Genomic DNA, 58,316 nt, shown 5'->3' with positions numbered 1-58,316 from the left:
TATAAAACCCTACCCTTGAGTATTTATAACTCGGACTGATGATTTCCTGCACTTTATATCATCTGCATACCCTGTGCATACCCTTTATGCACGCCACTTGGGGTAATATAGTGGTTGGTGGGTCGTACGAGGCGACTTAAAGAATATAACGGAGAAAAGGCAGCACTGTGTACCTCTTGGCTACTACTACTCACCAACCGTCTGCTCAGATTACAGGAGGCCTTTAGCTATCCACTCTTATAGACTATTCATGATACAAAATATTTATTCTTTAATGGCGGGGGTAAAGCATCACAAACAAATACCATCGCTTTGATAGATTAAAGAACTATATTTATGAACATTAGACATTTACTAAAGTTTTTCTAGAACGCAATTTAATGAATTCAGTTTAACTGTAGGTAGTACTTAAACGTTTATGCCTTGTTGTGCCTTGTTAAAGTTAAATTATGTATGCGTAAGCAATTAATGTAAATGGTTATTGACCTGCTGACAAGGGCAGTGGTGCACTTCATACGAGCACAAAAGCACTGCCTATCCTAAATTTTCTGTATGTCTCATGAAGCAGAAGATTTTCTGCATTTAATGCCATCTTCCTTCTATTTCATCAGCGACTCTCGGGCAATCGACTCTTTCACCAATTACTATAAGATTGATGTGAAAGGCATATACTAATTTTCGGCAGCGACTGTAGGAGAGCCGTAGCTTAATTGGTGAAAGCGCTCAACCCGCGATTGCCCGAGAGTCGCTGGTTCAAATCAAAAAATAGAAATATTTACATGCATTTTAAATTTATAAAATTGATAATTCCTCCAAGTGTAGGTAAAAACACTACTAAAAAATTATAAAAATATCTTCCTTCTATTTGACCCGACGCCACTGGACGCGGGTATGTAAAACCCCCTTAGTGTGCATTTATTGTAGACTATTTTTTTTTTAAATAGTAATTGTGGACGGACAAATTTAACGGCCCGACAGACGGTTTGTGGAAAACAATCGCCTATATAAAGAGCAGCAATTCGCAGGGCATGCAAGGAACACATCCTAAAAAGTTTCGCTCTGTGTTATCAATATAGGTGGTTGTTATTACCCTGGAAGCCACGTAATCATATCGAAAAAAATAAATGATGCTTGCCAGCAGAAATCAGCATTTACAGATTCTCCATTGTCACTTGCTTTAAGAAGTGGCAACAATCGATAGTCATACACACGATTATGTATATTATAACATAAAAATCTTATTCATGTAGTTTTAGTATGACTGTGCAATTTCTTAACTTTTTATTGTTAAGGCTAAGATACATGAGACGCCCGTATTAAAAATGTAAATGGGGCAAAATCATATATGATAATTTCAGATGGAATATAAATATGCATAAGATTATGATAGCCCACTTTAAATGACGTCAAATAATTGATAATTTAAAATTTAAATACACATGGCGTCTAGTTAATGTACTTATTTACTATGTTTACAATGAATGGGTTCGGAATGAATGAATGTTTGGAGTATATAAAATTGCATGCTGCTTTTATTAATATTGCTTGTAAGAAAAATATAAGCATTATTATATTATTGACGTATTGGTCCGAACCCAAAACCTTTGAATGCTTATAACTTGTTTGAACTCTTACAATTAAAAAAGTTTGCGAGGAGACACGTACACGTACATTATTAATTTGACGTTTCCAGTGTTATCAGATTTTAATGGCAAGAAAATAGAGTTGCGAGTAAGTCATATGTCTACTTACAAGAGTGTGTCATTCATACGATGCGTGGATCTAAACTAATTTTTTTAATGTCTGTCTTAGTAGTATATTGTGATAAGTTATTAATAAATATCTATTGGCATCTTTCTATAACTAATATTTAGAATTATTATTATGAATATTAGGTATCCTATTAGCTTTATGCAATTGAGTTGAATCACTACTGCGCTGTAACATCACTTTTAAAATAAATGTGACAACATTGTTTTATAAAATGACAGTTGCAACTGTCAGTTTACTCCAAAGAATTCCGACTTAAGGGGCACGGGAAAATTAATCTGTAACGTACAAATTAATTTTCCCGCGTAATAATACTAATAATACTAAGTTATCTATAATAATTATTTTAAATATTACTGTAGCACACTGTATGTCACCTTTATTCGGACAGCTAATTAGGAAAAATGTTTTATTTACTTCGCCGACTGGTAGCATGTTAAATAATTAGGATTTTATTTTGTATTAATATTTAAAAATTAAAACTGATAGTGTTTCGCGTGTTATGTGATATGAGAACAATCGTTATTATTTAATAATTATGTAATGTGTAGAAATTAAGTCAATGATACGAAATTTAGCATTTTTTATTGCCATGGTTGAATTGTGATGACCGTAATTTGGTTGGTTTACATTTATTATTTTACGCACTGTGCTTTTAATGTGGTCAGCAAATGGATGAACTTCGTAAATGTTGCGTTCGGGACGTAGATGATGCGGCATCGTATTTACTTTTAATCCAGGTTCGGAAAATTGCGCGAATAACTTTTTAGGTATTCGATTAATTTATTTTATTTTAAAAATAAAACAATAGGTATGATGACTAATTTAACTTTGAAACTGCCCTAAGATGTTTGGAAGTATCTACTGTATTCAAAAAAATACTTCCTACGCTCGCTGGTTGTCACCAAATTAGAGCTTTGGCTTATGTATATGTTTACAAAGATTTGACGTCATAATTTGGAAATCAGCGTTTCACCTGTCATGGCGGGACGCTATATTTAGTAGTTTTATTTAATGATATAAAATACCATCATATGTGAGTAAAAATAAATTTGTCATAATACACGAATCCAATATTTTAGCGATATTGTCCCTGAAAAGGTTGATCAGCACTGGGCGGTTTAGGTAAAGCCTAAATAGGCATCATGATTTCATAAATAGAATAAAATTTCTTGACGCTTGGTCGCGGAGTTCCATCCAGTGCGTTTCAAACTTGGGGCGTTTTTGTACGAGCCACCGCAAAGCACGATTCGCCACCACACACTCCTCACGATGTGGAGACGATGCGTTAAGGCCGAACCGCACTTCGTAACACGACAACGCCGTATTCACAAGTTTCGAGCTGTGCGATATCTTCGAACGAGTGGAAGTATGGCATTTGGACGCTCGCAATCGTTTAGTTGTCGAGTACTGAAAATCTGCTACGTGAAGGTAAAATGGTCTCAATCTACCTTGTTTTAAAGTCGTGGATTGTGTATTTTCGGTTTTTTACTTTTAAATTTGGACCGTTATGAGGGCTGGTTATGTATAGATTGTCGTACGGGGTGGCTCGTATAAAATCACTGGGAGTAATTTAGTTAGTTAATTATAGTTCCGATATGGTTGAATAGTTTTAAGACGAACGGTTCAGTATAAACAAACCATTGCTTAAACTAGTTATTTTAAGAGTTTGATAGTACAAATATATAGCGAGACTTAATTGTTTTATTTGAATATTTTATTAATATGATGTACATTTTTGTGCGCATGGGTTTCGTTTGCTTTTCAAGGGTCGTAGGTTTGAATCTCGTACATCATTTAAAAAAAAAAAATTGTTAATGCCACACAAAATACTACAAAACCCTTGTAAATGCATTTTAATGATAAAATAATTATTTTAATGCAATTTGTGCAGTAATAATTTTATTGAACTGCCTTCTGTAATAGTCTTATTTTAATTTCTGACTACGGTTAAGGAACAAGTATTTGAAAAAGACATTTCTGCATCTTCTAACCAATTCGAAACGGGTTAATATAATTGATTTAAATTGTTTGTTATCTTTTAAGTTTTAGACCTATTTAAGTTTTATTCTTTTTAGTAGTAATTAATGTAATTAATTTTATATTATAAAATAAATATTAGACAAAATGCATTGGATTTAATTTCATAAAACTGTTCTGTTATGCTATCATCATCTTCATATCAACCCATTACCGGCTCACTACAGGGCACGGGTCTCCCTCCCACAATGAGTAGGGGTTAAGGCCGTAGTGCACCACGCTGGCCCAGTACGGATTGGTGGACTCCACACCTACCAGGGTATGCATAAGGCAGGAAAATTGCATAGAATGGCAAAAATCCTCCTGCTATGCGAGTTATATATCGATTTTAGGGTAAGCAGTGCTTTTAAGCATGTATGAAGTGAACGCCACTGATATGTAGAACTCTCAGGCATGCAGGTTTCATCACCATGTATTCCTTTACCGTTAAAGCAAGTGATATTTTAATTACTAAAAACACATAACTTAGAAAAGATGGAGGAGCGTGCTGGGATTCGAACTCTGCTCCCCGACAGTGAAGTCAAGCTCCTATCCACTGGGCGAACGCCGCTTCAATAAATAAGTTAGCCATAATAACGCGCAACGAAAACGCGTTACTGGCTACGGTTACGCGGCTTAATCAAAAAGTGTGGCCGTTATCTAAAATGGACCAAATTGTCCTCTGTTTAAATGTTTCTATATTATTTTACAAACTTCGTATGGAAACATTTCGTCCACATTTCCACATATCGTTACCGTGCTATTCTAATCTTATCAAGATAAGGGAAAGAACTCGCCGGGGTCGGTAGTTTCAAGCATATTTATTTATTATTTATGTACCATAAATTTTGATTTTGAACATATACATGAAGATTACAAAGGAAAGCTTATCTCTATAAAATTCAAATTTTCAAATTCAAAATTTCTTTATTCTTGTAGGCCTATCACAGGCACTTATGAAGCGTTCATACATATTTGTTTACATAATTGTAAGGGGATGTTGATCACTTCGTTCGCTAACTTTAACCTTAAGCTACGAGGGTTCCAAACGCGCCCTGGTCTAAGAAGACCCCACAACAAACTTAGCCGGGTAAATTTTTTATTTTTGGTATTATCATCTCACAGTAAATTTATATTAAGCTGTCAAGTAAGAGCAATACACACTCAAGCCAGTGGCGTGCACTTCATACATGCACAAAAGCACTGCATACCCTAAAATTGATATTATAACTCGTATAGGAGGAGATTTTTACAGTTTTATACAATTTTCCTGCTGTATGCATACCCTGGTAAGAAACCCAGTGCACGCCACTGACTCAAGCTTTTTTATCGTTTAAGTAATCCCTAACGTTATAACAGGATTTTTCTGTAAGCTTACGTTTTATACAAACTTTGAACTTATTGAGATCTATAAGAGATCTCTTCCAGCTACCCCAGGATATAAGTAAGATGATTTTATTGCGATTTTATCTTCATCAATATCATTAAAAACCATTACCGGGTCTCCTATACCACTAGTGCCGTCTCCGCTGCGCCATCTTATTTCTATACTCATTGTTCTATTGTCTTGCTTTAGAAACTCGTGTTTCTAACTCATTCTTCTTTACCCGTGTTTTTTTACTGTACTCTTCTTTCTGTATTCTACTTGTGTTTTTTAGTGTACCTTTATTACTATACTATACCTGTTTTTCTATACTATACTCGTGTATATGACGGCCGGCTGGCGCAGTGGGCAGCGACTCTGCTCCGAGTCCTAGGCCGTGGGTCGATTCCCACAACTGGAAAATGTTTGTGTGATGAACATGATTGTTCTTCAGTGTCTGGGTGTTTATCTTTATATTATAAGTATCTGTATATTAATATTATAAGTATATTATATTTATTATATTCATAAAAATATTCAACAGTTATCTTAGTACCCATAACACAAGCTACGCTTACTTTGGGGCTAGATGGCGATGTGTGTATTGTCCGTAGTGTATTTATATATTTATATATAAATAAATATACAACAACAATACACACTGTCGTTGTATATTTGAATAATAATTCTTACTCGTATTTTTATACTCATATTTCTATACAATACTTGTTGATACTTGTGTTCCCATATTACTTTTTTTTTATTTCACTATAAGTGAGCCCTTGGCTGCAAACTCACCAGTTGGTAGGAGATAATGCTATCTAAGATGTTAACGGGCTAACCTATTAGGGATATAGCAGTAATATTTAACCCATAGCCCGAATCGGTTTCTACGCGACTAGAACGCTAAATAGCTTAGCGGCATCTCGTTGTAACTAGCCGCGGCCGAAGCCATACACATACACCAGACCAGACCAGAGAAAATTCTGAAATTATAAATTTCCCAAATTGCCCTTGCTGGGGTTCGAACCTGGGACCTCTCATTCAACTGCTACGGCCCACCGCTCCGTCAGGAAGGTTGTACGTACTTATACGTTTCTATGATAATCTATATAAAAATGTGTTTTGTAGTGGAAGAGCGAGATCTTCTGGCACAGGTTTTAAACTTAACAGAAGTTCTCCGCCTTATCTGCTATTGTTTTATGTGAACAAATAAATTTTAAAATTTTCATTTCATTTTCATTTCATTGCAGTACAGATTTGTTTGGTTGTCTAGTACAAGTAAAGCTAAATATTATATAAGGTATAAGAGGGAACAAAACTAAAACATGATATATTTTAGATTATGATTTATTCAAACGGGAATCCATCCCGAACAACTCTGAGCACAATATCACCGACGCGTGATTCGCACACGTCATACACTGCAGTAAACATAATTATTTATTGAAAACATTTCCTAATAAATATTCTTTATTGCTATAAACATCACAGACTTATTATTAAAATATTCTATTAGTATCGGATTTGTGGGTTACATTATAATGGTATAAATAGAAGACCTATGCCCTTCTATCCTACGTAGCTTTTGTAGATTATTAAAACCAAAAAATATTACAAGTATACATTTCTCAATAACATGTGAAAACTATATAATACTGCCTACATACCTATATAATGTATTCAGGCTCTTACTTATTTACGATTAGGTAGTTATATATGCCATAGCTAATGTAAACAAATTAATGAAATATGTTTTTAAAACAATTAAAAAAAATTATGAAAACATCAATACATAAAAAAAAACTTTTAATTAAATTTATTTTTATTTTCTAATTTCAAAACATTATGTACGTTTTTAAATAAACTAAAAAGTATGTAATGAAAAGGTGTTTTACTTTGAAAAGCATTGGCGGAATGAGAGACGTAGCTTCAAACGTAGCGTAGGTTTAATCCTGTCAGTTCCGAAATATTTATATAAATTTTAATATTAAAAAAATTATATCTCCTCTAATTGTAGGTAAAAACACAATAAAACAAATTATTAAATTTATAAGACAGATTAGAAATAATAGAGTATAGTATATATATATCGCCAAGCAAGTTGTACTAGGTAACACGCCTCAGGTGTAACAGGCCTTGGAGGCGAAATGTAACGCCTGCTTCAATCTTGTATTTAAAATGCTGCAGAATGCTCTAGTATGTAGTACTTATGCTATGTTACAACGCGGAATATATTAATTAGGTTATATGCCTGGTACTATTCGTCAAGGTGTGAAATTTCACTTATATCTAGAGTCGACCATAGAATTAATAACATACAGAACCCTCGTACAACCATTATTGCATGCAGAGCACGGTGTCCAAAAACAGTGAAAAAGCCCCGCGGAATGTTGCTAGCTCACAAAATTTTCCCATTTAATGGTAAACGTTTAGAACTTTAGAGGTAAAATAATTACTGTCAACTGTTAAATGGAATGAAGTGACTAACCGCCTGTTCGAGAAACACTACTAAAGTGGAGTGGTTTTTGATTCTACAATATTAGTCGTTTACACGATTTCCGTATGTTCTTAATAGAGGAGTCGACTTACCTCAAAATATTATGCTACGATTTAATTGTGACGTATAACATCTAACCATATAAATCTTAATAACAAGACACTAGAAATGATTCCCTTTCGTTCGGTGTCAAGTATTTTCTATATTTAAAGTTTTAATTATAGAAAACTCTTGTTGCCGAACCGCGCTTCTAAGAAGCCTTATCCCTATGTGTTTGGAGTTTAATCTATATATCTTTTATAAATAAAAAATTACAATAAAGTAAAAACGCGGTAAAATATTATTATCTGGCTCAATAAGAGGATTTGTTTTTAAATATACATACTTATGAATGAATGAATGAGTGAATATACTTTTATTGCACACCACAAAAAGTTAATAAAAAAAAAAAGTATAACAAAATAAATTAACAATTTGGCGGCCGTATCGCTTCATACCGATTGCATATATTTACTTACTTGACTTATATATATTTTTTTTCTTTTCTGGTATTTATAGCTCGATATAATATATATTACTTCTTTATTTTTATATTTGTTTCATATATTTGTCTTGTTTGTGCAATTTTATGTTTATGCATTCGTATGTAGTTATTTAAGTGTAGGTTTATTATAATGTTTCACCACCTATTTGTTCTCTTCCGAAATTGCCTGGCAGAGATCTAAACTAAGCGATAAGGCAACCTTTTGTATTCTACTCCAACATTTGTGTTTTTCTCTCGTTTCAGTTACTTAATAAAAATAATAAATAAAGCAGTAAGTAATAATTCTGCAATGATTTTCTAGTGTCAAATAACAATTTGTGTGCTCTGAATCTCGTTGGCGTAGACAACTTGACGCGTACCTATATAAACATTTCTAGTATCTTGCTATTATGATTTATATGCTTTTAACCACTAGAAACTAAGTTTCAATGAATATTTATTATCTAACCTAACTTAACCTAGCTTTACATTTTGACAAATATAGTACTTTTGCAGCAGGATTTGGTAATCATTTACTAGATAAATTATTGGTTATACACTTATTAAAACTTAGAACTAACTGATCATTTACTACATTTGATCTTCGAATATATGAATATAAAGTAAGAACTGAAACAATTTTTTGCACCTCAACGAACAGGGCCAAGTAATCTGCCCTAGGTAAACCTACACTAATACCTACTGAATACACCATCGTAGGTATTTTAATCTGTATTCTTATCTTAACATCCCCTACCATTGTCATACATGCGAAAGTGTGTATTTCTGTTTAAATGATGGTTTTGTAGGTTATGCATAAAAATAGAATACCGCCTGGAAGTGGGAAAATCAATATTTTTTTAATATCAGGCCAATGTTCATTTTTGTGCATCTTTATCCCTGTGGAATTGGATAAGGATAAAGACGCACAAATAGGTCGATTTCTACCACCCAATACAAGGTAATGTCAGTGTAAAATAGAATTTATGAATGTTGTTTTAAAGCAGAAATTCGTCTACCTTTACAGCAGGCGCGATTGGCAAAATGCAAAAGATAACAGAATTTTCGACATTAAAACAATTTACATTAGCTTCATTTCGCATTGACGTTACTACGTTTCGATACTCGAAAGCGGCTCCACAATTGCGAGCATGCAAGTCTTATACGTTTAGAGTGTCTAGCCAAGTATTGGAGAGAGTACAGAGGTATAAATATATGCACTTAGCTGACTGAAAAATGGGACAGTGAAAAAGAAATTAAAACCCGGATAGCATTAGTGCTTTTCAAAGCATGAAAAAAGTGCTCACTAGCCGCATCGCATTACGGAAACGCCTTCTACATTGTTACGTATGGCCAATACTTCTTTACGGATGCGAATTCTGGACCATCGAAGAGGATCTCAGGAAACGTCTAGAAGCATTCGAGCTGGACTCGAAAGGTTGGGCGTCACATCACAGGTCGAGTTTGTTGTCATCGCGAACTTTGGAAGACCGTCAAAACCAAAGTTGCTTATCTAGGGCATGAGCTTCGGCATGATAGATACTGCAATTGATGGGCAAAGTTGCTGGAAAGAGGCGCATCGGTCACAAGAGGAAGTCTTGGTTGCGCAACATAAGAGAGGTGTCTGGGATAGCGAGTGCCGCCCAGCTGTTTAGCCTCGCAAGGGAAAATGAGAAGTATCAAAAACTGACGGCCAACCTTTGCTAGTTAGAGAGGCACCTAAAGAAGAAGAAGTCGGAGAGTTGATAAAGCTGTGGGGAGAAAAATGTCTACTGCCCATGCTAGCCATGGAACAGCCTCCAATACAGATATTACGAATATGTTACTAGGCTTTTGAACAACGGAAAATCGTAGCATTCGCATTTATAACATTGGTGGGGAATGTGGGGTACAGTACTTGCAAATAGTGCACGCAGGCAGAGCTGCGGTCACTTATAGTTAACATTAATTTTAAAATACAATTACTAATTATTTATAGTTAGGATAAAATTATGTATAATCTGTGATTTGGCGAACTATCTATTACTTATATTATTGATGTAAACACGGTAACCTTTTCCGTATAGCGTTGGCTGTTCATCGGCATATACTGCAAGCTCACATTCACAAACAAAAATCAATATTAATTTATTTCAAGTTGACCTAGTTTACGAGCATTATTGGCAAGTAAGGCTGTGTACTGACTCTACCGCCGGTTCGAAAAGCAGTTTCTACCGAGAAGAGCCGGCAAGAAACTCGGCAGATTGCTGTTTGGCAACATAATTTTACATTCGGTGTAGGATGTATATTAATGCTCCGAATTGATAACTTTATTTCAGTATAAAGGAGTAATTTAATATAATATATAATAAATATAACTGGGTTACAGTTGTAGGATGAAAAAAGTTACCGTGATTATTATGTTGTATAATTATAATAAAGTAATTAATTCTAAAACTGTCGTGACTATTTAAAAGGCGACTTTTTTTCTTGAAAAGTCTGGAACTCAGTTTCAGCAACATGACAAAAAGTCCCCATTTTTATAAGCACGACAGGACATACTTAACTATATGTTATTGTTCAATGGATTTGTGTAAATAACATATATTTTAGGTAACCAATTTGGCGAGGTGTTGTTAAACGTTGAACAAGTAGTGCGGTGAAGCAGTGATGCGTGTTAATAGAAGACAACATGGGGCGTACCACCATCGCTTAAGCGGCTGAGTAAGAAATGATCTTGAAATAACTTTAAACTATTAATTATCTATGACGTAGTTCTTTTTCTTTTTAATTTTCTCAATAGAAGAAAATTACAAAGTTACCTCTAGCGAAAATTGATAAATTATAAAGACATTACAGATTATTTCAAGTGTACGAAACATTTTAATAATGAATTTGTAGTCTTTTAGAAATCATCAAAAGTGCAAATAGCAACGTCGCATACCTACTGAAGTGGAAGCTAGGCGTGTCATGGTTTTAAAAAAAATATTATTCTTATATTTTCGCTTGTTCTAGTTGAAAAATTATAATCCTTATTCTTAAGGCAATAAAGTTTATCATATAAAATTTATTTTAAATATAATACTGTTTACGATGGTAGCAAGCCCCCTAGTACTTTTAGTTTAAGATTTGTACGCTCGTAACTGAACCTTCAACGTGAAATGTAACTAATTTTACTGCATCCGTCCCCTTTTTTTCAGCCAGTGCGTTTAGCGTGAGATGTACAAACTCATTATAAGTGGAACAGAATTGTATACTCTAAATCAAGTATTATAAGGTCAATTTTTCTTTGACGATTCGTAGTTGTGATACTCTAAAAGGACTACAATTACGCATGTTCAAGTCTTATGCTAAAAGTATAGTACATATAACAATTCACTAAACTTTCCAAGAACAATACTAAAACACCTTATCCTATTAAAATGCCCTACCCATAGGGACTCATTTTCAAGGGAGAAAAAAAAAACGCCACGGATTAAATCCGCCTAGCGTATTAAGCAAAACCCGGCTCTTTATGCTATGCTTTTATAATTATGCATTACAAAATATATTTTCGCACTTTACGTTCAGTATTTCTACTATTGCTAATTTTGCTACTTTCATAATTCGATATTAGGTAGGTACTTATATAAGATTAGGAAGACAACAAAAAAAACCACATAACATATTTTTGGAACATGCTTTGAAAACCGTTCGGAAACCGCGAAGTCAGTTTTATGGTAATATTGTTTAAATTTTTGTTTTCAGAATTTTATTATTAGGAGCTTTGATTTAATATGTTACTATCGTACCTATATTAATATTATTGCCATTGGACAGGCTGCTGCCACTTGTTTGTTTTTGTCTCCGATGGTTTAACGACATTTTCACTCTGTAAGTGTGTCTTAGAAGTTATACACAGTGTATTTATTCCAAGGATTTCGTGATACTAGTGTTTAAGGTCTTTTCATTTTATTATTAGTTCCAGAGACTCTTCTGTCACATATGAAAGCTGCTAACACATTATCATTTTCTGAGGCCATTTTCAGCCATAAAACAGTTTTATAGCTATGCATTTCTTCTCCCCCGTTCCCTGGGTCCCTATTTTTCGAGCTCTAACATGACATAAATTCTCACTGACAGTTTAATTCCATAACGTCTTAAGGCTATATTATTTTATAACCAACCGTTCTTATTAATAAACAAAATATATATAGTTCACTACTTTTAGATTTGCTTGCTGCGAGGTAAAGCATTACATTACGCCCGCACTCCTCTGCGAGCAATGTGCCACAAAGTGAGATGATATCTGAAAATAGTGCTATCCTTTTTCAGTAGCGAAGTTATAGACTAATATTTTTTAATTCAATTACTCCTGTAGATGACACTTTGGATGCGTTGCTACATTACATAAATAAATATAAAAGATGGCACTACTTTTAATCCTGTATTCAGATATACATATAGATGGATAGATAGATATTAACTATATTTATTTATTAAGTTTAGGGATTTGTGCAGAATCAGAACAACTAGAGTTTTGGTGACGTGAACCTAAAGATTCTTCGCGGCACATCGCTAGCAGAAGACGCCAGGGTCGTGTTACAATTCTAAAATCACAGTGCGAAATACTTTTAGTTAATCTACAGTGGCGTACTAGGGTGGTACTGATATCGATGATATCACCACAACAATGAACGCGTTAAAATTAATAAATATCATTTTAAATACAAATGGAGTTATAATGAAACACCAAGTTGGAATACCTACATGTAATCGATAGTTTTTTTTGCGATCAGTTGTTTAACTTCATAAATGTGCTAGTACGCAAACGGAACAAGATCGTGAAGACAACCCACCTCCTCTCATATAACTTAGCGGTTATATGGGTTGAATCGCATGAACCCTCACCCGATTCTTGCTCTTGGCAGTTGGCGTGTTCCAAGGCCGCCTTCTTGACTCCCTACAACTACTGCGGGAAAGGTCGTGAAGAGTGTTAACTTCAAAATACCCATGTCCAGCATTGGCCGACCAACAGATACTACCGGTGCGGGCCCTCCTAGCTACGCCACTACCTATACATTACAATATTATACAAAAAAACAAATCTGATGTTTATAATAAATAAAATTATACAATATAAATTAATTGTGTGCGGTGTTCTTTTACTAACCTAATAGTATTTCCGGATTAATAACCTATTATGAAAGATTTGAGTACGAAACGACTACCATATTTTAATAAAATATGTTATATATATGCGATAAACAAACGTAGAGATATTTTGTTAAAGATACCGAACCATCGTGTTACTGGAATAATTATCTTTTGATGTGTTTGAGATACTGGAAATTTCATATCGATATGTCGAAATAAATTATTATATAACCTCGAAAAATACATCGATATTATTTCAATTAGCCTATTGACGTGTCTCGCGTCAATGTACAAAGTCTACGTTTTGTGCATCGCAATTCTACCGCAATTTATATAATTCCAGCAGACGTTCTTTATGGTTTAAATAAAATAATATGGTATCAGAGTTAAAAAATTAATATAAATTCTTAACCTCTCAACTGTTTAGTTCATAAATGATTTATATGATATAAAACCTAATTTTATTAAATTAACTAAACACGTAAAAATGGGCTAATAAAGGCTGTTTTATTTATTAATAAATAACACATTCGCGCGAGCAAACTGAGCTGCTTTGATTATTCTCATATTCATATAAACTTTTATAAACGTGCTAATAAGTTCGTCTTTAATCACAATTTGCCAATTCTGCTGCTGTAATATTTAAACTAATCTACACTACACTACTACTACAATCAGCACTACTTTAAAATTGGTAATTTCAAAGTAGTGCTGTTTTTTCACACTGTATCCCCCCGAAAGAGACAGCATAATTTTTTAGATGTAATTTTAGTTTAGTTTGTGTAGGTACAACAGAATAGAGTAGCACCACTGTCTTGAATGAACATCTATAGTTAAAAGAGGCTTGTGACGGTTTTATTAACTTGCTGGTGGATTATTGCGTTCTTTAATGAAATCAAAAGTATAGCTAAGGATGATCTACGGCATAAGACGTTGCATGCATGAATGTGTTTGTTATAGTTAATTAGATTTAAAAATAATAATAATTCGTCTCTACTCACGCGTGGTTTCATCGTTAAATATATATATAATACGTAATAATATCGTTAAATATATATACCATCTCACCACATCCTGAGTTCCGCCGCCCGCTCAGAACCCCTAGTGTAACTTATAAGTTAACGAACTTAGCATTAGAGTAACGTTAATCTGTCCAATTAACATCTATTCTAGTTCTATCCTTATTAATAGCCTATAACAGTCCACCGCTGCACTAAACGCTACTCCCATGGGAAGGGGTTCCCCGTAATTACTACGGTGGGCATACCGGCACCTGATGGTAGCAGTAATAAAGAGGACGCAGCTGCCCATTCTCCGTTATATTCCTTTAGTCGCCTCGTACGACACCCGCGGGAAGGAAAGGGGTGGTGACATCTGTATTCTGATCTGCCGTCACCACACGGCTGACTCTTGTAAAATTTTGACGTTTGGTCGTATTTTTTGGAGCCCTATTTAAACCCAATACGTTTGAAGAGCGCTTAGGAAAGAAACGTTGCGTGCGTCTATTGATCTGAAGAAAACTGTGATCCATCGCTGCAAACATGTCGTTCCTACACGAAATTTCCTAGTTTCAATTACTAGTTTCCATAAAATGACAGTTTCACGCTAGCAAGGATGTGACCTTTACATGAAAACTATAAGGCTACTGCACTAAAGACTCCGGATGGATTCTAAACAAGGGGCATACACCAAATGGCACGCGTGAGCTTTGTCGAATTATTTCTTAAAACTTATGAATACCACCCAAGGTTATATAGGTTATACAATTACAATATCATATTATTAACACAGATTAAACAAAAAATTATTTTGAAATGTAAACGGATCTCTTAAACTAACTAAACAATACTTAAATAGGTACCTACTGATATCTGATAGATTATAATAACTTATTAATTAACAAACCGATCGCTTTATCTATTGTATATATGCCACGGACGGTTTTCTATGATATTAGAAATGGCACTGACATATTGTCAGGGCCGTCTTTGCAATAAAGGCACGCGGCAAAAGGACCCTTTGGGCACCGGCCTGGTAGTGACCAAAAACTTACCAAAGTAATTTTACCCAGTTTTAGTAATGGAAGATTTTAAACTTGATTTCTCCACAATATTTGTGAATTTTATAAAAGTTTCTTAATCTTTTCTTTTTTCAATTATTGAACGAATATTGGCGGTCGATTAAAAATAGATCTACTTTTTTTTTTTAAACTAACGTGCAGTTAACTAAAGCTTCGTTAACTACGAATATCTATCTACGACACTGTGCCTACAATAAATACTTCAGTCGAATACCAAATAATACATGGAAGTATGGCGTCAGTTTAAATCAATATATCGGAGACAAGAAATAACTCCGATTCTTAGTTGCTTTTTTAAAAGGGCTGGGTCCTTTATTTGCCTCAAGCGTAAGACGGCCCTGAACTTTATAAAAATCTTTATTCTATTCTCAAGGCATGATACTGGTGTCATTTCCGAAGCTTATATCCATATCCTTAGAGTTAAGGACTGGAGCGTGTGCTGAGAATTTAATGATAATGCCTTGAAGTGATGTCCAGGTTCCTACAACTAGACCTAAGATGCCGAAGATGACTACAATAGCGTTCTTGATGATCATACGGATACGTTCGGAGTCCGACACGTAGTACCAATAGGTGCAGCTTTGGATGAAGGCGGGGAAAGCCAGTCCGAGGGCAGATAAGCAGAGCGCACCGAATAGAGAGATGAACAAATCTAGCTCCGGGACTGCCGCTGCGATTCCAACTGCAACAAATAAGGTGTGGTTGGAAATATTGGTCAATTCTAGATAAATTTTGATGACTTGATTCTGGTCTGTAAGAATAATGTAATGCCCCCATAATATTTCCAGGCTAACACCCTAACCCGTAAGTGTCGAAATCAAATCAAAGTCTTTACCGTGTTTGATCCTTCAAAAACTATTGGCATTTGCGAGATATTCACATCGTCGTTCACGGCCGATTGGCGCAGTGGGAAGCGATCCTGTGTTCAATTCCCACAACTGGAAAATGTTTGTGTGACATGACTGTTTTTCAGTATCTGGGTGTTTATATGTGTATATGTACCTATATGATAAGTATTTAAGTATATTATTCATTAAAAATATTCAGCAGTCATCTTAGTACCCATTACACAAGCTACGCTTACTTAAGGGGTTGGTGGAGATGTGTGTAGTGACCTGCTCATACCTAATTTTGGTCTGAAACTATCTGAACGAAGTACCAAACTATTATGTAAGGGGATTTTGCCAGAACCTAGTGATCCGTTGTTTAGTATGCTAATCACTAGACTAACGAGGCTAGTAGGTACGTATGAGGTAGTATTTTTCTGTTGATCCGACTGCAACTATCGCACTGAGTACAAGTGATCCACTGTTCTCCTGTGAGGAGTTCGGTCTTACTTCTCTATTTTTTGATATCCTTCATTACTCTATATCACCAAATATTAATGTCCCCATTTTAATTTGGCGAGGAAAGTATGAAAGCGTATAAGGTCATGACGTCGGCTCATTTAAAATTTCCCAAACTAAGCTATTCTCTAATTCTCCAAACCTCTTTTACTCTATCTTCTTACCAAGTAAAATCTGTATAAACAAATAAATTAATACTACGTCGTAGTGTGTATTGTCGTAGTATATTATTACTATTATTAAATTCTTTATTGCACACACAAAAACAAATACAAAGAAACACATTTACAAATAAAAAATAAAAAAAAAAACTAGTTTGTGTGTGTGTTAGGCGGCGGTCTTATCGCTAAAGCGATCTCTCCCAGTCAACCTTTGGCGATAGTAGTTTATATTTATTTATTATCTAGTCCCAAAGTAAGCGTAGCTTGACTAAGATAACTGATGAATAATTTTATGAATAATAATCCTACATAAATACTTATAACAAATAGATAAACACCCAGACACTGAATAACATTCATGTTCATCTCACAAACATTGTCCAGTTGTGGGAATCGAACCCACGGCCTTGAACTCAGAAAGCAGGGTCAATGCCCAATGCACCAAATAATAACAAAGCGTCAAAGAGAACCATGGAAGTCAGATGAAATAGGTTTTTATGTCTATTTAAAAAAGTTAATAATATGAACTTACATGTGACGAGTACGATGACGGTCCTCAACAAGTACTCCCAGATGAACCTGTGGTTGTTATTCAACAGGCGGACACCCACGTACTCGTTCCACAGGATGTCGATGGCCACGTAGCACGCCAACCCGTGCGTGATGAAGATGGCGAAAGCTAACAGACATTGGACGACGCTTGCAAGTCTGGAAACAAATTTTATCTCATTACCTGGCCGACTATTTCTCAGAAAAAGCATTTTCATAGTTATTCATGAATCAAGATGAGTCGAGTTGGTTTAAAATACAATTTAGCTAAACTACCACTAAAATAAGCTTTTCAATGATAGGTAAAATGGTGAGAGAGTACCTAACCTATGTTTAACTTTGTACTTCTAAGAGCCGCTGGATACAAGTGGCCCAGGACCGTGGATTTTGGAACTCCCTATAAAAGACCTATGTTCAGCAGTGGACTGATGGAGCTTCTGGGAGCTAGGCAGAGAGAAGGTGGTTTTGCCACCTCTGATGATGATAATGTAAAGTTAGAAGAACTATGGAACTGTTGGGAGCAATACATCAAAAGAATTGAAAGAAGTGTGGCTATCCAGTCCATCCTATGTTAACTATGTATTGGATCACATATAAAGATAAAATTACTTACGTTTCCGTCTTAGAAGGCAAGTTGAGCGTGATACTGCCCGCTGCGGCGTTTCCGTATTGTAAGTATCCGAAGAGGCCCATACCCACGTACAGAATGATGATGCTGATCATCGCTCGGTTCAGCACTCCGAACTTCCCTACAAAGTCCTTGGGAGTCTTCATTTCATTTTCCAAAGGGAGAATCTGTAATGGGAAAAAGATTTGGATTAGCAAGTTTCGACAGTAGGCTGCTTTCTGAGTCCAAGACTCGATTTCCACAACACGGAAATGGACATTAATGTTTTTCAGTGTCTGGGTGTTTATCCGTTTATTATAAGTATTTATGTGTATTATATATATAAAAATATTCATCAGCTATCTTAGTACCGATAACACAAGCTACGCTTTTACTTTGGGGCTAGATAGCGATGTGTGTATGCCGTAGTATATTTATTTATTTTTTATTTAAGTTTGTAACCCGCAAGGCATCAATTCTCTTTAGGACCTTTAGTGGGTCCAAGCTCTAAATCATTATATCCTATAATGATCATAATACCAATCGATGCTTTCAACTCAATCTAGATGGCGTTGTTTGGCTCCCGTATTTTCAAATATCAGGCTTTAAAATAATGTGACTAAAGAGTTTCTCACTGAACTAAATGAAATGGAAGAGAATAAACTATGTAGTGATAAGACTGCGAAATTGTAACCTCTGTTTAACTTGCTCTATGTATTCTTATTTTGTAGTGTACAAAAAAGTGTACGTTATTGATTCATTCATAAATGCCTTACTAATGTAGCTTTAAATCATTCATCAGTAGGTACATACTTACCTGTCTACATAAACCTTCTTTTGACTGCCTTCGTGCTTTATAACTATTTCAGCTAGATATCTACTTAAAATGTTGTATACTTACCACACCAATAGCTTCCAATGCGAACAGAACAGTCCCGAAGAATAGAGGGAAATCGCCAATCTTTCCTGCTGGCGTTTTTCCTTCCAACGTAGGAGCCTGCCTGAAGATGTAGTACAGAATAATGCCGAAGCTGACGATGGTCACTGCATTTGCGATCGCAGAGAAAGGCGCCAAATACTTCAGGTCTCGCACCCAATTTATCAATACCAGTGGAATTAGAATGTACGTCATAACTTCTGTGACAGAGACATCTAAGCCGAAGTGTTTTGTTAAAACGTATTGTATGTTCTCTGATACGAAAACCACGTAGACGCAGCAAGTACCAATTTGATAGATGAGTAGAAATACGTTCACGATGTGTCTGTAACAATGAAAGGAGATTGTTTTTTTAAAGATGAATTGAAGTGGGAATATTAAATCTTGCATGGAGCCTAGAGGCCCTTGGGTCTTTACTCTCAATAATTTCCTCTAATCCATGACACTAGAGGCCTTTTCTGTGATTTTACCAAAAAATATATTTATTGGGACAGTCTGTAACCTTCCATTTTTATCCTTGCAACCATCTATAAAAATAAATGAATTTGTAAAAACAAATGCATGAAATGAATTGAATTGAAAATTTTCTTTCCAGAATAAAACAATAACGCTACAGAGTTCACTTTTTTTTCTAGTCTAATCCATGGAACTATTAGTCGGATTATTTAATCTTTAAGAGTAGAGCAACAATTCTGATTTAGAACGCCTAGCGAAAATAATTAGCAAAGGTGCGCCGGCGTATATTAGCAGATGAAAGTTTGTAAGAGAATAATAGAGTTATCCGAATTTGTACGTCGGCTAAGTCGCCGGGTATAAACTTACGCAGCATACGGCGCGCAAGCCTTGCACCAATCAGGTCCTTCGGAAAGTGCAGCTTCTGCCACCGCGGTGTACGTCATGGAGGGCACCTTCCGCCGCTTGCACAGCACATAGCAGGAGTCGATCAGCACGTGGATGCAATATGTGCACAGCACTCCTATCACCAGGGTTCCTATCGCGCCGACTACGTAACCAGACTTAGCGAACGCGTGTGGCATCGCCAGGATGCCGGTTCCTAGACTCCCTTTCATTAAGTGCAGGAGCGTTTCTGTGTTCCTGAAAGAAGAATACGAATTTATTATTTAAGGATAGTAAAGTTATAACGAGAAAAAAACGGTCGCTAATCAAATGGTAACATTGGTAGGTACTGGTTCAAAATTTCTTCATTCAAATCTTGACGTCAATGTCAACTCTGTAAAAGGACGGTTACTTTTTATATCATACATTGCGGATAGGACGAAGGAAACTGTTGGGGACTAAGGAGATGCAACGGACTTTAAGGAATAGGTTCCTACATCATCATTAAAACTTCGAAGTAGAGTCGTAAAATTGTGCTGCAGTTTAAACGGAGTAGGTATACTTTAAAAACTTTGAACTTAGTTATTTCATTATTATCGTTACTAACGAGGACTTAAGATTGTAATTAAATTCAGGTAGGTATGTTTTAGAGAGTCCAGCAGAAATATGTGTTCTACTAGCGGTTTTAAATAAACATTTTAGTCGGGCCTTTTAGTATCCTTTCGAAAAATGCATATCAATATTTAGGATATTTAGGAATGATATGAATCCATCTCTTTGCCTCAGCATAGACTACGTAGACGAATGAGATGCGGATTTAAATCTCGTTGGTTTTTTAATGTTTAAATGCATTATAACATTTTATAAGTAGGTATTAGTATTTCGGGAGGGGAGTTTGCACTACTACGTACGTAGGGATAATTATTATTTATTTATTTTTATTTCATTATTTATATTCTTATTCTAACACTATCATTACAGAATTCTTAAACCTAATGCGATAGTGTAGCTTTTTTTTACAAAAATAATCTTAACAACATAATATTTAATTATCTAGTCCTGTAACAAATAACCCACATTGCGATCCTTGTGGATTCACTCAGAGCGCAACAATACAAATCTCATTGCTCTGATATGACATTGAGGATGAAAACGTAGTATTGCAGAAGAAATTAGAGCACATTTGATTTAATTGCATTTGGTTTGTGAATGTAGCATTGGTTTTGCTTGAATAACAAGTAATAAGTATGTAGGTTCATAGATACTGCCTAGTGCAATAAACTTAACCATTGCGCCAATACCCACACTATCAGATATTGCTTCACAGTGAAGTACCTAAGTATCTATTCCTTTATTCACCAAGACAAAGTTTCAAAACCTGAATATACCACACTAGTGCTGGCGATAATCTTCTTTAACGTAGGTACTTTGCTCTATTGTGTTTCTTTTTTATTCTCCATCCTGTTAGCGCTTGAAGACAATCTCACCTGGTGCTAAGTGACGATGTAGTCTAACATGGTAGCGGGCCAACCTGTTCGGTTCGGTAGAGATTTTTGCGAGAAATCTTTTAAATCATTTAAATAGAAGCTAAAAAGCACTGCTTACATTTTTATAAACGCGCCATTTTATTTTAATACTAAAAGCTGTTATTAGTTTAAGCTGCTAGTTTTGTAATTGGATAATAAAATTACCACTTCTTTATGTTCATTTTAATTCTTTACTAAGTGAAACTGTTTCTTTTGAGAATAAATGTCTTTTAACCTAATAATAAAGGATCGTATACAGGAGACAGTAATTCTTGAAACGGCAGGTATTGTGAGGAGCTCACTCTGGAGCCCTGACCGCCCCGGTTGCTTGGGTACTCAAAAGCCCCGCAAGCAGAGGAGTATTTTTTTTTCTTTTATAATTAGCACTGATAAAAATTAAAAAAAAATATAGAAAAATAATATATAACTTTAGCTTGCTTAATTATTATGTTAAATATAGGAACAAAAAACAAAAATACAGTATTGCCGTTAGGGCAACGTAACAATATGGCAACAGGCCGCAAACTTAGCATAACGCTTTACATTGGCAAATATGCTCAGCGCAGATTTTCATTTTTCTCCAGCATCAAACTGAAAACTGCGTTTTTCAGTGTATTACTTATTTTATAAATGGAAACGAAAAACCAAAAAAATTGCAGTACTTTTACTTGCAGTTTTTTACTATAACTTACTGTAGAAATTATGTGAGTCGCGAGTCACTGGTATACATAAGTATATGTATACCAGTATCTCGCGGCTTTTGCCACTAATAAGTTCAGTTCCCGTAATTAGTTTAAATAAATCCCGAAGTTAGAATGCACACAAAGGTAACTTACGTAGTGGGATGATCGACAACTCGGTTGTCATATGGCTCATATTCCTCGACCTCCTGCAGATCCTTCTCTTTCATGTTTACTAAGAAGATGCTCTTGTCACCGGGCTTCTTCTTCACATCTTTCACGGGCGACAGGCTGAAACAATTAGCGAAAATTAGTTTTTATACTATTTAATTAAAAGAAAGAAAAGACGGAAAGAAAAATCAAAATGAGAGTGTCTATATTGTACATAAAAGAAAAGTTAATATAAAGGTACTAAAAATTTAACTAGGGTGATTGAGATTTTTTTTTGCAATAATTTTAAGTATTTTTTTAACTTTCTTTGTACTATAAAGGTAGGCATATTTTTAACACAGGGTATGCATATGATATAAAATTAAGAGGATGTCCAGTACGAGTAATAAATACTTAACGGTAGGCTTTTTATAACTCTTAAAATGACTATCCTTAGGTATTTTAAAACTCGTACTGGAGATTATGCTTAATTTTATTTCATCTGCATACCTCTATGCACGCCACTGCATGAATGACTTCAAAATTACCTTAAAAATATCTTAAATTACCTTAGAAATTATGTTATAATTATGTTTATAATGTAATTGATTTTGTGACGAAAAATTAGCGTGCAGTAACCGTCTTCTCTTACGTCACCAGAGTATGTATGTATGATTTGAATTTAGGTCTTGAGCCCATAGTAGACCTCTATTATGGGCTCAAGATACTGTTCCCAATGCGTTCACAAACTGAGTACCAGATTATAGCTGGGAGCGAGCATTGAAAGAGACATATCTCTAAAGAAAGGGGTAGCACTAACAGTAAATAATATTTGATTTTGTTATTTTTTCGTATACGAGGATAAATGCCGTACATACGCATTTGTACGCGCGTGCATAATACCCTCATTAAATCAATGTAGGTATAGTACGAGAGTGTTGAAATGATATAATTGGATGTAGTTATGCAAAAGAAAAACTAGCCCACAAAACTTTAAAAAAAACAAGCATATGTATATCATCATCATCATCATATCGACCCATTACCGGCCCAATACAGGGCACGGGTCTCCCCCCACAATGAGAAGGGGTTAAGGCCGTAGTCCACCACGCTAGCCCAGTGCGAACTGGTAGACTCCAAACACCTTTGAGAACATTATGTAAAACTCTCAGGCATGCAGGTTTCCTCGAGATGATTTCCTTCGCCTTTAAAGCCTGTGTTATTTTTAATTACTTAACACGCACATAACCTAGAGGTGTGTGCTGGGATTCGAACTCGGCCCCCCGAAAGTGAAGTCGAGCTCCTACATTTGCTTCACCATATATGTATAAAAGAATATAATAATCTAGAATCTTGTTTGCATTACTGGGTTCAATTAGACCAAGGTTGATTATTGTTAATGAGATAATCAATACAGCGGCCTTAATTCTTATTCAAAAATGAGATGTCACTTGCTTTATCGGCTTTTTCACCACTATTCGCTGGCCTATAAATTGTAATAGGTATTCTACATTATGTTGTTACCATATTGCAGAACTAAAATGTGTTCAAAACATTATAAAATATTAACTAATCATTTAAAATTAACAGTTTATTCGCATTATGTTACATTTTGTTATTAGCTGTAATGTAATCAGATTTATTGCACGCTAGCTTTATTTCATGCTTATAGCGCGGTGCATTTTGCCAGTGTATACTGAACGGTTTATTCAAAAGTAAGATCACGAGGCCCCTTTACACTTTGATTCCTGATTAGGCGAGTTCATGCATTTTCTGCGGGATTTCCATTATTGGGGCTTGAAGCTGCCCTGCCCTAAAAAAATTTTAGGTTTCAAAATTATAAGTTCTCCACTGCCCTGCACGTAACGTTATTTTTTTTTTATTATCTCCTAAACGACATATACATACATTGTCTTCATAATTAACTGAGACTTTTATTGTAAGGATCAATACTTTCCTAAAAATGACATTCGGCATACAATGCATTATGTTGTGCATTATTTATATGAATTATGCTTAATGGTATCGCAGACTTTTTTATTTTCTAGAAACCACTATTCTTGTAGAACATAGGATATCTTTAAGACTGGCTATTTAGACAGCGCACGCGAAGCAAATAGATCGCAGAGGTTTTTTTTTTCAGGCTGAAATCTTAATTTTACGGAAATTAAATATAGTGGACCCCCGGTAGTCCGACAAACATTTTGCAGGGCAGTGTCGAACTATCGAATTCGTCGGATTATAGAGTACTGCCTAAGACCCCCTATAGTCCGGATTTTTTTACAAAAGAGTACCTTGTAATCCGACCACAATAGTGATGGTGCGTACAAGTTGTAACTTGTTCAATCATGCTTAGCGATTACGTATTCAATAATAAATAATAGACCATGTCGGATTACAGGGGGCGCCGGATTAGACAGGGGCCGGACTACCGGGGGTCCACTGTATAGCGTTTGTAACTTTAAGAAATTTTGGATTAAATATTATTAAAACTTTTATTTAGTATAATTTTGTTTAGATATTTCAACAAGCAATAATAGTTATATAAAATCATGTACATGTATTTCATGTAGGTATCTCAAAACAGCACTGACTAGCTGTATGAAGTCTTGTATTTCACCTAAATACAAGATTATATATACCATTTATGGTTGGGATTTGATTAGGGTGGGTATGGGATTAGGTTTAACTCTTGAAACAACCCGATGTACATGACACGTAAATAAAACAAAAGAAAAAACGCCCAGAGTCCAAGTAATATAAATGCAAGAAATTTTTACACAACTTGAAATGGCAAAATGTGTAAGAATTTCTAACAAAATGCAAATTAGAAAGATATGTTCAAGTACATTTTATAACCGCAGCGTGCCAGCACCAATAAAATCAAGCTTGCAACACATAAGAATAATGATCTAATAATCAGATTTCCGCATTAAGTACATTATTGGGGATATATTATTAAGCAGTTATAAATTGAATGATACAGAAACAGTGTCGTTGAAATATTCACCAAACACCAAATTACATTGTATTGTGGTAACCTTATGGGGTGCATACACAGGGCGAGCCCGCGCTAGCAATATCGCAAGCGACGTGTTCCGTTACCATCGGGTAAGATTGCAGTTAAGGGCTAACTTATAGTGGAATTTAAATAAAAAGTCCATCGCACGCGCTCTCTGATATTGCATGCAATTTGGGTCGTTTCTAGCGTAAGTCTTGCACGAGTTTCTGGCTATATCGTAAACATATCGACGGCCGAATGGCGCAGTGGGCAGCGACCCTGCTTTCTGAGTCCAAGGCCGTGGGTTCGATTCCCACAACTGAAAAATGTTGGTGTGATGAACATGAATGTTTTTCAGTGTCTGGGTGTTTATCTGTATATTATAAGTATTTATGTGTATTATATTCATAAAAAAATATTCATCAGCTATCTTAGTACCCATAACACAAGCTACGCTTACTTTGGGGCTAGATGGCCATGTGTGTGTATTGTCGTTGTTTATTTATTTATTTATTTATATCGCCCTTTAGAATTTTGGAAATTTTACTAACTGGTGCAAGCTACTTGCACAACGTACTGGTGCAGAAACATACTCATAACTCCTATTTACTTACGCAAGTCACTGAATGGGGCATTCTACTTGATCGCAATGACATATTGTACGTGAGTGGACAGTTTTGAAGCTATGGACCGCAATCGATCGCTTGCGCACGGTTTGCTTGTGTATCGGGACCTTTATATGTATCGATTTTGTAACGCAGTGCTTAATGATAGGGTTAGTCAAATGACTTTTAATGATTGTTTATGCGAATTCACAATTAATTTCTCATTATAAAGCTGTTGAGTATGTTTTTTATTTGTTTGTTTGATTGCACTAATCTCACGAACTACCAGTCGAATTAGAAAAACCTTTATTTCAATTCTTTATTCCAATTCCAATTTTTTTTTATAACCCTTTAAAACTTTACCGTTAAAGGGGTTCAAAAGGGGCATAGCACTTTGTATAAAAGTACATAAACTTTTCGAGATATACCGATAAAATTTTAAAATTCGATAAAAATAGTAAAATGTTTTGGGATGTATGAAAATTCCATCTACAAAGGGATTAAATAGATTGTGCTAGTTTATTTTGCTAAACTCAGTCAATACCATTCCGATTTTATATTTTTTATGTTTTTTTTTGCATAATTTAGGAGCCGAACAGGCAAATAGCTTAAGCGAGTGACGCAATATGGTGGGTCTGAGTAAATTGTGTAGAATAGCGAAAGAAAGTTAGTACGCGTAACATAACAGAAGCTTTACGCGGTCGAAGTCGCGGGTAGCTATTATGAAATTTATTATTCAAATCAAATTTCAGTGTGCATACTTCATAGAAAAACGTAATTGTCTTCCTATAAGCAATTTTTTTCATTATATCATTCTATGTTCAACATTATTGTTGTTATAATTTGATCCAGTCAGGCTAACAAGATCCAAGAATCTAAATCACCTAATTGTATTACAGCACTTTTTGTTTAATCTGTCTTTTTCTGTGGGTTAATAATATTTTTGTTATTTGGTACAATTAATCTGTTCTTATATACGTATATATATACAAATAGTGCTACTTCCCACGACAACCCACGTTAAACTACTATCATCATCATATCAACCCATTAACGGCCCACCACCGGGCACGGTTATCCTCCCACAATGAGAAGGGTTTAGGCAGTAGTCCACCACGCTGGCCCAGTGCGGATTGGTGGACTCCACACACCTTTCAGAACATTTTGGAGGACTATCAGACATGCACCTTAGAAGCAAGTAATTTATGCCTCAATCTAACTATTGATTTATGAACGAACTACCTTCAACGTTGATCCAAAATGTAAATATTAAAAACATTAAATGTAAACTCAAAGGATACTTTTTAGCGAAGTTAGTTGGCTGACTCTTTTGTATCTCGTATAATTTATATTTTTTTATTTTTGTACTTACTACTATTAAATATTAAAATTTACAGGCTTACTTAGTTCCTATCGTTCTACAATGTAGCAGTATGTTTTTCCCACAGCTGGTTTTATTCTTGTAATTAACACCTAAGGTAATCGTTGCAGATAGGCACCGAGGACAAACCTTTGCGGCTTTTTTCGGTGCTTTTATACTAACCATTTTAATGCAATTGTTTTATTTGATAAGTAAATAAAAAAAAAACGAGTATTACAACAACCTAAATACGAATATCGCATACAATAAAACTATGCACAGTGCTATATTATTAAATTTAGAATAATTGTATGCTCATAATATATTTATATTCTTATAACATAAATACCTAATGCATAATATTCTTGAATTCAGATCTAGTTCACGACACATTGCACATAAAAATCACGTCACAAGCACATCACTTAATACAATAGTTGCCTAATCATTCGATTGGGTAACCAAATAGAAATTTATGACACAAAATTTAGCTTTTCAGTACTTTCAAGTATATAAACACTTTTATTACATATACTAAATTAATTTTATACATACAAAAGGAACGGTAAAAATTATGGAATCTGTTTTAACCTGCATAATAAATTCCGTATCTTTTACCTTTCCTAGAGTTTTCAGAATACTTATGGGTGTTTCGACGACGAACTTACTCGGCAGCAGTCATCGTTCGCTAGGAGACGGATTATGTTTGCGGATATTGATTTATAAGTAAGAAGGTAGGTATTTATTGCGTCACGAATGAAGGCTGCATTTTAATCGGTCCCAATAAGGTCGCGTACACCTTACATAGACTCTGAAACTGTGTAGTGTTTTGTGTTTGATGAAATACTCTACTGTTACTTCATAAAAAACTCCACATAATACGAGTACGAAATAGATTGGTTTTTCACGGATCGACAAGGAATGCAAGTCAGGTATTGCTATTAGTATGCTGTTTGTGGTGGAACAGTGAAAGAACACCAGAAGTCGCGACTGTAGTTTGTTTCGTATGTTCTTTGACTGTGTTTCTTAATGCACCGAATTTCAAAAGTTTTTCTATTATTTTTTTTCAAATTCTCAGCTTATTTTTTTTAATATGACACGTATGCACTGGTTAGAATGTAATGGTTATGAGACGTTAAAAAAATCACCGTTCTTTAAATAAAGTTGTGTTAAGTAAATATTTTAGAAAATGGAAAAGCTATACGCAAAAAACCTGTTAAGAACAAGAGCATCGACATAGCTCAACGAATCGCGAAGCTAAAATGGCAATTGGCGGTGCCGTTAGCTCCGAAAACCAATAAATAGACTATGGGAAAACCTATGGAGCTGATGACCTTGAACCGGTGAACGCAGAGTTGGTAGACCTCAACTGGGTTTCGAAAGACATCAAAGAAGTACCAGGGAGCTGCCAGAGGCAAGCGGCCGAATTCTGGGGAATTTAGGGAATCCACGGTAAATATATATGGTCTGGTCATATATATAACGGATAATATATATGACCAGCTGTGGATATCCATTGGATGATATTATGGTTATTTAACATTGACGCCATGTTTATTTTACACGGCATATAATTCGATTGAGATAACGACGATAATACAATATGAATACATGAATACATTGCAGATAATATGAAACGTATTCATAAATTAATATGAGTATGACCTAGACCTATTTTTGGAGACATAAGAGTATGTGCAGACCTAATTTCTTATTGAATTCTTTAAACTATTAACCAAAAGTTATTGCAACTGGCTTATTGGCTTCGGAACTGACCCATTGACCAAGATGACGCATCGTACTTTTTTAGCCTAAAATATTTAAAAAGTTTATGTGCTTCTCTTTAACTGTTGATTTTTTTTAATGTAAGAAATATTGAAGCCAATGAATTATGATTATTAATTATTACTAGCTGTTGCCCGCGACTTCGTCTGCGTTTGATTTTGTTTTTTGATGTGGCATTAAATTTAGTTGTAGATCTAAGAAAATTTAAAGTTTTCGGTATCGCTAAGCCTTAAATGTGGGGTTTGCTGCTGTTCGCTGAGGAGTTCTGTCCTCTATCTCCACACCACAACACATTCATCGGCAAAGTTTGGGCAAAATTAAACACATAGTATAACGTCTATAGTCCAAAAATAATTATTTATTTCGGTTATAATTTGTCAGAGTTATGGTGTAAAGTCGTCAAACCTTTCACCCCACCTCCCAAAGGAACCGACCTTAATGTCGGGATAAAAAGTATCCTATATTACTTCGAACACTTTCAAGAATATGTGTACAAAGTTTCATGAGGATCGGTTAAGAAGTTATTGCGTGAAAGCGGAACAAACAAACTTACATTGACATTTATAATATTACTTGCGTACCCAGCCCGCTTCGCCGGGCTAGATTTTGCTTTATTTTATTTAAACAATAAACTTACATCTATAAATATTTAATTTAAGTCTTATAATATATTAAATCATTTATTTCTCTCCGTATTCATTTTCTTGTATTCTCTTCTCGAGCGGGTGAATCATTATCTACACCCATGTACACCCAACAATAGAATATCATCATAGTAAATAAAAGCTGTATTTGACAGTTTGACAGTTCAAAAATAGGAGTGCTCCGATCGTCACCAAACTTTACAGGATTATTCGCCAGGTCAATCCGGAGATTCCCTGAAAGTTTCGTTGAAATCGGTCCAGCCGTTTCGGAGCCTATACGGAACATACCCACACACTTTCTCTTTTATATACATATATATATATACATATATATATATATATATATATATATATATATATATATATATATAAAGTATTCGAACACTGTGCCCGTGTATTTATTTATTTTATTTATTTATATATTTATTTCCAACTTACGACTAGTTTACAGGAATTTCCTAATGCACTAGCGTAGATACTGATGCCTACCTACACACTAAACTTTACCAGAGTAGCAAATGCAAATAAAAAGCTCCTGTTATATAAAACCTTTGCTATCCACGGTTTCACAGCTAAGCTGATCTTATCCTCCCTATTTATTATATTATATTATATATAATATAAGTAAGAAAAGTTAGAGGTGCGTGCCGGGATCAGAACTCGGCCCCCCGAGTGATCACCGCATCCGCTTCGCACCTTGTTGAAAAGTACGTCTCTTAGATGCAACTTTAGGTATATATGCCTAATTTCATTTATATCGATGCATAGGATATAAAGTAATAAGATAAACACAGACACTTTCATATTTATAGTTTTTAAAGCATTGATAGATCCATTAGATTTTCCACATATGGTTATATATTATATTAAAAAAAATCCGTAAAATGTGCTTTGTTTTTTTTACTTCTTACTATATATTTATGGTAAATACTTTATTCTAGGTCCGCTAATTTAAAATTTAATTATTTTTTTTAATAGCTCTACACATAAATAACTGAATCATCCAATATGTATTCACATGAAGTTTTAACAATAAATATTTAAAAAAAAAAGTACAATGGGCTATTAAACAATGACATCAGTACCAGCTGAATGGCATCTGCCCAGGTGATTAGTATCACGTACAACCTACCTATTTTGGATTCGATATCTACGGTCTACATTTCTCCCTCTCTTTCTCGTACTCCGTGTTCCAGTTGTGAACAGTCAGGGTTTTAACATGAGCTCTATTTCCCCTTTTCGTGTTTCTCGGTAACTCGCTATGCCAGGTTTTTCGGTTTTCGACCAGGGTATGCATAAAGAAGGTACATGGCATAAAATGTGAAAACTCCCCTCTAATACGAGTTATATAAAATAATTTGGGTATGCAGTGCTTTTGTGCATGTATGAAGTGCACGCCACTGACTACACAAGACCGGTGAAAATATAGAAATTATAAATTGCCCTTGTCGGTGGTCGAACCTGAGACGTCAGCTTTTAACTTGTAAGAAACACAGCGCTAATCTGGACGTCGACATATCGAGAAAATAAGAAAATGTAATACACGGTAAGTATACGCTGAGAAGTCATGGGATTAAGCTCCAGCGTCGGTCATTTTGTTTTTTTTTAATTTTCTCTGGTCAGGTCTAGTCACGGCCGAAGGATGGCCGTGACTACCGTCCCACCGCCAAAGACGAACTGTCAAGCGATTTAGTGCTCCGGTACGATACAGCGTAGAAACCAACTGTTAGTGGTTTGCGTTTAAAGTACCTACCTGTTATACCGCTAACAGATGTGCCCTCATCATTATACACCAGGTTAGATTATAGTCAAAGGTTACCTAGTTTTTAGTGATGATAGATTGTAAGAGAATTAAAAACTATTTATTTTTTAATTCCACTACAAGTTAGCCCTTGACTGCAATCTCACCTGTTGGGAAGGATGATGTAGCGGGCTTACGTGTTGTTAAACACAGAAAACTAAACACATACAGACTTGACTTTTTCAAAAGAATAAATTAATTTTGAATCGGTTTCGAGGCAGCATCGTTTCGGAACGCTAAATCGCTTGACGGCCGTAAGGTGGTACTAGCCCGACCAGGACAGAGAAAATTGAGAAATTATCACATATTATATTATTATTCTAAGTTGTGGAAACCTCATTAGTTTATGTAATATAAAAATACGGCGTTACTTTTATGTGTAGTAGTACTGTTCGTTTCCCTTGAAAAGCTAATAAATAAATAATAAATATCCGAATTGCACCTGCCGCGAATTTTTATTTTATCTTTTTATTAACTAATCACACATAATTAACATCCCAGGTTCAAATTTAATGGTGGACTCAAAACAATTTTTCCGTACACCCAGCCGTTAACAAATTTTTGCATAGTCTCGAACCCGGGACCTCAAAATAAAAACCACAGCAGACACCGGTGCGCCAGAGGTCGTCAAACTCGTCAAAAAAAAAGAGGATTGCTGCAGTGCAGTTTTGTCCAGAGTTGTTTGACCTTAACTGCGTCAATAACGAAATGTATAATCACATGACTGATGGTGTCATGTTATATAATATGTACCTTTGTGGCAGGAAGTCGTCCGGCTCGAAAGACGGATTGACCATGGGCCCACTCTGTCTGCGCGCCCATTCTTTTGCTTCCTGAAACAATGAGAGCAAATTCTTTAGATAATAATCACAATATCAACCCATTGTCGTCCAACTACATAGTGGCGTGCACTGGGTTTTTTACTAGGGTATGCTTATAGTAGGAAAATTCCATAAATGGCAAAAATCCCCCTCCTACAAGAGTTATATATAAATTGGAGATGTCTCTTAAAAAGTTCAAAGTTTGTATTAAAGTTTGAAAAGTCCTATTATAGTATAAAGGATTACGTAATCGATAAAAAAGCTTGGGTGTGAATAATTGCTCTAACCAGGTTGCTGTTCTAAAAATTTTAAATGACATTGACGATTGAAAATGACATTTTTTGTTATCACCATCTCAGGTGATAACAAAAAAAAACACCAGGCTAAGTTTGTTGTGGGCTTCTTCTTATACCAGGACGCGTTTTGAACCCTCGTAGCTTTAGTTTTAAGTTTACGAATGTGGTTATCGCCATCTTCTCACTACCGTGTAATTCTTATGTATCTACGCAACAAAAGTGCCACCTATGGGCCGGCCTACTTGAATAAAGATATTTTTGACTTTGACTTTGAATTTTAGGGTAAGCTCTGCTTTTGTTGACTACAGGGCATGGGTCTCCTTCCGCAATGAGTAGGGATTGAGAACGTAAACAGTCCACAACACTGGCCAAGTACGGATTGGTAGACTCCACACTGAGAGCGTTATGGCGAACTCTCAGGTTGTTTTCCCTCACGATGTTTTCCTTCACCGTTGAAGCAAGTGCTATTTAAATGTCTTAAAACGCACATCAAGTAGAAAGTTAGAAGTGCTTGCTAGGATTCAAACTCGCTTCCCGATAAGTGCAGTCGAAGTCCTACCCACTACATCGCTTCAGCTTTAAACGTTCAAACGACGCCAATTTCTAAGCCGTTTGGTACTATTTATAAAACTAAAATAACTATTTTACCGCCCTGGGAATCAAACGATGGACGTCGTGATTCTACTACACCAACGATGCCATTAATAAAAGGAAGGAAAAATAATTAACTTTAACGTTAATCTAATTATAGTCCCGTCGTATGAAGCTAGTTATTTTTATCGTGAACATCAGGAAACGCTAAACTAGCTTTGTTTATCGTGCCATAAGAATGGCGCGTTATTTTTGACACCGCTAGTCGCCCACGCGGTGGCCATTGAGGCCGCCATCCTGTAAATTTAAAATGGCAATGACATTGATACCGCTCGACTTTTGAATTTTTTTAAACCTCGTCCATAAAAGGCGAAGGTTCCCAAATTCAAAGTTAATTTTTAACAATTTAAAAAATGAGGAGGTTCTCGACAACATGCATCGACCGAAGGAATTAAACATTTTCAATCGCTTGCTGGATAAACAAAAGAAATGTCAATAAAAAACCATTCAAAAATAGGGAAATTACCTTTATTTTCTAAATTATCTTCTATATAAAATGCATGATTTTTGCTTATTGGATATATATAAGTATAAGTAGAGTTTCTAAACCTCTTTCTTCTGGCTTACTTTATAAGTATGGATGTGTCTTTGTGCTTTTAATTTACGAGTTTTTCAGTTTCAAATATCATATTCATCATACTTAACACAGTTCATTTACTTCATCACTTAGATACTGCTTGCTAATCGATGCAACACAGAAAATCAATCGAATAATTAGTTCGAATTACTATATCACGACGCGGCTATTGCCAAATTCTTGGAACCAAAATAACATTATGGTAATTCAGTACGTTTCCATATAAAAACTAAAATAAATACATAATATTTACTTACCTAATTAACATATTATACTACGTCATAAGTGAGGTACCTATTTATAACGTTCAACAGCCTTTTAGCTCGACTGGTCCTGCTGTAGAAATTAGGCACTATTTATATATAATGTATTTACTTAGGTGGATAAATAATTCCTATTACCAGACAAAACAGATCTAAAAGATAACAGATAAACGCAAACTAAAAAATCGCATACTATCTCAGTTGTAATGTAGTAATACCGCTTATATACTACACTATGGCAACGACTTCGCATTTCGCAACATACGGTTATCGAAGTTTCTGATGGTAGATCTTTAATGATTTATATGTATATATATATATGTATACCTTCATAATAAGTTTAATATGATTTCTCTGTAAGAGAAATAAATGATTCTTTAACCTGAGACAAATACGCGTGACTAAGTTTGCCAGACATAAATATGTCACGAATGGCAAATATGTTGTAGTTATAGGAACTCTATGGAGGCATTGTACTAAGAAATTCTTGCGTGATCCTGCTTGCGTGTTATTTTCAAAAAATCATCCAGTGTCATTCGAGTTGGGATGGTATAGGTATGGTAACGATTCCCCAAACATCCAAATGTGTTCAGGCATTTAGAAGTTATGGTGGAACAAACAAGTACATGAAACCTGAAAACAAACATTACTATTTTGAGTTATTAAACGGACGAGTTCATTCATTCGTCCTAACAGGTTAGCCCGCTACCACCTTAGACTGCATCATCACTTAACACCAGGTGAGATTGCAGTCAAGGGCTAAAATAAAAATATACTCGATAAAACACACATCGCCATCTAGCCCCAAAGTAAGCGTACCTTGTGTTATGGGTACGAAGTTGACTGATGAATAATTTTATGAATAATATAAATAAATACTTAGAATGTACATATAAACACCCCGACACTGAAAAACATTCATGTTCTTCTCACAAACATTTTCCAGCTGTGGGAATCGAACCCAGGGCCTTGGACTCAGAAAGCAGGGTCGCTGCACACTGCGCTAATCGGCCAAAGTCAAAGTCAAAGTCAAATATTTCTTTATTCAAATAGGCACATAGATGGCACTTTTGATGCGTTATTATATACAAAATGTGTACATAGCAGTGAGTAGTGATGGCGATAACTACAATCGTAAACTTAGAACTAAGGCTACGAGGGTTCCAATCGCGCCCTGGTCTAAGAAGAAGCCCACAACAAACTTAGCCGAGTGTTCTTTTTGTTATCACCATCTCACATTGCCTTCAAAATAGATTAAGTTTTGAGGTTAACGCGTTATAAATCAATTGAAGCAAACTATTAGAGGTTTCATTGTATTACAAGCAATTATAATGAGAATATAAGAGGATGTTTGTAACCCTTTCAATCAATTTTCCGTCCGCATGTATAGAGCGGTATACAGATGAGATGAATCATTAAAGGGAGTGAGACGTGCAATAAAACATTTCAGCAGAGATATAATGTTTATAATGAGTACGCGAACGTTCTAAGCAGAAACAAAAGAGAACCGTCAGATTTACTCAATGAGGGTTTCATATTTTGGATCTATTTGGATTTCAGTTTGGAACCTTACCCATTTTGTCAAAAATGTAGTCAAGAATAACAAATAGGGTTTCATATTTTGGATCTATTTGGATTTCAGTTTGGAACCTTACCCATTTTGTCAAAAATGTAGTCAAGAATAACAAATCTATTTTTATTTCGATGAATATTAATTTCATTTAGTAGCACTCAGCACCTTAAAGACTGCCGGACGTGGTCAAAGATTAAATTGGACACTATCTGTTGTTGTAGGTACTTGGATGTTTGCGTATGATCTGCACGCGGCTTAGCGTGGAGGTAACCTAGTACGAGTATCTACTGACTAGGTATCAAGTAACGAGCTTCTTCCTGCCCTCAGTATGCCAATCTCTCAATTAGACTATCAGATATTGTCCGGTCCCTCTGCCAATCACTTCAACTAGATGTTTTATGATTACCGTGCTCCGGCATTCTGACGCGCGTATTAAACGCGCTCTGAGTTTGAACAATGGTAAAATTTTGTTGCTGAGAAAATAAAAAGCAAATTCTTTTGAATGGATATTCGACATTCTATCTAGTTTTTACTTCTACTTCATAAATTTATTCCTAGTGGAGTCAGCATATCATGTCTCCAACTTGGAGATTTTTTTTTGGTTTTAGCATAGAATTAAGAACATAAAGAAAGCACGTACACGACTAATATTGAAGCATCAAATACTACTCCATTTTAGTAGTGTTTCTCGAACTTGTGTTTAATCACTCCATTCCATTTAGCAGTAAACAGTAATTTTACCTCTAATGTTCTTAGCGTTTACCATAAAATGGGGGAAATGAGAAATGTTGAGCTAGCAATATTCCGTAGGATTTAAGTCAGACGTGCATTTTAAAAGTTTTTGGACACACTGCAATTATTATTATTTATTAATGCAATAATGGCTGAATGTGGGTTTTGTATGTTCTTCGTTCTGAGGGCATATTTTTTTAGAACTGTCAACTTGAGCCTTATATTGACCCTGGTTGAGAATGATTTCGTTGGTTATATAACTACCACCTTTCGGTTCAAAGGGGTAAAGTTGTAATCAACTTTTCAGGACTGTTCAGGGTCTTTTAATGACCTTGAGACTTTTTTTTGCGACAATACACACATCGCCATCTTGCCACACAGTAAGCGTAGCTTGAATAATATACATACATACTTATAATACAGATATACGCCTAGACATTGCGAAACATTCATGTTCATCACACAAACATTTTCCAGTTGAATCGAACCCACGGCCAAGTAGAGTCGCTGCCCACTGCGCCAATCGGCCGTCTAAACTTTTATCACTTAGTCGACCTTTACAACAACAAAAGCGCAGATATAAACAAAACATATTCTTAAATCGGGATACTTAGGTACAGACGTAGCCTACCGAGAAATGCAATAACATTTCAGTGATCATTTCAAATTGTTATCTCTTTATGATCTAATCGGAAATCTTCGGGTCAAATAATGAGGTTAGAGCCATCCTTATTGACATGGAAGAATGGGAAAAGGACAGCTCTAAAAATCTGAAATTTTTTAATTATATTGATTCTTTTTATTAATTTCGGACGTAAAAAAAACCATCTTGCCCGAGTATTGTTTGTTACTGCGAGTCTACTTTATGTTTAGTTTTTATACAGTAATATAGTATAAATATATATAATATATTTTTATATAAATAAATATAGTGACAAAGTCATTGAGTATATGTAAGTATGTAATAAACGACATACGTATTGGTATATTCCGACTTGAAGTGCGCAAATTACTCCAACATACGAGTCAGTCCTTGAATTCTAAAGATTGTCCCTCTGTGCATTGACCACTTTACGTTTTTAGGGTACCGTATCCGTAAATAACGGGGCCCTATTACTAAGCCCCCATTGTCTGTCTGTCAGAGGACTGTATCTCAAGAACCAATGAATAGGTATAAACTTAATCCTTCGTGACTTTTTTGTGTTTAACATATATATTTATTACAGCGCGGTTACTACGGAGTCGGTTTTGTCTTGGAATAGTCTGCTTTTCAAACCGGTGGTAGAGTCACTACAAACAGTTTAGACGTTCAGTTTTGTATTAGAGATATCTATTTTTTTTATATGACACCTCAAATTATCGTTTGACTACAATATGTCGCCTGGTGGTAAGAGATGATGCAGTCTAAGATGGTAACGGGCTAACCTGTCAGGGAATACGCAGTTATATTAAACCTAATTCCCTAATGGGTTTCTCCGTGACAACGTACCGGAACGCTAAATCGCTTAGTGGCACGCCTTTTTTGAGTAGGGTGGTAACTAGCCACGGCCGAATCCTGGTCTGGTTTGGTGGGAACCAGACCAGACCAGCGAAAACTCGGTAATATCTATCATAAGAACCGTAATAGTAGTAGCAGTAGTAGTAGCAAAGTTGAAATTTTAACAGATTTTGTATTTCGATTGCCGCTATATCAAAAAGCTAATAAAAAAGTGATCCCGGCACAATAAATGTGTTTTTGTGTTCAAACTTACAAATGTTAATACGAGTTAGGTACCAAGTATTTCATACTACATCTTGCTGCGAAACCGTTTGAGTTCAAGTCCAACTCGCAGTTAGCAGTTTTTATTAATATATAAGTGGAGTACATACTAGTCCTATTGTGTACCTACACTAGGTAAACTAAAATAAGGACATTGAACTATATAACTATACTAATAATAACTGTAAAGGCACTACAAATAAACGTAGCATAACGTCGGAATAATTAGCACGCTCTAGCATTTAAACCTTCATTTCTACCTTCAGTTTAGTTTATATATAAAAACTTATGTTTTATAGTTTTTCTAAACTATTATTTTTATTAGAGCAAAATTAATCGGTTACCCGATCACCATCATTTTTTTTAGTATTAGAGAAATTCAAAATCATTCCTGTCTTATCAACTATAGATGAAAATTATTTACATTAGCAAAAATCTTATTTTGCAAAGTGAAAAAAGGAATAATCTAAAATTCAAAATTCATAGTTCATTTATTTCAAGTTTTTAAGCACTTTTGATGTCAAGTCAGTCTGTTTAGTGACTCTACCACCGGTTCGGAAGGCAAATTCCACCGAGAGCCGGCAAGAAGCTCAGCAGATTGCTATTTTTCTCTTATCAAGTCTTATCAAATTAGTGTATTGCCATCGGTCCTCGATACATCTGTAAAGTTTGAACGAAACCAGACCGTTTGAAGAGGGTCAAAATCAAGCCCAAAGGAGTCGGTTGCAATCATACATACATACAACAAAAACTTACAGGTGAAGCTAATAAAAATCAAATTCAATAAAAAATCGATGTAACACACAAAAAAGATTACCCATCGAGTCTCAACATTATTACTTCGAAGCCGTTTAAAAATGTATGAAGTTATCATTCAATTACGATCGCTTCGCTCATTGTGATTCACTCTACAAATCCCATCTTCATTAAAAATTCGATTACAATCAGTCCGTGATTGTACATTACAATAATGCTTTATGGTTCGATTTGTATACCACTTTAGTAATGGCTTATATTATGTTAAGACTACGTTCGGGCATGAGTCAAGCTTAAAACATAGTCATATGTTGTCCCGGACTTTTTGTAGTAACCTTCAAATAGGAGCCTAATCTTCGCACGTTTCGAAAGCCCGCAAAAGAAATATTTTTTTCTGGTTTTGCAACATTTTTCATTGATAGTCCCGATCCTCTTGGTAGATTACCGCGATCAACTAAACAAACTATTGAGCTGTATTATCTAAGTATAAATTAATATACTTTAAATCCCTGTACCTGTACTGTAAGATGATTTAAATTGTTAAGAGACTTTATAAATGGTCTATTTGCTTTTACCAACTTTCCAGGGGAACAGGTAATAATATCACAATTAACTGTAACGAAGTAGGGCCCGTATATAGTTATTACATGATATAGATAATAAACAAGAAACAACGAAAATTTAGTTAAATCCTAACCCTCCCTCAATTTGATTAATTTGTTATCTATAACTAATTAATAAAAATCAGGGATAATTGTTACATATAAAAAAATAATGTAAAATAAGATACCTGAATTTTATTAGTAATTTTAAGTCAAGTATTGAACCAATATCAATTCTACCACAGATTCGCAACACACGATATTCGTATGGTAATCTTAAATGTGACTTTGTAGTTATTAAGTTATTCATTGACGTCATAATATAAACGTTTCATCGAGAGATCGAGAGCAACATCCGACAGAGGTAATAAAGTAAGACCTAGAATTATATTATTGGTATGAAATATAATCTCCGAACGGACGAAAATCTCTACGTAACAGAAAATTATTTAAATAAATGTTTTATCAGTCGGCCATATTAGAATTTACGTGACGTCATATGGTTATTATAGCGGTCTACCGCGACTTTCCTACAAAAGCTTTCTTACTCTACACAATAAACCATTCTTCTTTACAATACATTTTTTTCGTAAGGAGTACTATTCTATGCGTAATAAAGACGACTTACAAGTACCTCTCAATTTTTAGATGATTTTCGATCCTAAATATGAAATTGTGTCTTTGAGATAGTTATATGTGCCCGCTTATTTGTTTTCAGAGGTACTAAAGACTAATATTATTGTAGTACACAATATTTGCATCTAACATCTTGTTAGCGTTCTGTGATACTGGCTTGCCTTTAAATTGAACATAAGCTTAAATCTTATTTTTCTAAAATAAAGCGGTAGAAGCGATTTTCGGATGGACACTTGCCGCTAAACACCTGAGGGGTTGCTACGGCGTCACCGGGGGAGTGAGGCGAGCGCGAAAGCTCGACATGAGAAGAGCCCCAGGGCTCGACGACATCGGGGGGCGGTAGAAGCGTGATAGCGCATTGGGTAGGAGCTCGACTTCACTTTCGGGGTGCTTTGTTCGAATCCTAGCACGCACCTCTAACTTTTCTAAATTATGTGCGTTTTAATTAATTAAAATATCACTTGCTTCAACGGTGAAGGAAAACATCGTGAGGAAACCTGCATGCCTGAGAGTTCTTCACAATGTTCTCAAAGGTGTGTGGAGTCCACCAATCCGCACTGGGCCTGCGTGGTGGACAGCCTTAACCCCTTCTCATAGTGGGAGGAGGCCCGTGCGCTGTAGTGGGCCGGTAATGGGTGGATATGATGATGAAGATGATGAAAATAAAGCCTATGTGACTCGCTGAAAACGCTTTCTATGGGTTAAAGAATTTTTGAAATTGTTTTAGCAGTCTTGCTCGAGTTCTTCGCTATACTGTTTGTACATATTATCATCCTTTGGAATATTGCAAATGTCACTGGTACAAGCAAATAATTATTTACGCAAGCTACTGCCTGGGTCATTCTACTAGCACGAGCTTTCTGTTATGCCAAGTGACACGTCCCGTTGCACACGAAGCATTGCGATCGAACAGCGTGCAATCTGGAGATGGACATAGGATACTTTTCATGCTGGAAACACAAACGGGGGACCGTTTTTCGTAGGATAGAAAAACACAAAACAATGCAGACAAAGTCGTGGATAACAGCTAGTTATCGACAAGTACAGATTTATGTCATTTTAGCTGTTTGCAGTGGATGTAACTAACTATTTACGTAATATTTCTCGCTTGTCGTTTTATAAATGACATTGTCCAACATTAGTAATATCCGAAAATACATACAACCTGAAGTATTCGTTTGGAATAACTCCAAAACAGTATAAAACTTCACATACCTATATGACACAAACGAGTTTATTGCGTATCTTTATTATTCGTTTTTCAAAAGAAATTTAATACAATCTTACATGTTGGTAAGTTATGACGATCTTCTGACGGCTAGCATGGTGACATTTAAAATGTTAACCTTCTTTCACAATTTCATATGCTCTTCGAGGATGGGTGCACAAGTAAAAGTAATATCCAAATAAAATAATATATATTTTATTGGTAATAGTGATTTTTGTGACAGAGCTCGTTCGGGGAACTACTGCTTATATCTGCCGCTAAGCAGCATTGAAGCATAGTCATTGGATATAACTGGGGGTGAATTTTGTCTCCTGCCTATGCTAGCTGTGGCGGTTCGAATTTAGTGGTGCTATCGCGATTTACAGGGAAGAGTAGAACAAGGATGGCGCTACTTAATGCAATCCGTCTCGATTCGAACTCGCTCCCCCGAAAGTGAAGTCGAAGTTCTACCCCCTGGGCTATCACCGCTTTCAGTCTATTTCGCGAGTGGAAATTTCCATCGTGACAATCTCGTATAATGTACGTTGTTTAGTTTTGCTTTTTTTTTTCGCGGCCACAGTATAAATATTTATGGACGCAAATAGAATCAGTGGAAGAGGTGATTTGTCAGATACTTGCCAACTTTATTGATGACTAGCTCGTGTTTACAGGTTTGTTTGTGTGGTTTTGGAATAATATTTAGATCATCCACCCCGATGGTCACCAGCCAGCGGGCAGTGGATCGATCTAAATTTGGAGTTGGGGAAATCAGGGAATTCATAATTTCTGTACTTCCTATAGTCTGGTGTGGTGATAAGCTTCGGCTGTGGCTAGTTACCATTCTACCAACAGAGACGTACCGCCGAGAGATTCGCTAAAATATTGATGCTAATGATATATGAAAAACTTATATATTCCAAGTGAGATTGATTTATATCTTCAATGAATAAAACTGCAAATTCTAGCGATCCGCCATCACACTTCTTAATAAACATAACTAGCTGACCCGCGCAACTTCGTCAGCACCTAATCGGTTTTTAATATCTTAAAAAAACTAATTAATAAATTTTAATATCTTAAAATACCTACCGCTCGAATTTCGAAAATGTCTGCGAAGCTAAGTATTTTTTTATCAATACCAAAATGAAATAATCTTTACCTACGGACTTTCTAAAGCTCTAATTTGCCGATGACGTCACCAGTACGGCCACGACACCAGGCGAGCGTTTTTGCGGAAAAGGTTTCATTGAGCGTAGAATAAATAATATAAAGGCCTAAATCTACGACAGTCCACACATTTCCATGTAGCCCCAAAGTAAGCAAAGCTTGTGTTACGGGAACTAAGACAACTGATGAACATTTTTATGAATATAATATACAGATAAACACCCAGACACTGAAAATCATTTTCATCACACAAACATTTTCCAACTGTGGGAATCTAGCACACGGCCTTGGACTCAGAAAGCAGGGTCGCTACCCACTGCGCCATTCGGCTGTCAAATTCAGCCGACAACGCTCATATTCGTATATCCATCTATAGACAATAGCACGTGTTTTGACATCTCGCTATTTTCGACGGTGTGCCTCTGGAAAACGTACAATGTACGCCTTACAATATGGGCCGCAATTCGAAATCAAGGTGCGACTGGTTTCGGTGACGAAGACCACTCCCCCAGCGCGCATTCCGACGTCGACGCAAGCGTTGCCAAAATTTATATACATTTTCGAAACGTTTTTATGATGTTTAACAGATAGGCCGCACTGTGAAAAAAAAAGTCTGCGCGATTTTTAGTCAAGCGGCCACTGTGAATTGGTTTCCTCTCGATTTCGGTCCGTTTCACCAATAGCACATACAAATTATATGAAATAATGCGTTTACTTTTGCAATTGTGTAACATTTGCAATAGTATCATCTGACACCGGTTAACGTCTCACCACTTGACACCTCTTATAGGACAGACCCACCACGCTGTTCCAATGCGGATTGGTGGGTGCAATCATATAGACATAAAAAATCGGTGGTTAAATAAAATTTTAACGCGGTACGGTGCGGATAATTTAAATTCGCGCGTTTTTTTTTGCAGTAAGTGGGAAGTTGTGAAGCAGACAACAAGTACGTGCGTGTAAAGTCGTACTTGTTGTCTGCTCTCGAAGTAAACGAAAAGAAGAAAAAAATATTATAGTTAATTATTATTAGCCTGCAGTTAATTTATGCAATTTAAAAGTAGTATATAAATCATCGTGATAGGTAAGGATGTACACCGAATGACTAATCTGCATCTCAATGTAACTGATAATAAACAAAACAGACCAAATACAATAACGAAATAGTAAGTACCCACTTAGAACAGTCTCCGACTATCATGTCGGAGGAAAAAAAGGAAAGAAACACATAAAAAAAGCCGGATAATAAATCGCGTGACTAATAAACGCGCGGTTTTCTTTAGCGCAGTGCGTGCTTACTTTTACAAACAAAACAAGCTTTGGTTAATAAGCCTAGCAGCAGTAGGTACTTCCCCGGACGAGCTTTGTGTAACATGCACAGGCTAAGCTGTTAGTGATATAGCAGTTATTTGATAAAACTATCCCTAATCGGTTTCTACGCGAGATCATTACGGTACAATATATCGCTTGTCGGCAAGTCTTTGACGGGTAGACGGACAAAGTCATATCATAATAAAGGTCTTAGTTTTATACCATTTCGGTACGGACTACGGAACTCTATAAACTACTCTGGAATATCCTGATAGTGGCCTTGAATAACCACTAGACATGTTCATCAAAAAACGACTAGGTAGGTACCGTCAACTTTATTGCAAAAAAAATACTTATTTAACTTTAAGTACAAAGACAGCACAAAAACTGCTTGATTATTTATATCAGTATAGTTAGTAGGTACCCACTTAAGTAAGTATTTGTTATGCAAAAAGTGCTGCGCTAAAGTTTATTTCATTCATCCTTTATTGCTAAATTTTATCAAGAGATTTATTTATACAGGTAGGTACAGTATGTAAATATGTTGTAAGATGCATAACAACTATATATTATCTATACTAATATTATAAGATTATTTAAAAAGCACTTTCATTTGATACCAATATTGAGGGAGTTGTGAAAAAGTATATGATCCGCCATTTTGCGGCGAAGGCAATCTTTGACCGGTTTTCATCAAACATAGCCTAACATTAACCTTTTAAACAAAAGTAAAAAATTCAAAATCGGTTTATCCGTTTGGCAAATACGATGCCACAGACAGACACACACACACTTTCAACTTATAAAACCTCGTCGTTTTTGCGTCGGACAAAGACAGTATGTTCGTGACGCCAACCCAGACTGTAGATGCATTATATACCTAACATTCAAATCAGTTCAGTATACTTTTTGCGTGATGTGCAAACTTAAAGAGATCTTCCATGATCGAAATTTCCAGTCCAGTTTTACAACAACTACAGATATATCTATATAAGTCCGAAACGGCGTTCCCAAATTGGGCCATCTCCATTCAAAAATTAATGAGCAATACGTGCGAGAGTAATTCTTTAAGCATATGACAACAAAGTAATTTGCATTTCTATGGAGTGCGTGTGCGTGACAAAATTTGGGCAGGACGTCAGAAATCACTAGCTGTGCCAGGCGGCGTCAATGACGTCACATGACGGTAAGTTGAGAAGAACCCTTTTCATTCGGTCTGCCAAGTGTGGATTGGTACACTTCACAGGCCTTTGTTTCGAGGACGTTTTAGATTTTATTTAGTTTTTAAATAGTTTATTTTAGGTTATATTTTAAAATATAATAATAACTTAATAAATAAATATATAATCTAACTTTATTTATTTTATACTCTCGTTTAAAAAAAAAAAATCGTAAAAATATTGACCCTATAACTTGTGGAACATAAGATTTTTGTTACAGTAAAAACTCATAAAGGAAATCAGTTAAATTTGAAGTTCTATAGACAAGTTGGCACACTTACATAATTGTATGTGAAATATCTGTAGTCTGAGTTATCGTAACAGCTGTTGAAATAAACACAATTAAATATTATGGTACACGTTTTCAAGGAAATTGTACTACCATTTTTCTTACCTGTTAATTTACTTTACGGTTTTATATAATTAACCTTTGAATACTTATAAAGATTGTATACTTGTATAATTTTTGTTAAGTTTTTATTTATAATTTCACTATATGTTTATGCGGTGTACAATAAAAGTTTATTTATTCATTCAAAGATGTTTGGTAGAATGCATATATTAGTCGTGTACACACAGAAACTGTGTACGCGACTAATATTTATTGAAGCATCAAAAGCCACTGAATTTTAGGGCTGTTTCTCGAACAAACGGTTTGTCACTTTATAATATTTAGAAGTTGAAAGTAAATATATTACCTCTAAAATTTATTTTTTGATTATATATTATGAAAATTAAGCTTAATTTGTTATACTCAGCGAAAAGCAGGAGAATCTGTATACTTAGTGTAATTTATAATTTCTTCAATCCTTATACTCCACACCTAACAGATCTTCGGCAATGTACCCTCTACGCACGTTTCGCTCCTAAACCGGAGCATCCTCCGGGTGAAATCATGTATTACACCATACAGATTCTCCTGCTTTTCGCGGAGTATAGCAAATCAATCTCAATTTTCATAATATATTATTGATTTCCGCAAAGTAACGATAGAGCTGCCTTCCCTGGCAGAAAATGTACTAACTGTCTTAAAAAATGTACGGCGTCCATTCATTTTTCTGTCTGTATCTTAGATACACTGACAGACAAAAGTGAAGAAAAACACAGTTTTGGCTTCAGTATCGACTATAGGACCTAGAACTAGACTAGACTAGAAATAGTCGATACTGAAGCAAAACTTTCACAAAACCCCCGTGGCCCTCCCTCTAGACCAGAATCTGGGTACGCCCATGATAATAGGTGACTAAATCGCGTGACAGCAAGCAGATATTTCTGGGATCATACTTGTAGTTGGTTGATGTATAATATAGTTTATATGTACCTACTACATGGTGTGAGGTTGGCGGGCTGCCTGCGAATAAACAGCTGTGTGATCGAAGCTGAACACTTTATGCATCTATGCGACTGTGCACATGTTCGAAAGTGACGTGTTTATAAATATTAGTTGGAGCACGTGGCCGAGTCGTGAACCAGTGCGATTTAACTTGCGGGAAAATCGAAGAAAAACAACAACATCATATCAACCCGGCTCATTACAGGGCACGGGTCTCCTCCCACAATACGAAGGGGTTAAGGCTGGCCCAGTGCGACTTTACACACCTTTGAGAACATTATGGGACACTGTCAGGCTTGCAGGTTTCTTCAAGATGTTTTCCTTCAACATTGAAGCTACTGATATTTCAATGCTTAAAACCCACGTAACTAGGAAAAATTAGATGGGATACGAACTCGGCCCCCGAAAGTGAAGTTGAAATCCTACCAACCGGGCTATCACTGCTTCAAAGAAAAACTTCAAGAGATCGCAGGCTTAAACCTTAGCTCACACTTCCTTGGGAGTACCTACCTATGTCAGGATCTTCATATATTATGTTTGATCGAATTTAGGCTTATAAAAGTCTAAAAATAGCATAGCATTATTATCTTAACGAAAAGTAAGAATATAAGAACTGTGTTCAAGTTAAATTTAAATAAGCTTCATTTTTTTTTTTATTTCAAAAGTCTATTGCACCCGTCTTCTTAGATATCCTTGGGTTACCTATTTTACTTATCATTAAGTAGGCAAGGGGGTAAATAATAGAGAGGAGATTCCAGGGTTTAGTTCAGGGCCGGATGTAACCCGGATTTAACCCGGAGCGACGTTTCCGATTTGTGTTAAAAAAATATTTACGAAGTTTGACTTTAAAAACAAAAGTAAATCACCTTGTGTTATAGTGTATATAAGAAAAAAAAAATACAATAATTAGGAATTCACTTGTTTCCTGATTAATGAATTAAATACAAATCTTTGTGTGTAAGATTCAACCTTCACAATATTATAGTGCTTGTATCTAGTTAAAAGAATCAATTTCATGGTTAAACGATAACGACGTGAAATAGTTTTCCGTTTTAAATGTTAAAGGAATTGAGTTCAAAATGTAAACGAATCTTCTGGCTGCGTTGGATTTAGTCTTGTATTCAAATAATCTTAACACGACAAAAATTTTGAAAAGGTGATTGTTGTTGTTTTATTCAGAACAGGTTTCCGATTGATCAATGAACTCTTTGGCTTCGATACTAATGTTATAAATACGTATGTCTGTGTGTTTTGTTTATTTGTTTGTCACATGGATAGTTTGTATCCTAGAGACGGTAATAGGATACACTTTATCCCGAAAAAAATTTCTAGGTTTGGTTTTATAAAAACGTTTTTTTACACATAACACTGTATATGAATCGAAACTTCATTCAATTTAAAAACATGTAATAACATTTAGGTAGGATTTTCAATAACTGTGCTACAAAAACCCGTTAAAGTGGATGAAATTATATATAAATAGATAAACTACGACAATACATACATCGCCATCTAGCCCCAATGTAACGTAGCTTGTGTTATGGGTACTAAGATGACTGATGAATATTTTTATGAATAATATACATAAATAATTATAATATACATAGAAAAACAAACAAAACACACCCAAAACTATATTCAGTACCTAGTTTAATAGTGCGCTATGAATGTGAATTGTTATGAATGTTATTTAAATTATCATTAAACAATAAACCTCTATAAACGTATCTAGAAACGCAACGTCGTCTGTCAATTGATTTTACATACTAATAAATGATTTAAAAAAAGATCGCTTATTATTTCAAAGGCAGGTTTTTTATTCTCATGGTTACAATTATTCAGTATAAGGGTACATTATTTATAACGAGTTTCTTGCCGGCTCTTCTCAGTGGAATCTGCCTTCCGAACCGGTGGTAGAGTCACAACAAACCGAGTGACTTGACTTTTCAAAAGTGCTTATAAACTAGGCCTACTTGAAATAAATGAATTTCGAATTTTTTTTGGACGTTAAAGCCAAAGTTTCTTATTCAATACGAACCTTTTTTTTTATTTAAATTTGTTCAGAAATGAATAGAAGTTGTAAGATTTGTTAATTTAAAAGTAAAGCAGCGAGGGTTCCAAACGCGCTCAAACGATTTAATTTTTTCAGAGGCTTTTTATCTAGATATTTATTTATTTTGTCGTACAGCTAGTAACAGAAAAATAAGTAAAAGCATAGCCGATTACAAGTTGTTACAAAAACAACTGAAATAATAAGAATGGAAAATAGTATTTAGAGGTTTTGTGAATAGTAAGTATACAAAAAAAGCGAAGCGGTGATAGCACAATGGGCAGGAGCTCGTCCTCACTTTTTGGGGGCCGAGTTAGAATCCCAGCACGCCCCACCCACCTTTAACTTTTCTTAGTTACGTGCGTTTTAAGTAATTAAAATATCACTTGCTTCAACGGTGAAGGAAAACATCGTGAGGAAACCTACATGCCTGAGAGTTCTCGATAATGTGTGTGGAGTCCACCAATCCGCACTGGGCCAGTGGATAACGCCCTTAACCCCATCTCATTGCCCACAATGAGATGGGGTTAAGGAGACCCGCGCCCTGTATTGGGCCGCTAATGGGTTGATATGATGAAGTCTACAATAGGAAAGACCAACATGGAGTGCTTATAATTAAAAAAATATTATAAGAATTGCTTAGCACTTGACAACAGGATGTCTTAACTAAGAGTTGCAGAAATTTGCCTATGCGCATGATAGTATTTTTTTTTGACAAAAACAGTCATTATATAAAAGTAATTTAATACATACTATAATAATCTTATATCATAGACTAAATATTGCCGAAAAATTTTCCAATTGGTAGGGAAGCTATCGACTATGGCAGCGCGCGGTACTGCTCCGGAGAGGTCGCCAAATGCCGAGGCCTTTCACCGGCTCCCTTGGCAATGTGGCCCCATACAGGGAAGAAAGCAAAAATTTTCCACCGAGGACCGGTCCTGAGCGCCAACCGGTCTGCTCTGTGCCGTTTCCACGCAGTTGCACCGTGGCATCGCCACTACACGTGGTATCCCTACTAATATTTACAAATGCGAAAGTGTGCTAGCTGAGCATTTTTCACGCAGCGATAACGCGCAACATAAAACATCAGCATGTCGTTTAGGCAATGAACAGGCAGACAATTTATATTTGAAAAGAAACGAAGTTTTTTATTGTAATCAATGATTAAAATATCAAAAATAATTATTAAAAATAATTAACAAGTTATTTATAACGTGTTATTTAGTTGTAATTAAATTTTATGACAAGTTTTTGACATTTCCATTTCATATTTAATTTTTTCAAAATCATATTTAATTTTTTCAAGAAAAAAATATCACTCAGAGCCATATAAAATATTGTTGGTCAATCCATTTTCTTTACAGGTACGTCATGGTACATGGTACTGTATACAGGTAAACTTCGTACCCTTCTTTTGATATAGATAGCACGACCGAAGACGCTCAAGCAATTTTTTTTATTTTGTCTCATAGAAAGAGTGTATGTGGACAGATCTAAAGTACAAATGTAGGAAGCACAACGAAATTCAATATCTTGAAAAACTTGTGGCACATTGTGAATAAGAATGTTTCTGTTGGATTGCCCTTCTTTCAGGCAACAGCTTCCGCATAATTATTACGCTTTATTCCAACTTTTTAAAAGCCATGTGTATCATATAATAAATACATATCAGTAATGAGTTGGTATATGCATTATATAATAAACCCAACTAGTTTGTATTAGAAGCACGTTTTCTTATATCTAGGTATATTAAATAGGTATGTGAGGTCTAAACGTATAATTTATTGTACAAATAACATTTCTGAGAACGAACTTACCTACTGGCTCATTATTATAGCATTACATACCGTAAAGTAAATAGGTAAATATGTAGGTAAGTTCCTTCACATTGTTTATTTTGTCGTGATAGTTCTATTTAATACCAACCAGCGTAAGTCATCGGTTTGTGTTAAATTTTAAACCATTGACATAACGAAGTTAGGAAAATTCCATAAGTTACCATAGATTGTCTTTATGGCTCGTTGGTCTAGTGGTAAGCATGTTCAACTGCGGATCACGTGGTAATGGGTTTGATTCCCGAGTCGGGCTATGTCCTAGTCCGGATTGAGGAAGTTGGCGGTGCCTCGGAGAGCAAAGTTGTCGATTATTATGTTAATAAATAAATCTTTTATCTTTAAACGACCAATTCTTGTTATATATACAAGAATTGCTCGTTTAAAGATAAAAGATTTATTATAATAATTGGAATCCCGGAATAGGCTCCAACGATTTTCATGAAATTTAGTATACAGGGGGTTTCGGGGGCGATAAATCTATCTAGCTAGAATTCATTTTCAGAAAATGTCATTTTATTCGTGTTTTCCGGTAAAAAGCGATTTGGTGCAACAAAGGTGCACGGGTCAGCTAGTATATATAAATATACTACGACACTACACACATCGCCAATTAGCCCCAAAGTAAGCGTAGCTTGTGTTATGGGTACTAAGATGGCTGATGAATATTTTTTATGAATAATATACATAAATACTTATGACATACAAATAAACACCCGGACACTGAAAAACATTCATGTTCATCACACAAAAATTTTCCAGTTGTGGGAATCGAACCCACAGCCTTGACTCAGAAAGCAGGATCGCTGCCCACTGCGCCAATCGGCCGATTGGTGTGTGGTAATCGTTGAATCACTTCAATTCGCATTGGTGCAGCGTGGTGGAATTATGGTCGAAAATCTATTGAGAGTGGAGGTCTGCGCCCATCCCTAGGACGTATATGCTGATGATGCCTGTATGTTGATAGGCAACTTAAATGGTGCCTATAGTAACAAAAGCGTAAAGTTCTCAGTCGATTGCCGATCGATTGATGCTAAGAACAGATTTAATCGATAACGGGTAAGGTGAACGACTTTGAGAGTCCGAAAACGTAGCCTCTACCTTTTTATCACTGCATCAAAGTAGGTACACGTTGAAGTATTCGGTCTTGACATTAACACTAATTCTAAATATCTATATCGTATATTTTAACTGCAAAGGTAAAAAAAAAGTCTTGCTGCTAATTGAAAAATATGAACGTAAATTACTTAAAAAAATAGAAACTTTCACATAAATTTTCATCCCCTATTTCATGGCTAAGGTGTTGGAATTTTTAAAATTTGTAAAACACGTATTTCTTTATTTTAAATCGAGAACCTAAAATCATAGTTTCACGGATGAAACTTGAAAAATAAATTGATAAATGACAGATTTTATACAACTTTAACCTCTTTAAACCTCTTAGGGTTGGAATTTTCAAAAATCCTTTCTTAGCTTAGAGTTATTACAACGTAGGCAACGTTGTAATAACTCTGTGGGAAAAAAATCAGCCCGATCCGTCAAGTGGTTAGAGCTGTGCGTTGATAGATCAGGCAGTCAGTCAGTCAATCAGTCACCTTTGCCTTTTATATTTATAGATTACTAGCTGTTGCCTGCGACTTCGTCTGCGTTTGTTTTATAAATTTAGTTGTAGTTCTAAAAAAAATATAAGTATTCAGCATCGCTAAGCCTTAAATAAGGGGTTTGCTGCTGTCCGCTGAGGAGTTCTGTCCTCTATCTCAACCAACCACTGTTTGGGCAAAATTAAACACATATACCTCTATGGTACAAAAATAATTATTAAAATCGGTTATAATTTGACGGAGTTATGGTGTAAAATCATCAAACACTCATCCCCTCTCCCAAAGGAGCTTAATGTCGGGATAAAAAGTATCCTATATTACTTCTAACACTTCCAAGAATATGTGTACAAAGTTTCATGAGGATCGGTTAAGTAGTTTTTGCGTGAAAGCGTAACAAACAAACTTACATTGACATTTATACTATTAGTAGGGATAGATGTTGTGTTAAAGCCTCTTGTTGTGAGGGATTTTTTGTCCAGCAGTAGACTATTAAAGGCTGTTGATATAATTACGTACTAATCCAAATAACAATAACAATGTGGTGCGAATGCCAATTCCACCAGTAACCGAATTGCACTTCAAAACTGGGTCATATTACCCTCGAAGTTCGTATCTAGTTTCATATAGAGACTAGTAAGTCACTGACCATATTTTGTGTAGTATATTCACCTACTTATACTTTATCGTTGATATATTGGGCGATTAAATGTAAATTAAGCTTTAACGTAATAGTCAGAGAGTCGGTGGCAATTCCGGTAAATGTTCAACGTCATGGCTTTATACATAAACTAAAAGACTACGAATTAAATGCTTTTAAAGCTAGTGCTAATTGGGAAGAGTTCACGCCATTATTTTTTATTTATTTTAAATTATATAATAGTCAAACCGTAATGGACTCACCACAATTAAACAAATTGTGGTAAGTCCAAGCTTATTAACTATATATCTCTTCTATGATATAAGAACGATGGTTGTGAATAAAACATATTATGTGTGTAAAATAATTACTGCCGATACGTGACGTGACGATATATTGTCAAATAGTTAAAGATAACTGGCGGGCTGTTTTGAAAGATAATGAAAGAAGCTTCTATTTTTGATACTTAACAAAGCAGTTTAAATATACTTTTGAGAACAATACGTTATATGCTACTAAATGGTATTTACTGTGTTAATGATGCTGATATATTATCATAATTTCGTTACTTTTCTGTTTGCAATAAGAATTACTGTTTTAAATTAATAAATACGTCCATTAATGTTATAATTTTGTTTAGCGTTATTACCTACACATGAAGGATTTATTAATTTATTATATGCATTTTAAATTTTAAAAAAAAAGTTGTACCCATGTCCTCCGTATTAAAAAAACTGCTATTGATTAGGGACCACTAAGGGACGTAGAGCGATGAAGAGGCGATGTTTTGACTTTGAAATTTTATTCAAACATTTTAGCCACAATCTCCCTGGCTATATGCGAATGCATCAAAGTACCGCAACGCACAGGTAAAATGTGGTAACTGGCAAAATCCGGAATGAACCGGTTCGGCGACGCTCAAGGATTGCGCGCTGATTGACTGGAATCAGATGCTGTTGCACAGCGAATGGGTCGATTGCACAAGCTACAAACAACGTAACCAATCGTAAGCAGTCTCTCGGGACAGTCCCGGAAAATCATCCGCTTGGAATAATTACTATAAAAACGTATAAATAATTAAAAAAATAAATATACTACGACAATACACACAGCGCCATCTAGTCACAAAGTAAGCGTAGCTTGTGTTATGGGTACTAAGACGACTGATGGATATTTTTTATGAATAATATACATAAATACTTAGAATATATATATAACACCCATGACAAAAATTCATGCTCATCACACAAACATTTTCCAGTTGTGGGAATCGAACCCACGGCCCTGGGCTCAGAATGCATATCTACTTGGAATTTCAGTAGTGGTAGTTAACCTAACCGGTAAGGTTTTATGCTGCTGGCGGAGTCTCGGATGTGTGCGCAAGTGTTTCCGAGGCTCCGACGTCACGGGGTTTCAGTCAGTTAGAGTTTGAGATGAACTTTGCGTCGGAGGATTTCCCCACGAAAAAAAAACGTTAGATTTTATCCTCCGAAAACAAAGCAACGCATACGAAATCCTGAATCAAAAGTATAGTATATTTATTGCAAGTCGTATACTTATCTGATTACGATCTCGCATTAGAAGCTAGTCCGTGATTTTCTTTTAAATTATAAGTTAAAATATAAAATAATAAATTTACTAAGTCGAGCGATCGTCAATTCCGTCGCCTTAATAATATGTTCCCATATGTACTTAATTATGTTTAATGTGTAGTTACTTTAGAAGTGCGAATCAAAACTCGTCGACAAAAGAAACTTTTTTTGGAATTTCGCTATACGGTTTGTCCAAAGTCAAGACATGTTTTATAAATTAGGTAACGTCGAGGTTAAATTGAGGAAAAAAATAAATATTCAAAATGTTATTTTGTTGATATTCAAAAGCCTTGCGGTTTGAGGTGAATTTTGACAGCAAACAGTTTCCATGCCTTGTTACCAAAGAAAATATATGTTAATTTAGTCAGAATTACCCTGTAGCTCCTTACTCTGAAGAGTTCTTATTTTGGTTAAATGTCACCAGTTGAACTTATTATTACCAAGCTTATTCAGACCTCGGTCTAGCTTATTCTCAGGTAACAGGCTCCAGAGCAAGTGATAAACGAAATTGAAATAAATCAGGGTACAGCCCTCGGTATCGAAAAAAAAACCTGTATTTTGTTTACCTATTAACTGGATACGGAAAAATTGAGCGTAAGTAACCGAGTAAGCGTGAGGTAATTGCGAGGAAGGATTCGGCGACAAGACGCAAGGAACTGGTTATTCTCGAGGTGTCAGATAACGAGTAATGGCGCACGCAGTCGTGTTTCATACACATATCGTTTTAAAGAAGCTACTTAGTAAGGAATTTACGAAACTTATAAACTTCTGATCATCATCTTATCCAACGACAGAGCCATTTATAGGTACAATATTTCCAGTGCCACATTATATGGCCCGAACTGGGCCAGCGTGGTGGACTACGGCCTTTACCCGTTCTCGTTGTGGGAGGAGACCCGTGTTATGTAGTGGACTGGTAATGGGTTGATATGATGATGATGAAGATGAGTGGAAATATTTCCTGAGTACAATCAAAGTTATCATAACGCATATAAATTCTATATTATAAATAAATTACTTAAATATGCTAAATATAAACTAATTACACATAATATATATGCGTAATTTTCGCTTATATTATCTATTATATTTTAGATAGGTGCATAGATATAAATAATACATAAATAGCATGTCTCATAACAGATACAAGATCGCTTTTGATGTTTTGCTTTGCCTATCGAAGCGATAGGGCCTTTTGTATTCTACTTGGTTTTTGTGTTTCTCTCTTATTCGTCCTTTATTTCCCTAACTGTGTAGTGGTGTACAAATAAAGAGTTTCAATAAAAAAAAATAAGATCTGGAGACATTAAGTGACTCAAAAATAAAAGTTGAATAAAGTTAATACAGTTATTAGACGGTGTCACTCTTCAACTGAGTGCACCTTTCAAATGGTAGAGCGAGACAAAACACTGACTTACTATTCCGAAGATATTCCACGTTAATTATTAGTTAAAGTTGGAGGTGCGTGCTGGGATTCGAACTCGGCCCCCCGAAAGTGAAGTCGAGCTATCCCATCCACTGGGCTATCACCGCTTATTAAGGCACTTGTATGCAAGTCTTTAATACTTCCTATAGTGAATTGTATCTGTACTAGATTTTACTTTTGTAGTTAAACTTTTCTATTGTTAAATTGCACGCCACTGACACCTCAATAACTGCTTTCCTTCTGCAATAACTGCTGAGAAAATGCTGAATATCTATTTCTAAATTTGATTTATTTGGTAGCACCTGTCTTCCAAACTGGTGGTTAAGACAGACTGATCGTTTCAATAGTTCTAAAGTAAGTGGGCTTTCTTAAAATAAATGTATTTTGTGGGAGGTCTTGGCCGAGAGGGCGTACCGCAAAGCGATTTAGCGTTCCGGTACGATGTTACGAAGAAACCGATCCGGGTTACGTGTTTAATATAACGTTTTTTATGCAGTAATAATTTACGGACCAAGCGGATTGCCCACCTGATGCTAAGTGGAAACCATCGCCCATAAAAAAAAATACTTCATAGGGCCTGCAACATGCCGCCCTCTATCAATTTGAGGCGTAGGTGCTAAGCCCCATGTGTCTGTAATTACACGGGCTACAACGCCCTTCAGACCAGAACATAGCATTGCATAATTTGCTTAGCGGCAGAAATAAGCATGGCGATACTACTTCCCCGGACGAGCTCTGTCACGAAAAGCTAACTTTTAGTGGAACAAGAAAAAAATAATTGATATTTTGTACGCAACTGTACTCGAGGCAGTCTACTTAGTTCCCAGACTGGAGGAAATACGCTCTAAATGACTCTTTGTACGTATATGTAGACTGAGAACTGAGGTCACTGGGTTATCTATTAAGACGGTATTAATCACAAGCGATCGTGATATGTTTCGGACACCGTGATTTTATCAGTTCAAGGCCGAGTTGGATAATCACAACCATGATCACCGCGATCTATAAGTCGATTATGCAAGATTGTTTATGTATAGTTGTAGGAGATATTGTATTGTGTTAAGCTGGCCGACGACCTCTCTGGCGCAGTGGCTTGGCGCTGTGATTTTAAATGCGAGGTCCAGAAATGTCTGAATTTCCGCTGGTCTGGTCTGGGGGGAGGCTTCGGCCGTGGCTAGTTACCAACCTACCGACAAACACGTCCCGCTAAGCGTCTCACGAAATACAAACGATTTCTTAGATATTACAAAGGTGGATGTTAGAGGGGAATGCATAACTAATATTCGTATATTATTAAACACCTAATATTTTTACATAGCGTAGCGTGGGTGGAGGCGAGAGGGCGATGGCCCACTCCATTAGATTTCGTAAATAGAAGGGGTATCTAAAAAGTCGATCGTCGACCAACGTGTTAAAGACAGTGGGAAGTGATATTCTCTAGCTTTACTATTAAAATTCATACATTGAATTATTAAAAATGAGAAAATGCATAAATAAAAGCTTGTTGAATTGGTAATATCTTTTATATATTCAATTATCTAATGTTTTTCAGCACGGTCATGTTATGAAAACAAACACGTAGGTGTTACATTGTATGTGCGACGTCTATTCTATTTTTATAACCTGTCATTATACATCTTCAAGCAATGTATTGATTCAGTTAGTACACATTTTGTATGTATTCAAGGTTTTAGATAAAAATGTACGTGTGACCACTAATAATAATATTTTTTGTCTGGGTGAAGGCTTCGGCCGTGGCTAGTAAGTACCGTGTAAACAAGGACGTGCCGCTAAGCGATTTAGCTATCCGCGTCGATGTCGCGTCGAAACCGCTGGTATATACCCGTACCTCAAACAGGTTAGCCCGTTTCCATCTTACACTGCATCATCACTTTCGATCAGGTAAGAGTGCAGTCAAGGGATAACTTGTATCGGAATAAAAAAGAAGGAAAAAAAAGTTATCGTTACTTTTTTCGTAAAGTTTACATAGAACCTTAAAGTTAGAAAATTCCGTTTGACAGCTCTAATTTTCTAAACGTCTCACTCGATTTTGATAGTGCTTTTTTCGCTTTTTACAACTCTATTGATTGATCTTAAATGGACATACAGGCTTAATCACCGAGATAACATAAAATGAGCACATTTATAGAAACCCCTAAGAAAATTTACAAGAATATTTTTTTAACCATAGCTTTATTTGGACCTAATTATGCCAATCCTGTGGAATACAAATCTCTAAAAATTGTATTTTTTTACAATGTGACACATTTCACTTCCACTATTTTGTCCATATACGGTGGATAAAAGAGTGGATAAAGATGTCACTATTTTATCCAACGTGGCAAATTCCTCTAATTTTAGAACTTTATGTAGGTACAATGGAATAGGTATGATATCTCTGTAAAATGTGCCTTTTATCTATATTTAAAGTCAGACCTTTAACATATCAAGATTGTTTAAAGGTAGAGTCCCTTTCACCTTCAATTTTGTTATTAAACGATATAGATTAATTATTACGCTACGATTTATTTTATAACCGTTACATAGGTAGGAAATGTTTTTAACAAGATGTCAAAAGTTTGTGCTATCAGCACCGATGCGTGAATAAGAATATAATTAAGGCAATGAAATGTTTTGGATTAAAATAATTAATTTGATTAACTGCAAATATATATAATAAAAAAATAGCTAGGAAAAATAAACACAGATAGTTCATCGGGTATTCCCCTCAGGTCTACAGCTGACGCATAATCTTTTCATTTCAAGCTTGAAGACGCATGGCCTTGATGTGAAACTAGTTGGAAGACCGAAGACGGAAAATGTTGTTGCCATTCAAACATCCGCCTTGATCTGAAATTATTTAATTTAAAAAGCAATACCCTCTATGGCAAACATTGAATGAATGTAATTTA

The 58,316-nt window shown here is 35.4% G+C and overlaps 1 protein-coding gene across 1 annotated transcript; it reads right to left on the bottom strand.

Moving 5' to 3' along the window:
- Positions 1-15,463: 15,463 nt before the first annotated feature.
- Positions 15,464-32,188, bottom strand: LOC120636144 (proton-coupled amino acid transporter-like protein CG1139). The gene is made up of 7 exons (XM_039907461.1): positions 32,113-32,188; positions 22,170-22,304; positions 19,793-20,065; positions 18,935-19,295; positions 18,040-18,221; positions 17,410-17,585; positions 15,464-16,052 (listed from the first exon to the last, which is right to left on the bottom strand). Exons 1-7 carry the CDS (start codon positions 32,154-32,156, stop codon positions 15,739-15,741), a joined length of 1,485 nt encoding a protein of 494 aa, XP_039763395.1. The 5' UTR covers positions 32,157-32,188; the 3' UTR covers positions 15,464-15,738.
- Between the last annotated feature and the right edge of the window lie 26,128 nt (positions 32,189-58,316).

Source organism: Pararge aegeria, chromosome Z, assembly GCF_905163445.1.
Source record: "Pararge aegeria chromosome Z, ilParAegt1.1, whole genome shotgun sequence".
Lineage (NCBI taxonomy): Eukaryota > Metazoa > Arthropoda > Insecta > Lepidoptera > Nymphalidae > Pararge > Pararge aegeria.
This window is presented reverse-complemented; position numbering and strand designations above follow the sequence as displayed.

What these genes read in the sequence shown, in the direction of transcription:
- LOC120636144 (XM_039907461.1), bottom strand. Translation starts at nt 32,156, where the DNA reads ATGGTCAATCCGTCTTTCGAGCCGGACGACTTCCTGCCACAAAG. An exon ending in GACGACTTCCTGCCACAAAG is followed by an intron (nt 22,305 to 32,112) that starts GTACATATTATA and finishes TAATTGTTTCAG; the next exon opens with CCTGTCGCCCGTGAAAGATG. An exon ending in TTGCCTTCTAAGACGGAAAC is followed by an intron (nt 17,586 to 18,039) that starts GTAAGTAATTTT and finishes ATTTGTTTCCAG; the next exon opens with ACTTGCAAGCGTCGTCCAAT.